Raw genomic sequence first — 71559 nt, 5'->3', positions numbered from 1 at the left:
TTTATTCAAGGTAGCCCTCTTTGAATAAATGAGGATGCCTCCCACTGAAAGCTTAAGTCTGGCACTTGCATTTCAAAAAGAAAAACCAGCTGTCAGGGTTTACACTGCTGGGGTGCACAAATATCCTGAAATGGCAGGCCCGTGATACACATCAATTTTCCTAAAGGAACAGGGAAAAAACCCAGCACCACTGATTGAGAAACATGCTGCTTCTCTTCTCATTACCCCTTCTCTGCCTGGTAGAGAGCTCATCCATCCCCAACGTTTAGAACCCTGCATCTAGCCATATAAGTGATCCCCAAATGTCTATCTCCAGCCCAGATCTTCCTTTTGAATTCCTGACCCAAATACCAAATTACCTCTGCAAAATTTCCTTATGAGAACCTCACATCATTTCAACATTAGTGTGTCCAAACCCTTAACGGCCCCTCGCAAATCTCGGCTCCGTCATCCCCAGCCCAGTAGATGGCGCCTATGAGTCATTGATGCCTTTCTCTTCTCGAGCCCCCGCGTTCCATCTGCCGCAATACACCTTGAATCTGGCGGCTGCTCTTCACCTGGTCTGTCATCAGCCGCTTCCAAATCTGCAACACTTTGCCTCCACGCCTACCCCAGCCCCCCAGCAAGCATCCCAGTTCCACTTTGCCCTTCAGTCCTTTCTCCGTAGATGAGCCACGGGGACGGGGAGGGAGCGGGAGGGGGGGGGGGCATGTAAAATGTAAAACTGCTGATGACAGCAAAAAGATGTTGACATTTAAGGGACCTGTGATCTCACTGAGAACTCAGTAGATGGGAATGGATATGGGTGAAGGCAATGGTACTAAATAATATATAACTCCATGCAACAGGGCCATTTTCTCTTTGTCCAGCTAGTGCCCTTTGATTCCAAATTTCCCTTACAGATTTCGCTTATAAGCAGTTTCCTCTTACAACGCCCTGCCCCCACGCCCTCGGCTGCTGCCTCCTTCAAGGGGCGGGGACTCCATCTTTCCTCTGGAAACCTTCTCCAGCTATTCTAGACCTCTGGATCTCCTCTTTCTATGATAATAATGATAAATATATTGCCGACTGCATGGCAGACACCATGCTAAGAGCTAATCCTCCTAACCGCTCGATGCTATTTTTTAGCCCCATTTTATATAAAAGGAACCTGTTACACAGAAACACTTGGGAAACGGGGCCAGACTGCATACTTATGCATATATCAACCAATGGCATATTGATTACATTGAATTAAAGTTACTTAAGAAAGAACTGATGCAAGAGGGACACTCTGACCCTCTTCCCTGAAAGCAGGAAATAAATCTGTCATGTCGGAGTTCCTGTCGTGGCTCAGTGGTATCCATGAGGATGCAGGTTCGATCCCTGGCCTCACTCAGTGGGTTGGCGTGGGCTGTGGTGTAGGTCACAGACGTGGCTTGGATCCCGAGTTGCTGTGGTGTGGTGTAGGCTGGCGGCTACAGCTCTGATTCGACCCCTAGCCTGGGAACCCTCATATGCCATGAGTGCAGCCTTAAAAAGACAAAGGACAAAAAAAAAAAAAAGAAAAAGAAAAAGAAAATCTGTCGTGTGAAAGGTACCCTCCCTATATCTGGATGAAATGGGACACCCTTATTACCAGAGATGGGGAATTTGGGACCAAGAAATCTTTATAAGCAAACCTTGTTACTTCTTTAACTTACCACTCCAGGCCCAAACTGTTTAGATTCTTCACCAATTAAGCACCCAAACCTAAGTTTCTTCATCCTGCCAATTCCTCAAAAATTTATTGTTTCTTTGCCTAAAGAGTCTAAGAGTTGCTCTCATTGGCCTCTTCTTAGATTCTATTTCTATGAGAGCTTCATGGGCATGAATTTAAATTCATTTCTTTTTCTCCTGTTACTCTGTGTTGTGTGGATTTTATTATTTGTCCAGCCATAAGAACTCAAGACGGGTAGAGAGGGAAATTTCCTCTCCCTGACAAGCTGATCTAGAACTTTTTAGTGATGGAGCTAATTAGGACCTGGTCTGTGCAACCTCAGTGTCCAAGCTCTGACTGAACCACTGAACCAACTCCTTCCTGCCTCTGAGCTCTTTAGAGCAGTTCACATCCTAAATCACATGACTTCCCCCTTCCTCCTGTGCTCCCTTGTGTGGCCACGCCTGTACCCACAATGCCTTGCTGAGATGCTGTGCTGTTACAGGGAAAAGGGGTGTTCAACCTTCCCACCAATAGGCAGTCATGAATGTGCTGACCTTACGAAGACGAGAGTGATGTATGAGACTAGTCTCCTCACTTGCTGCTTGTAAGTAGCAGCTCTCTCACTTTCCTGTCTTTCAAAGCCAAGCTAATTGCCTCCTCTGTCCTGGCAGGAACAGCTACTTATTCACCCAGCCCACCTGGGCCACCTGCCGAGAGCCTGAGCACATTGTCCCCTGGACTGTCGTCTTGTTCTCCATCCTCCTGGGGATGGGCGTGGTGGAAGCTGCCCTTTGTCTCAGCCGAGTTGTCAGTGGACCCTGTCTTGTCTTCTGCGGTACCTGTGTCCAAAAAGGACAGGTCGGTGCTTCTTAGAACCCAGGAATTCTCAAGTCATTTCCCCTGACCTGTCCCTCATCTCTTCCTGACCCCATACTTCCAGAGGGAATCCAGGAACCAGGAAATGCCTTTCGAAATGTAGAACTTGTGCAGTGTTGGTGGAAGAGCGGTGAGCATAGCTGCCTTCCAAGCGGTAGAACTCCATTTGGCACTTCGGGCTTCATTTTCTCTCAGGTGAACATAACTGGCTTATGACCAGCCTAAGAAATCGCAACTGATTGGCAGAGTTCTCCAATTCAGAAGGACTGGATTTGGTGAATGTCAATCCACACGGTTCTGAGAAGCTGAGGAAAAGTTCCCCATTGTCATGAAAGTCAAGATTTTCAATCTTCTTTTGCAAGAAGCAAGGTTGTTCTTTCCCCCAAATGATCTCTAAGAATGATATAAGAAGTCATAGGACTATAAATAATTTAAAAAATTTTAAGTAATAACATAGTAATAGTCGCTTAAATGTATTCAGTCGTTACTATATCCCAGGCCTAGTGCTAAGCACTTTCTGTACATTATTTCAGTTAATTTTACAAAGCAAGTAGCCTTATAATGCCATCTTAGAGATGAGGAAACTCAGGCTCAGAGAGGTTCAGTTACTTGTCCAAAGTCAATAAATCTCAGTTTTGAACTTGAGCCTGATTCCAGCATTTGTATTCTTGATCACTCTCCAGTGGTACTCAAACCACTGGACTAGTTCTATGGATTTTAATAAGTGTTCTTCATCTACCAAAAAATAAAAGGGTAGAGGAGACTCTGTGGTCAAGTTAATTTGTGATACGTGGGATTAAACAAAGTGTCATAGGTTTCTCTATTGCAGGACTTGTCAGAACCTTTACGAAGCCAGTGTGCAGGAGTTCCCACTGTGGCACAGTGGGTTAAGAGTCTGACTGCAGTGGCTAGGATTACTGCGGAGTATCGGATTTGATCCCCAGCCCAGTGCAGTGGGTTAAAGTATCTGGTGTTGCAGCTGTAGCTGGGATTCGATCCCTGGCCCGGGAACTTCATATGCCATGGGTGCGGCCATTCAAAAAAAAAAAGGTGTGCATTACTAATCTTCAGGAATTGAATAGAAAATGCACGATTTCCCAATGGTCTTATTTAAGCACAAAACCTTTTCTCTCAGAATAATTTTGTTTTTTATTTTTTTATTTTTTGTCTTTTTAGCGCCACACCTGCAGCATATGAGGTTCCCAGGCTAGGGGTCAAAACAGAGCTATAGCCACCGGCCTATGCCAGAGCCATAGCAACATGGGATCTGAGCCGCATCTGCAACCTACACCACAACTCACAACAACGCCAGATCCTTAACCCACTGAGCGAGGCCAGGTATTGAACCTGCGTCCCATGGATACTAGTCAGATTTGTTTCCACTGAGCCATGATGGGAATTCCATCTCTCAGAATAATTTCGATACGGCTAATATTCCATGGAGCACTTTGAAAAGTACTTGCATGATTCAGTGATGTGGTCAAACCTACCTCACTTAACCCAGGAAAATACAAGACACTTCTCCAAACCACCTGAGAAGCAGAAAAAATAGGGACTAAAACCATGCAAGAACTACTCAGCTGCGTGAAAAAAAGAAAAAAGAAAGTTTTGCTGAGATTGCTAGAATCAGAAGTTTTCAGACTTCCTTACTGTCATTGCAGCAAACATTTATTTCTATTTTAAAAAAATTTTATTGAAGTATAGTTCATTTACAGTGTATTAGTTTCAGGTATATAGCAAAGTGATTCATATATATATATATATTATATATACTCAGGCAGATATAAGTGTGTATGTATATATATTCTTTCTCAGATTCTTTCCCATTAGAGGTTATTACCTATATGATATCTATATGATATTGAATATAGTTCTCTGTGCTACACAGTAGGTCCTGGTTGTTTTTCTTTTATGTATGGTAATGTGTATCTGTTAATCCCAAACTCCTAATTTTTTTTTTTGTCGTTTTGCTATTTCTTGGGCCACTCCCACGGCATATGGAGGTTCCCAGGCTAGGGGTCCAATCGGAGCTGTAGCCGCCGGCCTACGCCAGAGCCACAGCAACGCAGGATCCAAGCCACGTCTGCAACCTACACCACAGCTCACGGCAACGCCGGATCGTTAACCCACTGAGCAAGGGCAGGAACCGAACCCGCAACCTCATGGTTCCTAGTCGGATTCATTAACCACTGCGCCACGACGGGAACTCCCCAAACTCATAATTTATCGCCCCCATTTGGTAACCATAAGTTTGTTTTCTATGTCTGTGAGTCTGTTTATGTTTTGCATGTATTTTCATTTGCATCACTTTTTAGATTCCACAAATAAGTGATATCACATGACATTTGTCTCTCTCCCAGCAAACATTTTTAAGACCTTAATCTACCATACAAGCCATGGCAGTTCCCAAAGAGGCATCAGACAGGGTTTCTGCTTCAAGAAGCTTGCAAACCCAATGGCTCTTGCATAGCTGACTGCTCCATAGATGGTGCCCCAAGCCCTTGCTAGCCCATATGGCAGCTTGGTACCAATTAGAAAAAAAAGCAGATGCTACATCTTTTTTCTTTCTTTTTAGGGTGCACCCAAGGAATATGGAGGTTCCCAGGCTGGGGGTCAAATCAGAGCTGTAGCTGCCGGCCTATGCCACAGCCACAGCACTGCCAAATCTGAGCCACATCTTTGACCTTGTCACAGTTCACAGCAATGCTGGATCCTTAACCCACTGAGAGAGGCCAAGGATCAAACCTGCATCCTCATGGATACTGGTCAGATTTGTTTCCACTGAGCCACAGTGGGAACTCCAGATGCTACATCTTGGCAAGTAGTCAAAGCCAATGATAAATTTTTTTCAAGGTAGCTTCTCCTCCAGGCTGATGCCTATTTGGGGATCATGTCCCCCCAGAGTTCATATTTAACACAAATCCCAGAATGCGACCTTATTTGGAAATAGTCTTTGACAACGTGGTTAAGATGAGGCCATAATAGGAGTTCCCATCGTGGCTCAGTGGTAACAAACCCGACTATTATCCGTGAGGACATGGATTTGATACCTGGCCTCGCCGAGTGGGTTAAGGATCCGGCGTGGCCATGAGCTGTGGTGTAGGTCACAGATGCGACCTGGATCCCGTTTTAGCTGTGGCTGTGGTGTAGGCCGGCAGCTGTAGCTCCGACTCCACCCTTAGCCGGGGAACCTCCATATGCTATGGGTGCGGCCCTAAAAAGACAAAAGACAAAAAAAAAGATGGGGCCACACTAGATTAGGGTGGACTCTAAATCCAATATGACCAGAAGAGAAGAAACCCACACAGAGAGAAGGCCACACGAAGATGGAGGCAGAAATGGAAGCTATGCCACCACAACCCAAGGGACGCCAGAGGCTGCCGACGACTGCAGGAAGCCCAGGGAGAGACATGGAACAAATTCTCCCTCTGAGCCTCTGGGACCAGCCAACCTCTTGATTTTAGACTTCTAGCCTCCAGAACTGTGAGTGGATGAATGTCTGTTGTTGGAAGCCTCCAGTTACCCATAGTCTATTAGAGCAGCCCTTGGAGACCCACGCAGAATCCCACAGCAAGGCCCCGGCCAGTGGGGCGTAGCTTCTCTGGACCGCTGGCTTGTACAGAAACATCCTGCTCAAATGAAGGTGGCCCTGTTGATGTCACAAATGCCCAGCTTCCCTGCCACCTCAGGCTGATCCTTTAGCTTCCCTTTAGCCCTCCCACCGCCCAGATAGAGTACCGGGTACCCTGCCACGACACCCAAGACTGGTCCCTCAGCCCTGACGATGCTGTGTGGTTGCTATCCCTGTGAAACGGTAGGCTTAGGGAAGGAACGTCTTTAGAACAGTCTGTCCATCAAATTGTATGGCACTCTGTGGCCCAACTACTGTTTCCCTGGGAGGGGGAAAAAAAATCCAAAGCGAAAAGTTTTATTAGCTTTTCCCCATTGAAACACCCTCTGTGTAAAGTGATGGATTTGAAGCAAGAAGGAGAAAGGTTTTCTGCCGCTGGCAAAAGTCCCTCTTGTGGTTCTTCCTTTGGTGAGTAAAAGGAACTCACATTTAAAGACATCCAAGTACAAACACTCTGTGGCCAATAAAGTGGGTGGAGGAGGCACTGAGCTGCCCTGGGGCGCGGCCCCAGCTCGTAAAGGCAGCAGAGTTCAGCCCATGCGCCCCATCAAGGGCTTCAAAGAGCAGGAAGCGCGCCACCAACATTTTAACGTGGAGCCAGCCATAAAATGATTCATGATTAATCCACTAAAAAAGTGTTTATTGCCCAATGGAAGAGAGCCCTCTGAAATTAAATAGAAAATCTTGATTTTTGAGGCTGACTTAGGTCTACTCCAGCTACGTGACAATTATTTTCTGAGTTCCCACAACGCACAAAGCCAAGTGCCCAGAGAAAGCAGGGGTGAACAGGCTCTCAGTTCCAAATGAAAGGGTTTAAGCAGAGAGGAAATTTTCAGTGCACGACCACCTAGATGTAAGGCAGAAACAGTAGAGGTGGTGCTTTCCACTTCTATCTCTGTGTCTCAAGCATGTCTCACCTTTTTAAATTCCTGACTCGCTCCAGAGAAACCTCGTGTTTTCCAGATCAGAGGTGACTGACATTGTCTTTTCCAAACTCACATTCTTGATATTTACAGTGTTTACATAACACGATCCACCTGTTATTGGAAATATGAGGGAAAATGGGTCTTCATGGTGAGTTTAGAGATTCTTTGCTCCTCGCACTTGGTTATAGTATAACAATTTCTATATTTTCCAGAATGAACACTTTGATTTTTATACTTATAAAATATGTGAAAAAAATTGATTTTCCCATGTTATAAAAACCATCTAGAAGACTCATCTGTCTGCCGTATTTGATGAAATGCTCTTACAGGTCTGAAACGGACTTGAGGAAAACTTCATGGTTCAAAGACTCATTGACAGAACTAACATTCAGTATTTCTCCCAGGTTAAATGGGAAGAAAGTAATTTTAAAGGCGGGAGAGGCCCTATAGGCAGTGGGGGGAAAAAAATGAAGCTAACCAAAGTAGCTTTGGAAAATGTTATTTTGACCAGAAACTATAAGAGTAAAGACAAAGGGAATCGTACATAAACCCTGTATTCTCAGTTGCTTCTCATGGGGGGATGAATTAACCATCATGGAAATGCTGTGCAGGTATAAAGGGGCTGAATGGTGGATGGTGGGAGCCAGGTTTCTCACTGTTGTAGGATAATTCTCACAGATAAGCAAAGAGGCAAGGCTAGAATAATCCATGTAGGACTGGATTAGAGTCAACCACATCAGTATAAACTCATGTTTGGCTTAACATAGATACATATGGATAGATATAGAAATACAGATATGTGTATATGCATGGGTTATTATGCATACATATATTTCCTGCTGAGAGACTAGAAGCAGTGACACCCCAGTAGCCATGAGCCCACCCAGTGCCAAGATCTTGGTTTCTAATGCCATTCCCTACTAAAAGCAACTAGGGCTCCTTGAAGAAATGACTGCTTCTAGGTATGAGGATGAAGGATGAGGAAGAGCTTGGAGCATATTGCTGTACCAGAAAAAAGGATGTGGTCAATATATAAAAGGCAAGGCATGAAAACACACTAACAAGCCAAGGGGACGTAGGAGTGAGTCAACCTAGAATAGCTCCCGTGGGTCAAGGGATCGAACCTGCAACCTCATGGTTCCTAGTCATTTTCGTTTCTGCTGTGCCATGACAAGAGCTCCCGGATGACGTTTTAATTGAGATTAACATCACCAATGATAAACAGTGTTGATAACAAGCACTCCTAATACGATGTAATGAGAAGGGCACTTCACCTCGTGATCTTCCTCCCCGCAACTTATGAGCCCATTCTAACTATGAGAAAAATATCAGGAGTTCCCTTCGTGGCTCAGTGGTTAATGAACTGGACTAGGGTCCATGAGGATGCAGGTTCGATCCCTAGCCTTGCTCAGTGGGTTAAGGATCCCGTGTTGCCGTGAGCTGTGGTGTAGGTTGCAGACTCCGCTCCTATCCCAAGTTGCTTCAGCTGTGGTGTAGGATGGCAGGTACAGCTCCAATTTGACCCCTAGCCCAAGGACTTCCAGATGCCACCGGTGCAGTCCTAAAAAGCAAAAGCCAAAAAAATTCAGAAAAACTGAGTGACATTCTGACCAATGCTCCTCAAAATTGTCAAGGTCATCAAAAACACAGAAAATCTAACAAAATGTCATAGCCACAAGGAGCCTAAAGGGGCCTGACAACTAAATGCATTATCAGATCCTAAATGGGATTCTTGAATAGACCAAAGACATTAAAGGGAAAGTTAGTGAAAGTTGAATCAAACATAGAGCTTGGTCAATAGAAATGTACCATCATTGATTTCTTAGTTGTGACAAGGTGCCATGGTAATGTAAGAAGCTCACACAGCAGAAACAGAGTGGGGCTATATGGGAACACACTCTGCACTATTGATGCAATTTCCCTGTAATTCTGGAACAATTCTAAAGTAAAAAGAGGCATTAATATAAACTCATGTTTAGCTTAATATAGGTGCACATGGATAGTTCTAGAAATGCAGATGTGTGTCTATGCATGGGTTATTATACATATATTTGACTTTTCATAGCCACAGATTCTGTATCCACAGATTCAACCAACCTCAGATTGAAAATATTTGGGAAAAAAAAACTCCACAATTTGAGTTTGATGTGCTACAACATGGCATTTACACTGTATTAAGTATTTTAAGTAATTTAGACATAGTTGAAAGTATTCAAAAGGATGTGTATAGGTTTCATGCAAATACTATAGCAATTTTTTTTAGCTTTTTTTTTTCAAGGACATTTATTCATTCACATGGCTTTAAGATTCAGGTATGGCTCGATCAAGCATCCCAGTCTAGTTTCTAAGTGTGTTTATATGTTCCAACTCAGGTCTTTTCTTTGTCACAAGATGTCTGCAGCAGCTTCAGAACATATGTCCAATCGAGTACAATGCAATGGACAAATGAACCTGTTTCTTCAAAAATTTTCCCAAAAAATCTCATTACTTTTCATTGGGTATCTTGGGGTCAGTTAGCCATTTCTGGTGGGGAAAATACAGTGTTTTGATTGACACACCTGAGTGTCCTTCCAGGGTGAACTGGAAAAGAGAAAGAAGCAGCCTGGGGCTGGGGGTCCAGCATTTACCAGCATAACTGTTCTTCCAGATTCTACTGAAGGATTTTTATGAGAGTCACAAGCATCTGCAAATGTTGGTGTCTGCAGGAGTCTTAGAGCCAATCCTAGGAAGATCCCAAGGGACGACTGTATGCATATTTCCTTGCTCTGCAGTGAAGACTAGAAGCAGTAAGTCCCCAATAAGTAACAATGAGTAAGTAAGTAACAATGAGCACACCCAGTGCTCCTTCTAATTATTTATTTTAAAATAATTTGACATTTTAAACTTAAAATGTTATCAAATTTATTGTTCTCAAAAAGGCAAAGAAAAAGAGGGAAATGGATTTCTTTAACTAAGAGGCTTGGAGCTTCCCAATCAGCCCACGCAGCAGCCTAGAAAAAGCAAAATTATCCAAAATTGGAGACAGACTTGTAGGGGAGCAAAATTTGCCACCCCAATGTGTCTTTTTAGCATATGGATCATTTCCAGCTGAAAACAATCAAGACCCCAAAAGACTTAGAAGAAATTTTGACCTTCACCCTAACTGCCTGGGTCTGTTCCCAGGATAGAGCTGTCACCAAGTATAGCTACAAGGAATAGGGACCAGGGGTGGTGGGGAAGCTCTAGACAGGGCCTAGAGATCAGAATTTGTGTCCCATGGTCTCTCAGGGCCCAGAAAACACTTATTTACCAAACATCTGCTTTTCTATCTCCATGTGTATTACCTTCCTCCCCTGTGAGGTCCCAAACCACTAGCCCCCAATATCCTCTTTTGTTCTTAGCTGAAGATGGTATGCGAGGTCTGGCGTCCAGCCATCTTGGGGAGATACCCAGGTTTCTGGAGCACTCTCGTGTGCACATGTTATTAAACTTCTGTTTGTTTTTCTCCTGTTAACCTCTTTCATATCAATTTAATTCTTAAATCAGAAGATCCTATCAAGGAGCAGAGGAAAATTTCTTCTCTCCCCACTAGAAAAGAGGAGAAGGGCAACATAGGGGTAGGGAATCAAGGCAAACAATTACCGTGTATAAAATAGGTGTTTCTAGACTTCCTGTTGTGGCACAGCAGAAACAAATCTGACTAGTAACCACAATGAGGTTGTGGGTTCTATCTCTGGCCTCACTCAATGGGTTAAGGATCCGGCATTGCCATGAGCTGTGGTTATAGGTCACAGACAAAGCTCAGATCCTTCATTGCTGTGGCTGTGGCATGGGCTGACATGCCCTGTAGCTCCGATTGGACCCCTAGCCTGGGACCCTCCATATGCCACAGGTGCAGCCCCAAAAAGCAAAAAAAAAAAAAAAAGTATTTCCCTGTGCTGTATGGTATTAGGGAAAAATAGCTTTACAGCCCAGGGAAATACAGCCATTATCTTATAATAATTTTAATGGAGTATAATCTGTAAAAATACTGAATCTCTATGCTGTACACCTAAAACTAATATAAAACTGTAGATAAACTATAATAAAATAAAAAAAGACCTGTATGCAGTCATACAGACACCATAGCTGTTGGAGTTTTCTCAGATTTAGATTCTCAAGGAACAAGGTGTCCTGCTTGCTTTGCTTCTGGTTCATCAACTGTCATTGAAGCAGAATCAGGTCGATATGGGCAAAAGAAGCCTGATAATACAGCCATCGCTGAGAGATGACAAGGGTGTCTGGGAAATACAAACACTTTTCGTCACTTTGATCTTCAGTACTTTGTTGATGAAGGGGAAATGTTGACAGTTCATTTCCTTCTCAGTTTTTTTCACGAAAACAGAGGCATCTGCTTTGCCTTGCAGAGGCTGCTGATAAATCTCAAATGCTGGCATTTTCTGATGAGCCCATATGTGCCCTAAACTTGGAGAGCATGTTTGTCGCATCCTGCTGACACCAGCCTGCTATAGTCACTCTCCTAATTCAAACCCAGTGGCTTTGAATGATGAGGCAGCAGCAAAATAAGCAAAGCTCAGAAGAAACACAAAACCGGCCCAGCTGCCGCCCAGATGGCCTGACTCATGCCCTTCCTGCCCAGGGGAGGTTGGGTTGGCCTCTGGTGACCCTCCCACAAGTTAACTCAAGCACTCTGAGCTGGACCATTCTGGAAGGAAACTGGGAACTTATCCTTTAATTACTTAATATCCTACAAGACTCTGAAATCCATCCCCTCTGTCGTGGAATATGAGTTCTGGGCTAGCACCTGGGTTTCTATCTCAGCCTCACCCCGACTATATGACCCTGGGCCGACCGTCTCCTCTTCCCCACCTCATAGGAATGTTAGGATAAAACGAGGTAAAATGGGAACCTGCTATGTATCAGGAACACAGTATGCCTAGAATCACTGTTACTAGTGATGTATTTCTGCTCCTGATTAGCTCTTGCCTGGACAATTGCAGTAGCCTCTTAACTGGTTTCCTGCCTCCAATCTTCACCTGAATCCATCCCACACATTGCTGCCAAAGTCAATTTTCAACACGCAAATCTGATTTTAAAACCCTCCAGTGATTCCTCTGCCAACGTGTACCTAACGTCACATGTGTGACCCATCAAATCCTTTTTCATCTGACACCTCTGCACCTGTACCATGTGGTATGCTCAGCCCAGAATGCCCTTTCTTACCCTGACCACCTGCAAAACTCCTACTTAGCCCTTCAGATTCAATTTAAGTATCATTTCCTCCAACCTCCTCCTGCCAATCCAAGCAGAGTCAAGCCTCATGTTCTTTGCTTCCTGCAGAGCACTCAGTGTTGCCTTTTATGAGGGCACTTACTGCATTGTGCTGGCATTGTTGGCCCGGCATTCTTTCATTCTAGTCAGTTTAGTTTCACCAGGACACAGGCGTAAGGTCAAGTTCAAGGGCTATAGAGAACAGCAAACCAGACTCAAGAGGAAAGCCTTTATTCTGGTTTTCCAGCACTTTGGCCAGCTAGCAATGCAGAGAGTACACACACGAGAATGCTGTGCTCTTCTCTGTGATACGAAGGACCTTAGAATTTGTTCTGAAGAGAGATTGGAAGAAGGGGGCGTGAAGAGATCCGTCTTGCACACCTCGTGAGAGTGGAGAACTGATTCTAAGGAGCAAGACCAGTGTCAGGAGATGAGGTAGAGGAATAAGAAGTTGCGGTTCCCCGGAGAGGAGAATTTAAAAACCTAAATTAGGGCAGTGAAAATGGTTGAAGAGAGGTAGGAGATTTGAGAGAAATTAAGGGGAAAGAATGGGATAACTGCTTGGAAGCAAGAGTGAGAAAGGAGTTAACTGGAGATGCTATTCTTTGAGGTTACCCAGACAGTAGAGTCTGTGAGAAGAAAATTAATCACTTTTTTTAAAAAGAGGATATACACAAAATCAAGGGATATAATAAGGCAAATGGAAAATGACACTCTCTGATTCCCACAGGGAACACCCAGAGTTCAGGGCTCTCAGGAGACTATGGGGAGGAAAGAATTTCCCAGGTCAAAAAAGCCAAGAAATAAGGGTTTGCTACTTTTTATTCAATTTTATTGCCAGGATAAGAGCCATACGAGATCCCATCACTGGTTCTAATGTTGAGTTCATGAAATCTTGTTGCCCCACAGTTATACAAGCCATTTGCTTACACAAATGTAAGGTTTCAAGGTAGTAAGCTAGTCAGCCTGACCTTGGCTTGTCCTTGTCGCACTGTGAATGTTTTGCTCTGTCTGTCTGTCTCTCCATCTACCTATGGATTAGATAGTAGGGACTCAAAAAATATTTGTTGAATAAATAAATCAGTGGCATCTAGAAGTGAACCCAATGCCAACTTCATAAGGCTGTACAAATTTAATGAGATAATTAGGTAAAGCCAGACTATATTTTTATACATAGAAAAATCCTGGTGGCATTTACCAGATACTTAAGTAATTTTATTTTGGCTTACCCAAAGGGAAATAAAATATTTTATCATATTTATTTGTTCACTTATTCATTGCGTCTATTGAGTACATACTTTGTATAACACATATCAAGACAAAGGCATATCAAAGAGACATAATCTAATGGCAATAATGACAAAATGCTCTGAATAAGACAAATAACAGGATGAGACTGATAAACAAGGACAATGTTGTGTATCAGGGAAGGCTTCTCTGAGGAGGTCATTTTTGAAAATAGCTACTAAAATGAATTGAGGAGTCATGCAGATAACTGAGGAAGGAAAGAGAACAGCAAATGCAAAGACTGAAAAATAGCAAGAGGTATGGGTTGCATTTTTCTATTTCTTGGCATGTCTAGTCATTGTTGTTTGGAAGCTAGACCTTATGGATTTTACACTATTGAGTGTCGACTTTTGTCTTATAAAAAGTGTTAGAGATTGTTTGTGTTGATTTTTTTGTTCTAGCCAGATGGGCAAATTACTTGAAGTTGAGCTTGATCCTTTTGAGACTTGTTTTTAAGTTTTGTTAGTGTGGGTCTAAAGTAGTTTAGACCTGTAAATATGGTATTAGCTTTTGGAGTTGTTGTTTTGTTTTTGTTTTTTGGTTTTTGTTTAGTGAATGCTAGTTTAGCTCTATAAGCATGGTATTACCTTTTTTAGATTTTTTTTTTTTTTTTTTTTACTGAATGCTTCAGGAATTCAATAGTAACTGTCCCCTTGACTGATCAGAACACAAATATCTTCCAGCTTTCCAGATGTAAACTCTGGGAATTTTTCAATTTCTAGGGACTCTAGACATTCTTTATCTAGCCTCATGGAGTTTTACCCTGTTAAACTCCAGTTTGGGATTCAGCAACCGACTCCTCTTCATTACTCTGATTTGAAAATCAGGGCAGCCCCAGCCTCTCCAAACTCCAATCTCTTCTCAGCTCAGCAAGGTCCCCATGTCCTACCTGGATTCCCTAAGAGGAGTCTGCAAAGGGCTTCCAAGCAGAAAACTAGAGGGGTCATAAGGCTAATCATACCTGCTTATTGTTCTCTGATTTGCAGTTTTAAAAGTCCAGGCTGCTGTTATGTGAATAGAATGAACGATAGCAAAAGTGGACACATGAGTTCAATTAGGAGACTGCTCAAGTAGTCTGGGTAAGAGTAGAGTAGAGAACTAAGGAAGTGAGAAGAAGTTAGATTCTGGATATATTTTGAAGGTAGAACCCACGGGGTTTGCAGAGAAATTATATGTAGAACTGAAGGGAAGAAAATTCAAGAGCAATTCCAAAGTTTTTGTTATGAGCAGCTAGGTGAATTGTGGTCAAGATTGAAGGCATAAATCTGAAATACAGAGTGAGCTTAAAGTCAAGACTAGGTGAACTTGGGAGTTCCCATCATGGCGCAGCAGAAACAAATCCGACTAGGAAGCAAGAGGTTTCGGGTTCGATCCCTGGCCTCGCTCAGTGGGTTAAGGATCTGGTGTTGCAGTGAGCTGTGGTGTAGGTCAGATGCGGCTTGGATCTGGTGTTTCTGTGGCTGTGGCATAGGCTGGCATCTGTAGCTCCAATTTGACCCCTAGCCTGGGAACCTCCATATGCCTTGGGTGCAGCCCTAAAAAAAAAAAAAAAGGACTAGGTGAACTCACCTAGAAAGTGAATGTAGTTAAACAGGTTTAAAGCCTAAGGTTCGGGGGGCTTCAACATTTAGAAGCCAGCAAAATAAACTTCTATATCCTGCACATTGTCACAATGCCATTTCTCAGTGGCATCTAAGATGTGAGGTTTCCAGAAAAAAATGAAGGCACATGTCACAATGCAGCCCTAAGACTCATACCTCATGCCTAGTACCTTCACAAGGTACAACTACTGGAGACCAGTCAGCTTCTTCAGGGCCAAAGTGAGTTTATAACCAAAGTTCAGCATGGTGTGGTGACAAGTGCATGGAAGTAAGCATAAACAATGTGAGATCTAGTCCAGAAAATGGCTCAAGTTAACTACACTCAAGCAATGACCAACCTCTCCGGACCTTAGTTTCTTCACCTATAAAATGAAGAGATGGATGAAGTGGTCCTTAAAGTCTCTTCCAGCTTTTCATTTTAAAAATTCTAGAGAAAAAGTTCTAAAAACCAGGAGACAGATTCTTGTAATTCCATTCCCCACAGAAAGACGTGCCAAATGTTCTCTCCATATGTTCAGGACAAAGAGTGGCTCTTCATGTATCCAACTGCTCCTGTCCCTCCCTTCCAGAGAAGTGGTTACCCAGAGAAGACCCACCAAGCCCTACAAAGGGAGAGCCTTCTCATTAGGCTCTAGGGGTTTTCTAATACTCAGGGTACCTGTCAGAATGCTGTCCACTCCACACCAACTACCACACCAGTTATTTGCACAGAGATAATTTTTTTTTTTTTTTTGGTCTTTTGAGGGCCTCACCCATGGCATATGGAGGTTTCCAGGCTAGGAGCTGAATCAGAGCTGTAGCCCCTGGCTTACACCAGAGCCACAGAAACACCAGATCCTTAACCCACTAAGTGAGGCTAGTGATCAAACCTGCATCCTCTTGGATACCAGTCAGATTGGTTTCCACTGAGCCACGATAGGAACTCCAGAACAGAGACAATTTTCTGTAAAGAATGGAATATGTAATATAGCTAAATGGAGTACTACTCAGCCATAAAAAAGAATGAAATAATGCCATCTGCAGCAACATGGAATGAATGGATCTAGAGATTATCATACAGAGTAAATCAGGCATAGAAAGGCAAATAACATATAAGATCATATATATGTAATCTAAAAAAAAGATACAAATGAATTTACTTACAAAACAGAAACAGACTCACAAACATAGAAAACAAACTTATGGTTACCAAAAGGGGAAGTAAAGGGAGGGATAAATTAGGAATTTGGGATTAACTGATACAGACCACTATATAAAAAAATAGATAAATAACAAGAACCTACAGAGAACTATGCTCAATACCTTATAATAACCTAAAATAGAAAAGAATCCAGGAGTTCCCGTCGTGGCACAGTGGTTAACGATCCCAACTAGTAACCATGGGGTTTCAGGTTCAATCCCTGGCCTTGCTCAGTGGGTTAAGGATCCGGCATTGCCGTGAGCTGTGGTGTAGGTTGCAGACGCGGCTCGGATCCCTCGTTGCTGTGGCTCTGGTGTAGGCCAGTGGCTACAGCTGCGATTGGACCCCTAGCCTGGGAACCTCCATATGCCAAGCCCAAGAAATAGAAAAAAGACAAAAAAAAAGAATCCATAAAAGAAGATATATATACACACATACAGATATGTACACACACATATACATAACTGAATCACTTTGCTGTATATCTGAAACATTGTAAATATACTTTAATACTATACTTCAATCAAAATATATATAAATTTTTTAGAAGTTCCTGTTGTAGCACAGTGGAAACAAATCTGACTAGAATCCATGAGGATGCAGGTTTAATCCCTGACCTCACTCAGTGAGTCAGGGATCCGGCGTTGCCATGGGCTGTGGTGTGGGTCAAAGACGCTGCTCAGATCCCATGTGGCTGTGGCATCGACCAGAAGCTGTAGCTCTGATTCACCCCTAGCCTGGGAACTTCCATGTGCTGCAGGTGCAGCCCTAAAAAGCAACAAAACAATGGTTAGCTAGGTTTGAAGACTTGAAAAGGCAAAAAGAGAACTTTAAAATACCAGAGAGGTAACAAGTGCAGGATCCAGTTCCTACCCCTAAACCAAGAGAAGAGGATGGACTGATTAAAACCTAGAAGTCTGGGGGAGAGGTGCCATGGGGCTGGGGTCCAGACCTCTGAGGAGGAAGCACTGGCCAACTGAAGGTGATGGCCCAGGTGAGGCAGGGAAAAGTGCTACCAAGAAGCTGATTCTGCAAACACTGGGAAAACTGCAAATTGGATTCACCTGCTGCTACTGGAACACACTGACCCTGCCAGGATAAAGAAGAAGCATTGCTGGGGCCATGCTGAGAGGCCCTGTGAGCAGACAAGGCAACAGGCACATCTTTTTTCCTCTCCCAGCCATGCTCTAGTGCCCTCTACTGGCACTACCCAGAGCAGCTGGCAAAGGTGTTTTATAGAAAGGTGATTTTCAGAGCCCCAGAGCCAACTGACACACTCAGTTACTTTGAAATTACTAAGAACAATTCTAGGTTTGTAATCTCTAATAGAATATTTATTAAATTCTCTATTGAGCAACCTGAAGCTTCCTTTATTTACCTTTAATGGATCTAAGTTCCTATACTTAGAGATATGCTTTTAAGAATTCCCTTGTGGCACAGAGGGTTAAGGATCCAGCATTGTCACTGCAGCAGCTCAGGTCGCTGCTATGGCGCAGGTTCCATCCCTGGCCCGGGAACTCCTACAGGCCGTGAGCACAGCCCCAAAAAGGGGGTGGGTATGCATTTAAGTCCAGTAAATAAATGCTCCTTGCAATACCCAGAAGGTGTCTGCTTATGACATTACATTACACACCACATTATTCTGTCACCTAGTCAACGGTTTGAGTGCCAATCTTTTATCATCTACTAGTCTAGGCACTGGATTCTTAGCTCTGTGATTTGAGAGCCACTTGAAACGGAGTTTCTCTAAGTTGGATGATGCAAGAAAGCATATTTCCTCCAGAAAATATAATTAAAATGTGGGCTTGAACTGGTATGTTGGTTAGTCCTCTACCCTCTCCCAGCACTATTCACAGACCCCTTCCTCCTTAGGGCCCCTCACATTCACCGTCATTATCCCACTGACCCACAAAAGAGCTTGTGGAAAAGAGAGAGATGAGCATATCCATGTCATTAAGTGAAGAAAGCCAGGCTTGGAAAGGTGGCCAGATCACACACAGCTTTGTTAGAAGCTGAGCTATTATTTGCATCCAAGTCTTCTGACTTAAAATCCAGGGCTCTGCCCATCACACCAAGATGTCCTTGGCACAAACAAGTTTATCAGATTGGCTGATGGTGTAAATTCTCTGGGGGAAATTCAGAAACTCTTCCAGACTCTCCCCAAGCAGGCACCACATAATTGTCCCGTGCAGCCCAGCCACCTCACTCGCCTGTACACAGACAGCATCTCATCTGAAACCTGCAGGGAGGAAATACTGGGCAGCCTGGCAACCCCACAGCAAACTAAGGACAGTGGAGAGCATCGCCTGTGTCTGTGATGAAGAAAATCTAAGAACTGCCTGAAACGAAGGCCTGGAATACTACCTGGGGTTTTGTGAGGTTTTCAGCTTTTTGGTTTTGTTTGTTTTGTTTTGTTTTATGCTTTTCAGGGCTGGACCTGGGCATGTGGAATTTCTGACTGCAGGTGCCAGCCTACACCACAGCCACAGCAACTCGGGATCCAAGCCACATCTGCAGTCTATACCACAGCTCCCGGCAACACTGGATCCTTAACCCACTGAGTGAGGCCAGGGATTGAACCCACATCCTCATGGATCCTAGTTGGGTTTGTAACCTGCTGAGGCACAACAGGAGCTCCCAGGGTTCTTTCTATCAACAAAGGATTGCTCAGCCAGTGGAAACAATTTAAGAAATTGTAATTAATCCTACCTGAGGCCTACCTTGGGCAAGTACGTGCCATGGCTTCTGAGAGGTGCATGGAATTCTCCCAGGCCTTGTGTCCAAGGTACAGACCCATTCCCAGACCTGGTTTCTTGAAAATTCAGCTTTGGCCAAAATGCCTAGCTTAGCACAGGCCCTTCAGGAGAATGTTCACTAAAGTACTGAACACTGACTTCTTCAGAATTAGGAACTTTACTGTTGCTCAGTATTTGCTTTTCATTACACACCTCAACACCAACACACACATACGTGCCTCTCGTGCTTGGAACTCCCATGCACTGACCACCATACACGCTGCATGGCCTGCAAACGAGGGAGAGGCAGAACGCTCCATTCCTCTCCCTTTCACCACCTCCATCCCTCCACCACTCCCCAGGTGAACATGCATGGCACCTCACAACTGCGTACCCAGTTAACAAAAAGAGGTGATTCGCTTAATGAAGAGCATCAGAGCTGCCAAGGAAAGCCAAATGACCCCACCCTCATCCATGAGAGCAAACATTTGTGGAGCTCCCATTACACACATGAGACACTGGGGTAGACGGTGAGGGTAACACAGCTCTGTATGGTGTCCCACGTCTTCGATGGTCACAGATTGTTTAATTGCCCTCCATCCCCAATAGAAGACAGACAGATCCATGAGAACTAGCAAAGCTCCTTGAAAAATGGGGCATGGCCTTTCATCTCAGGAAGTTCAAAGACCCTTTGCAAACATTTATTAGGCGCTACCCCATTCCATAGGCAGTGGGTGGAAAACCCAACATCGGCCATAAACTGAACTCTGTATTTCTTGCAACCCAGTCACACAACCACCTCTCTCCAGCAGGGTCTGATTAACCATTTTGCTCTATCTGTTTACTTCTTCTTCTCTTCAGCCCTTGGGGGAGCTAGCCAGATGCGTTCTGTACCAGGAAGCAGCCCTCTTCCTGCAGGGTGGCCTTCTCCTTTTCCAAGGCGTGTAGGATGATCCACAAGAAAGAGTAGCAGATACACACTACCATATATAAAGTAGATAAACAACAAGATCCTACTTATAGCACAGGGAACTATGGTCAATATCCTCTAATGCACCATAATAGAAAAGAATACAAAAAAAGTGTATTTTATATGTATATACATGTATCTGAATCACTTTGCTATGCACCAGAAACTAACAAAACATTGTAAATCAACTATACTTAAACAAAAAAATGTTTTTACAGAGTGGCAGGGAGTGAGGTCGGTCTCTGGCTCTTATCCTCGGGGCATTTATTCATCTCCCAAAGCTAAAGAAGCGTCCATCTAACCACACTCCATAGAGTCTATTTATCACAGCAAGTAGCTTACTTTGAGTGCCTCCTGTGTTCTGTTCTCAGTACTTTACACATATCATCCCACTATCTAGCTAAGATGTTACCGCTGGAATCAGAAAGACATGGGTGTTCATGCATCTTTGTCACAAAATAGCTTCATGACCTCAAACAAGATTAATTACCCTTGAAGCTTCAGTTTCCTCATCTGTCAAGTGGAAATGATGATAAGAGTATCAACCCCAGAGTGTTGTTGTGAGAATTAGATGAGCAAACTGGGAAGCACTTAACGTATGCCTAGCTCTGTCTAAATGCTAAATGAATATTAGCCAATTTTAAAGTTCACCACAACCCCAGGAAGCAAGTATTGGAGATCGTTAGACCCCCTTTATAGGTGAGAAAACAAAGACTCAGAGATAAAGTCACTTACCAAGGGCACCAAATATAAGGGACAGAGCCTAGTGACTCAGTGGAGATGAGACTGACTCTGATTCCGTGTTGGTAACCTCCTCAGTGTCAGTGAACTGGGTCACAGTGGCACAGTCCAGGAGCTCATGGTCACCATCCCAACCCTGGCATGCGCCAGTCACACAAGGAACCCTCTGGGCAGAGCAGAGACGGGGAAGCAAAAGGCTAGAAGCCTTGGTTGGTCCAGACACGAGGTTCATGGGCATGGCAACTTCAGAACATCCTGTAGCCATTTGGGTGTGTTTGTTGTTTTCAAGAAAAAGAGCATGATCAGCTCAGACTGTAGAGGGGAGACGTGCACTTAAAACACCATTTTATGCCCAGATATGAAACTATCTTCAAAGTTCATCAGGAAGATAGATAAAACCTGCCACCTGGACATTCCAAGAGGAGTGAAGAGACCCCAGGGCTCAGACAACAGCCTCAAGGCCTGTGCATTTTATGGGGGACTCAGGATTTGCATCTTCCTGCCTTTTTCAAGAAGATAATCTTAATGCATAATAATGTTACAGAGAGCCATAGACTCAGAGAACGCAGCCTAATTTAATTCCAAACCTGAAGCTGTTTTTCTTTCCCATGATTACATCTATTTTTTTTGCTCCAAGATAGTTTACTGACAATTTTTCCCTTTTTGCAGGTATGTTTTAGACCCTGTGCTATAATTAGGCAATTACTAGCCATGACGAAGTTTCACCTCTTGGGTTTCAGAGTCTCTTCTCTCAAATTTTTTGTAGTGTTTTACTTTGCTTATTAAAGTATAGTTGATTTACAATGTTGTGCCAATTTCTGCTGTAAGGTAAAGTGACTCAGTTTTATATACCCAGGAGACTGGACATAATTCCCTGTGCTATACAGTAAGAACTTGTGTATTTGTAGTGTTTTAAAAGCAAAAAAACAAAAAGCAAAAAAAAAAAACACCCAAAAACAAAACAAAACAAACAAACAAAAACAAATAGGAAAATTGACAATGGAGAAACATTTGCTTTGAACCAGACCTTTCTCCAAGTTCTAGCCATAGATCATGGTCCACATTTACAGAATGGTGCTGGAGCTTGGGCTTGAGATCTGGATGGCTTGGCTGTCATGACAAACAGAAGCCATGTTTTCAAGGCCAAAAGTCTGGCTATGTGATCTGATGCCAGGCTATAAAATATTTGGAAATAGCATGGTCACAGGAGATCTGGTACATCAGCTTACTTAACTTGCAGGCAGTTCACCAATATGCCTCCCCCACAAACTAGAAGAAAAATAGCATCAGCATTCTGATGTTTCCCCTGAGCTGTCTGTGGCTGATCCCACCAAGTCCTGAGGGTCCCTTGAGGAACCAAGTTGGATAGTGTTCAGCATACAGGTTAGCGTTTGCCATTCCCCAGGGTTTCAGATCAGTGATGTGATCCAGCACCACCACAGGAGGTTTGCTTTGAAGAAAAGGAAGGGCCTATGAGATGCACCTATAGCTGATGAAAGAGCACTGGTCCACGTCAGAAACTAGTAAAAAGATTATACACCATAAACAGAGAGATTTATCTCAGGAATGCAGAGTTGGTTTCACTTCTAAAAATCAATCAATGTAATATGCCGTATTAATAAATAAAGGAAAAAACCACATGATCATCTCAATAGATAGAGACAAAGCATGTGACAAAATCCAATACGCTCTCATTATAAAAAACATTCAGCTTGAAATAGAAGGGAACTTCCTCAACCTAATAAAGAGCATCTCCAAAAAAACCCAAAGTTAACATCATACTTAATGGTAAAAGACTGAAAGTTTTCACCCTAAGATCAAGAACAGGGCAAGGATGTCCACTCTCTCCACTTCATTTCAACATTGTTCAGCCCTTAAAAAAAAAAAAAAAGTTTGACTCCTGTGACAGACTGATATTATAAGTGGACATCAGTGCATCCAGTTGGCATGACAACTTGAATCCCAATACAATTTCTCCAGCTTTCCTGGGAAATAAAACCTATCCAACCAAAACAGTGTCCAAGAGGAGCCATTAACACCATAAACCACATCTAGTTCAAAGAGAAACATAATCAGGTCCATCAGAGCCTTGCATCTAAGGACCAGGGTGGGCAAACAGAAGCTGGCTAAGTGACAACATCTGTATGTTTTCACGTTTGTCCTTATCCTCGTAAATGCCCTCCCCATCCTCTTTAAGCTGGTGTTGAGTTTAGGAAAAGATCATTTGGGATAAACTTACAAATGGGCCGGAGGAGAATTGAAACGCTGGGCGAGTGTCCCTGGAGCTAGTCAGGGTCTAGGCTAAGCCCCAGGCAGTGCAGCAGAAGCCATGATCTCAGAACTTTAAAAAGCACAGCAAATCATATAAGGACTATTCCCACTAAGCAAATAGTCTGGTTAAAAGAAATCTGCCATATGTTCTAGCTACAGAATGTCAATTTGGATAAATTCTACATTCATAAAGCATACATTTTGGAGATTTGAAAGAGACTTTTTTTTCTTTCTTTCTTTCTTTTTTTTTTTTTTTTGGTATTTTTAGGGCTGCCCTTGAGGCATATGGAGGTTCCCAGGCTAGGGGTTGAATCGGAGCTGTAGCTGCCTACACCACAGCCACAGCAACATCAGATCTGAGCTGCATCTGTGACCTACACCACAGTTCATGGCAACGCCGGATCCTGAACCCAACCCACTGAGTGAGGCCAGGGATTGAACCCACAACCTCAGGGTTCCTAGTCGGATTCATTAACCACTGCACCACAACAGGAACTCCCACCTCATCTTCAGATGCTTGAAGACAGTGATCACATCTTCCCCAAGCCTTCCTTCCCTCCAGCTCTCTGCTCTGCAATTCCTCCTACCAGCTAGTGTCATCTCCAAACTCACCCAAGTTTTGTCTGTGTCTCTTTTAACGTGTGGTATCCAGAACTGAGTCCCATACTCCAGGACTAGTTCTAATCAAGAAGAACAAAGCAATCTGCTCCTGGCTGGTGGATGGGGAATCAAACGTAGCTAATGTCAGCTGGATGTGTCTTCACAGGCACAGATATGGAGTTCATTTCTGAATACACGCACGTCAATAAATTCTAAACACTGAGGAGTCTGTTAAATGACAAAAAGCATTTTAAAATTCATACACACACACACACACGTGCTGCTCTTTTTAGGGCCACAGGTATAGCATATGGAAGTTCCCAGGCTAGGGGTTGAATCGGAGCTGTAGCCACCGGCCTACACCACAGCCACAGCAACGCCAGATCCGAGCCACATCTGTGACTCACACCACAGCTCACAGCAACACTGGATCCTTAACCCACTGAGAGAGGCTAGAAATTAAACCTACCTCCTCATAGAAACTAGCCAGGTTTGTTTCCACTGAGTCACAACGGCAACTCCAAAAATATATATATTTGAACAATTTAAAAGCACACGGCTGATCCTCAACCCTCCTGCGTGCCTCTGTGCCTTCAATTAACGTCATGAGTATGGCAGCATTTGATTGGAAGATTCTGGAATCAGAGGATCTCAGGGCCGCTACAGGAGCTGCCCCAGTTCCTTTTACCTGAGTCCAAGGATGCTCCTCCCTGCTTGGTTACTGGGTTTGGAGGTAGGGCCTACCTCCCTTAGTGACACACAGTCATGACCTTGCATAGCTGCGGCCTCAGGACCCAGTCCCCCTGGAAGCCGGCCCTGTGGTCAGACATCATGGGCATTTGCCCAGCAGCTTTAAAAGCAGATTCAGGAGTTCCCGCTGTGGCTCAGTGGGTTAAGAACCTGACATCATGTCTGTGAGGACTTGAGTTCAATCCCTGGCCTCACTTAGTGGGTTAAGGATCAGTGAGCTGTGGTCACAGATGCAGCTTGGATCTGGAATTTCTGTGGCTGTGGTGTAGTCCGGCAGCTGCAGCTCCGATTTGACCCCTAGCCTGGGAACCTCTATATGCTGCGGGTGCGGCCCTAAATAGAAAACAGGGGATTCAGCCTTCTTTGGGCCGCCTGAGGGGAAGGGAAGCACTAACACGCAGCAGGCAGTACAGTATGGCCATGGCTTCTCTCCCCTAGTCCCCTCACCACCTTATGAGTTGTCCTCAAGGAGCATGGAGTGGGTGTGTAGCCTGCCCAGGGCCTGTAGCTGGCTAGAAGCGGGTGGAATGAGAGTCCCGGCCTGGCTGCGCAGGATGGCAGCAGTTCCCTCCGACAGACCCACCAGGAAGCCAGGGGTCCCCAGTCTCCATCATAGCCTGCACTGAACATGGTGCCTGTGAGATGGGGCCAGAGGGATCTGCTGGGAACCACCCAGCAGGCCCCTTCTCGGGAGCAGGGCCCCAACTTCCAGGAACCCCTGGAACCCACAGGTCTTAGGCTTGCCCCATAATAAGCCACTATGCTTCCCACCTTGGGAAAGGGGTCTGTGGTTGGCTCACAGATGTCTGGATTTTCTCTGTGGTCTAGGAAAAACTTGGGCCACTGCCAGGTGAATCGATGCATATTAACTAACAACCATGAGCATTTTTCTCTCCTCCCTTCACATTCAGGGAAACGCTTCGGATTCAGCAGATTATTCATGATGCACAAAACCGCCACTTTGCAAGCCATCATTCTGGGGGCAGGTCAGAAGGAGGCGGATAAGAGAGCTTCAGATCTCTCTTAGGATGTTTATCGATTCCCAAGGCATTAAAGGTTTATCGTGTGGCCAGCCTTGAGGCTGTAATGTCTCCTGTCTGAATGGGGAGCCGAGAGGCAGTTAAATGACTTAAATTAAGAGGGCCGTCTCCCAGCATGTTGGAAGAAAAAAACATCATTAATCCTAATAATGATGGGTACTTACATGGGGCCTTTCATCTGCACCTCTCAAAGTATCTTAACTGCCATTAATTATACCTCCTAACATACCTCTGAGGCAGGTGAAAACGATTACGCCCATTTTACAGGGGAATAAAGGATGACCAGTGGAGGAGGAGTGAATTATCTGGGGCCACACGGAAGCCAGTGGCCTTCTGACACTTGACTGCAGCAGCTCAGGTCACTGCAGAGGTGCAGGCTCGATCCTGGCCCAGCACAGTTGGTTAAAGGATCCAGCACTGCTGCAGCTCAGATTCAATCCCTGGCCTAGGAACTTCCATATGCCATGGGTACAGGCATTTAAAAAAAAAAAAAAAAAACACATACACACACAAAAAGAACTAAGGACTCCTTACACTAATATGCAGTCTTAGGATGGCCCATTTATAGAAAAAAATTGTAACGCTAGAATGTTCTTTTTTTTAATTTATTTTTTATGACTTTTATTTTTTTCATTATAGGTGGTTTATAGTGTAGAATCTCATTAATCCTTTCCAATTTCAAATATTCTCTCCAGTAGTCAATGTATATACACAGACTTTTGACAGGCATTGTGTCCTAGTTGTTCTAACATGATTTTTATTCCCCCTCCCATTTTCCATATGGTAGTCCTGCCACCATTGTGTCACTGGGGAACTCTCCACTGGCCCCTTCAGAGAGTGAATCTCCAGGAACCTCCATATGCCGTGGGTGTGGCCATAAAAAAAAAAAAAAAGAGTGTGTACCTTTTTTAAACAAAGACCTCTTACAGAGTTCCCACTGTGGTGCAGTGGGTTAAGGATCCTGCACTGCCGTGGCTGTGGCATATGTCACAGCTGTGGCTCAGATTCCATCTCTGGCCCAGGACTTCCATATGCCACGGATGCAGCCATGAAAAAAAAACTTCCTCTTACCATTCTTAATTTAGAGAGGTTTCAAAAGGGAGCAGATATGAATGGTTTGTTCAACTTGCCTCTTTTAATCAGAAGTCCAGGCCTGGGTTTTTGGGTCCCATCAACTAAGCTTCAATCGCACTTGGCTGAGCATACTTTTCCTTAAACCTCTCCTGGAATCGTTTATATTCTAGATCTGGGTCTGGGAGCAAAATGAACAGTGTCCATCAGCCAAGAAATGTGATCAATGAAACTTATCTCCACCACTTCCAAGGATTCCAAATGCTTTCTAAGCTGACGTGTTACCACAAAAGGACTTACCTTTACCTGCACACATTTTAGAGAGATCATTTTCAGCCTAAGTGTCTCTCATTTCTGTGTTTAATCATGTTATTTGTGAGATGAATGGCTTCAATGAGCAGTTAAGAGTAGGACTCCCTGGAGTTCTCATTGTGGCTCAGTGGTAATGAACCAGATTAGTATCCATGAGGATGTGGGTTGGATCCCTGGCCTTGCACAGTGGGTTAAGGATCCGGTGTTGCCATGAGCTGTGGTATAGGTCACAGACGAGGCTTGGATCCCAAGTTGCTGTGGCTGTGGCGCAGGCTGGCGGCTACAGCTCTGATTCAGTCCCTAGCCTAGGAAATTCCATATGCTGAGGGTGTGGCCCTAAAAAGCTCCCCCCCCAAAAAAAAGATTTAGTGATCTTTCTATAGGGAATTGTCTAATGTAGAGACGCCCAAACACCTGTCCACAGGAGTCTCTATTAATTCACAACAAAATGAGGAAAATAGGACATTGTATTAAAGTCCATTCAGCTAAATGCATTCAATATATAAGACTATTTTTTAATAATCCTTCCCAACTATTGGTGTTAAAATGTTTCCTGCAATGCTGGAAAAGGAGGATTTTCAATAGGGTTTATTGCTTTGTTGTTGGTTGTCATTTCTGAGCAGAATAAAATGTTGTTGACCTTATGTTACCTAGCCTTAGGTTCCTAGGCTAGGGGTCGAATTGGAGCTACAGCTGCCGGCCACAGCCACAGCCACACCAGATCTCAGCCCCGTCTGCGACCTACACTTCAGCTCACAATGCCAGATCCTTAACCCACTGAGCAAGGCCAGGGATAAAACCCACATCCTCATGGATCCTGGTCAGGTTCATTAACCGCTGAGCCACAAAGGGAATTCCCTGTTAGCTAAATTTTTAAAAATTTCACAGTTCCACGAAATTCATAAACCTGAGAGCCATGGCTAAGATAAAAGTTCCCAGCGGAGGGGACTTTTTGAGTCTTGGAGGGGCATGAATGGGGCCACAGCAGTGGATGAAACCCGTGGCATCAGCATGGTGTGGTGGCGGTGGTTTTTTCTAAGTCAATAGACTTTTTATTGTATCATAAAACATGACAAATGAATCAGAAGCATCATCTAGCATCTTGTTGTTTCCGTAGCCGGGACGACTCAGAGAATACTCATCAGCCTGCTGAACTGTTCCTTTTTCAGAAACATAGATACCCTCCAAAAATTTTCTGATATCCTTGCTGGTAGCTGTCGTGGCTTGCTGAATCAAAGCAGCTTTGATACAAGTTCAATGTCATTTCCTTCTAAAATCAGCCCATCTTTCTGGGCTTGAGATGCTGAACAAGCAACCGTGGCCTCATCCAAACCCTGCAGAGGTATTTTTCTCCTAAAAAATTTCAGATTTCAACAAGAGAACCATTCTCCTGAATAAGGATGCTGATGGGGAGGTGAGCATACACAGACCTCATCTCCTAAGGGGAGCCCAGGGTAACACGCTTGATCATGTTCCGCGCGTGACTACAGATGGTGCCAACAGTGGCTGGTTCCTTTCTATTGCCCCACCATGTGCCAGCCCGGAGCCTCTTCTTTTTCTTTCCAAGGAGACGGAGTCCTACATGGATGTAGTCAGAGGGCCTCTGGGGCCTTCACAGCGACTCTGGCTCCTTTTAGAGTGATGGCGACATTTCCTGGAATGGTCTTCATTCTCACAGCAGATGCGGCAGAAACAGCAGCCTTTGTGGTTCTGACGCCTTCCCCCAGCCGCCCTCTTCATTTTTCTCCTTCACTCCCAGGCAGCCCTTGGGGGGTCACACCCAGCTCCAAATGCCTCCTCCCTCGTGGGCCACGCTGTCCAGACTTGAGACTGCCTGTTCCCTCCGACGGCTCCTGCGGGTTGAGAGGGGCTCAGGGAAGAGGCTGGAGGGGCCTCACGCCGCACTGTGAGTCAGGTTTTATCACCCTGTTTCTCATGGGGGTGTTTTTACCTCATCTTGGCCCCACATTCTGGGGCTTCCTTTCTCTATATGACAAGGTGACACACTCTTGCTATGAAAGCAACGTGATGCAGGAGAAAGAAGACTGGACTCGGAGACTGGATGCTCCTCTCCAGCCATGTGATGGGGGCGACCCCTCTGACCCTCAGTTTCCCCACCTCCAAAACGAAGATAATGGTGCGGCCTCACCGTGTTAATGTGGGAATTAATTCTTTAAAATGTATGTTTTAGTCCATTCGGGCTGTATAACAACCATGCCACAGACTGGCTTCAACAACACACATTTATTGCTCATAGTTCTGGAGGCTGGTTAAGGAGTTCCCTGGTGGCCTAGAGGTTAAGGTTATGGCATTGTCACTACTGTGGCATGAGTTCGATCACTGACCCAGGAACTTCTCCATGTCATGGGCGCGACCAAAGTATGAAAAAACAAAACAAAACAAAAAAACTATGGAGGCTGATTAAGTTCAAGATCAAGGCATCGGCAGATTTTGTGTCCGCCGTGGGCCCCATTCCTGGTGCACAGACCACCTTCTCTCTGTGTCCTCACAAGGCGGAAGGGGCAAGGGACCTCCCTGGGGTCTCTTACAAGCTCACGAACCCCATGCATGAGGGCTCACCTTTGTGACCTCATCACCCACCTCCTAATACCATCACACTGGGCATCAGGATTTAACGTTAAGAACTTGGAGAAGGCAGATACACTCGGTCTATAGCAGGATGTGAAAGTGGGCATGTCTCTGGCCTCTCAAAAGAGCTCAGCACGTGTTATTTGAATCTCATGGTAAGAATAGGAGGGCTGAGAGCGATTCTTTCCCCAGACTCCATTTCCCTTTCCACGTAGGATGAAATGTGGAAGCAGGGTTGCTCTTAGTGGAATTGCAAATGTGGATGACAGGTTACTAGGGAGACGTGAAGCAGATTCAGACTCCCCAGCCCAAGCCCTTCAGCCCAGCCTTGCCTTCCCACTGTCTGCTCTCAGCCTCCTCATCCGTGAGTCCCCTCAGTCACTGACTGGCTTGGTTTCCCTCTTAACTCTCAACCTTATGCCATAATGCCTGGAATTTAATAAGCAGAGCATAGATCTGGACTGAAAGCCCACTGGGCTCTGCCTCGGTTGTTCGCAGACTCCGTGGGTACCACATGTCTACTCTGCCCTCGCCTGGGTCTCCTCTCTGCTCCCTGCCGTGGGGGCAGCTGAACCACAAACATTCCATTGTCCCATTCCCCATAGTAACTGTTTCAAACTTTCAATTCTGTCCTTAATCCTCCCTCCTGTTCATGCCAACTTTGCGTTTCAGGAGCTAACCCCTCCCTCCCCAGTTCACGGATAAAGAAAAAGGCACCTTGTGGAGACTCACTCAGCTTCCTAACTCTGCACCTTTAAATTTGCCCGTGTTCCCATCTCTCTTCCCCCTGCTGAGTGAGTGACTTAATGTCCACCAGAGACTCATGAAAGGATTGCTAGGCAGCAGGGTGGCCCTGAGGACCCAACCATGATGCCAGGGCAGGAGATGCCATCAGCCAAGAAAGAGAATAGAGCAGGACAAATCCTAATTCAGGGAAGAGCCATGGAGGGGTTGCGGGGGTTAGACTTGCAGACAGAGCTAGTCATCTCAGATCAACGAGAATTTGTCAGGCTGCTACGATGTGCTAGACCTGCTGCACTGAGTACAAAGAAAAATAAGAGACCCCTGACTTGGAGGGGCTAGAAAATGCGCCAAATATGAGGGAGCCAAAGTCAAACCACAGGATGTCTCAGACTACGGCTCAACTGTGAATGCAAAGGATGCCAAGACCAAAGCTTTTTTCTCTTCTTCCTCTCCCCTTTCCTTTTAAACCCAAAAATTGCATCCTTGTCCCTGTGTCCAGAATTATTTTCTGGCAAGTATGACCTCCACTAGGCAGTCTTAGATCGCTCCCTGGTGGCTATTTAAGGAATTAAATATTTAGCTTCCAGAGGAAAGGGTTCTAGATAAGAACCGGAGAAAAAAGCACTCATTCAGAAATATTTTCTCCCCAAAACTCTATAACAGGCACCAGAAATACAAACAGATATCCTTAAGTTTCTTCCAACCTAATAAGAAAAAATGTAATGCTTATTAGGACTTATACTAGTTTCTGAATTGAAATCCAATATTAAAAACACATTTGGAGTTCCCTGGTAGCTTAGCAGGTTAAAGATCCAGCGCCATTACTGCTGTAGCTTAGGTTGCTTCTGTGGCGCTGTTTGGATCCCTGGCCCCAGAACTCCCACATGCTACAGGTGCAGTGGAAAGAAGAAAACAAATTTAATGAGAAGTAAGATCTCTTGACTGAATTATGGTTCCTCATGGAAGAGAACATAGTATCCACTGTGAATTAGAAAAGAGAAAGTCTAGTCCTTCCAGGCTATTTTTCTTCTAAGGCTACTCTCCTCTTTCCTAGCTCCCCACATTTTACTCTGACCAGACACTCTGAAACCTGCATCTTCAAAAGTGCCAACGGGGGAGGCAACTCTGGGCAGGAGAACGAGAACCAGATGGACAGCAACAGTCATGAACTTCAGCTAAACACAGCCAGGTGAACTTGAGTCAGGTTTCTTACGTCTCTCAGCCCGTTTCCTCATCAGCAAAATGGAAATTCAAATATCCACCTTGCAGGAAGGTTACAAGGATTAAATAAGATCATGAAGTGGGAGGGAGTTCCTGTCGTGGCACAGCAGAAACACGTCCGAGGAGTATCTATGAGGATTCAGGTTCGATCCCTGGCCTTGCTCAGTGGGTTCAGATTTGGCATTGCTGTGAGCTGTGATGTAGGCTGGCAGCTGTGGCTTTGATTTGACCCCTAGCCTGGAAACTCCCTTGTGCTTCATAGCAACATCTAGATTGGGATATGAGGCAACAAGTCAGCCTCTTAGCCTGTTCTTAGCCTGTGAAATTACCCATCACATCGGCACATGAACACATGCCATACTGACCACCCCTGGCCAAACATACGGTGATTGAGTAAACTTAGGCAAGCAGCTTAGGTAGGAAGCATGGGACTTATTGGTGTTCCCACCATGCAGTGAGGAAATGGAGGCAAAGGCCACATGAGCTGACCTCCTGGGCCTTCTGAGTAACTGGTGTCAGAGCTGGATCTGGCTCCCCAGTCTCCCGGCCCCAAGTATCCTGCTCTCACCTCCTAGTCATGCCGCTGTCTGTGTTTCCTTCTCACTCTCCCTCTGCCAGGCGCTGGGGCAGCCCAGGCACTAAGCCCAAGACGGCCAGACTTGGGCCCTGCAGTCCTATCCTATTTTATCCTCCTAATGAGAACGTTGAACTGTTCTTGGAAATCCATTTCTTTTTCCCCAGACTGTTCAGCAGGACTCTGTTAAGGATGCTTAATGCTAAATCAGGCAAACTCCTGTGTGAGTAATGGCCTCCCTTCTCTCTGGGCACAGAAAACCACCAGCCATTCTGCAGCTCAAAGGTCTGCAGAAAGAGGCCTTTCTTCCTCTCTTCTCATGCAACCTGGTGGCCCAGGTTCTAAGAACAATTCCATCAGTTCAGAGGCTCTCCCTGGACCATTTGGTAGGGCATAGTACTCATTAGCCAAGGATCCCCAGGAGAAGCAGGCCCTTGGTTCATGTTTGAACCAAGTTCCTATGAAAGAGTCTTCTGCTTAGAAAAGCTAAGCCACAGCCACTTGTGGGTTCAGACCTACTGAGCACATTTGGGCAACTGCTAGCCAGGGGCCAGTTTTACCTGATGAACAGGTAGCATCTTAGGAAGTCATTTATCCTAATAAAAAAGTCCATTGGAGTTCCCGTTGTGGCTCAGCAGCTTAAGAACCCAACTAGTATCCATGAGAATGAGTGTTCAATCCCTGCCCTCGCTCAGTAGTAGGTTAAGGATCTGGCATTGCTGCAAGCTGTAGCATGGGTCACAGATGCAACTTGGATCTTATGTTGCAGTGGCTATGACATAGGCCAGCAGCTGCAGCTCCAATTTAACCCTTAACCTGGGAACTTCCATATACTGACTCAGCTGAAACCATCTCACCTACCTGTAGATCTCGGGAATGTTAGTATCTGAATGGCTTGCATTTACATCCAGTGCCATGGGGGTGGCCCTTAGATTGGAGCCCTTGTGCAGCACACAACCTGAACAGTTGTACACAGGCACCCTGAGTCTGACAAGTTCCTCTGACCCTAGATATTGAACCACCGTCCTTCCCAGTTAAAAAGCCAACAAAACTCTTTTTCTCTAAGCCAGTTTAAAATGGGTTCCTGTCACTTGCCACCGGAAAAGCCCTGACTTCATACCCACTGACAAACAAAATGAAGACTAACAGAGAGATCCAGGCCCAGACTCCAGGCTCTGGAGGTTTCTAGAAGTATTGCAATGGCAGTTGGAAGAAACAAGAAGAAATCCGTTTAACGTGTCCTTGGTGACAGCAGAGTCAGGGATGGGCCCTGGGAGTGGGGGCTGAAGCGGATGGAGTGAAGGGAAGCAAGCCATCCCCACAGACCTTGAAATTCCCAAGCTGACTGAAGGCCTGAGGAAGAAAACCACCTCAGAGAATTATGGGAGATTTTCTTTCCCCTCACACCCCTCCCCTACTCTGTCCCACTTCAACTCCATTGGTTGGTTTGTCCCTAAATTTGCCTGGAAGCCCACTACCAGAGTTAATGAGGACTTTTTTACTCTTTCTATCTCTCAGGGGAAAAATAAAATAAAATCTAGTGTGTTCGCCCTACAGGGAAAAAAAATCCCAAGGTGTGCGAGGCCTACAAACATGTAATCTCCGCTCTCCCACCCTGCCCCGACCCCCCAGCAACTGTGATTTGCTGAAGAGTCTCAGAAACTTCCATGTTCTCACTTTACTCTTTTCCCTCCAAAATTCCCTCAAATAACTGTGATGCAATGGGAAAAAAAAAAAATGTGAGTTTTAAGTGCGACAGGCAATTCTCTTATGGCACAAAGGGTTAAGCATCCAGTGTTGTCGCTGCAGCAGCCTGGGTCCCCACTGTGGTGCAGGTTTAATCCTTGGCCTGGGAATGTCCATATGCCCCAGATGCAGTCAAAAAATAAATAAATAGGAATTCCCATTATGGCTCAGCAGATTAAGAACCCATCTCCATGAGGATGCGGGTTCAATCCCTGACCTCACTCAGTGGGTTAAGGATCCAGCGTTGCCACAAGCTGCAGCGTAGCTCACAGATGTAGCTCGGATCTGGTGGTGTCGTGGCTGTGGCTGAGGCCTCAGTTGCAGCTCCGATTCAGCCCCTAGTCTGGGAATTTCCATAAGCCGCAGGTGCGGCCTGAAAAAGAAAATACATAAATAAATAAAGCACACCAGATCTGGTTTGAATTCCAGCTCTGACCCTGGACAAGTTAGATTCTTCTGAGCCTAGAGTTCCTTCAGTCTAAAAGGGGATAATAATTCCCATCTCATAAGGCTGTTGTGATAGTTGTTAAATGAAATAATTTCTATAAACCTACTGCCTTAGTGCCAGCCCATAGTTCCCCCTCCCTCTAAAACCCCAGCTGTGTCAGAGCCCCCTCCCTTAGCTGTCACTGAGCACGAGGTGGTCACAAGGACTGGGGAAAGAGAACTGAATGAGCTGTCAGGAGCCCTGTGCTCCAGATGTGGCTTTAGAACTTCACATAGACAGGAGTCCCCATCGTGGCTCAGCAGAAACGAATCATGAGGACGCAGGTTTGATCCTTGGCCTCACTTAGTGGGTTAAGGATCTGGCGTTGCCGTGAGCTCTGGTGTAGGTCACAGACATGGCTCAGATCTGGTGTGGCTGTGGCTGTGGTGTAGGCCAGCGGCTGTTGCTCCAATTCAGCCCCTAGCCTGGGAATTTCCATATGCTGTGGGTGCAGCCCTAAAAAGCAAAAAACAAAACAAAATACAAAAATGTGTCATTCATAGGACATATTTGTCATACCACGTTTGTGGACCGTCATGTCTTTCTGACTAGACTGTGAGCTATTTGAGTTCAGGATTTGGGCAAGATTCAGTGTCTGATGACAGACCAAAAATACCCAAAAGACTGATCGCTTCTCAAATAGCACAGCTGCCATGTGCTTCTCTCTGACCATTAACTCCACTCGTGGGGGCCAGCAGACTCACCAGGTTTTTATAATTCCTTGCTTTCTACATGACTCAGCAGTTTCGAGGCCCTGCCTAGTGTCAGAGCCCGGGTTGGCGCGGGGAGGTGTCATCTCTGGGAGCACAGCCTGGCATCTGCCCAACCAGCATGTCAGCTCTCAAGTCCCTCTGCAGCCCACGGGGCTCAGGGGTCATTAGGGCTGGGAGGCCCTCTGGTATTGATGGGGATGCTCTCAGCACAGCTCAGCTCTGCCTCCTGGGCATCAGCCCGCCAGGCGCAGAGACAGAGCTCCTAGCAAAGGCGTCTCCCTCCAGCTTGGAGCCAATCCAAGGCTGCCTGCGGGATGCCTGGCGTGGGAAAGCTCTTCCTTCTCCGCCTCACTTTTGTCTCCCCCTTCCTTCTCCTCCGTTCTCCGGCTTCCCTCCTTTCCTTGTCCCACTTCACTTTCTTTTTTTGTCCCTTCCCCTCATGCACACCTTCTCTTACTCTCCTGCTTTATCACGTTTCCTGCTTTCTCATCATCTCCCTCCTCCTTTAGCTGGTACCCACCCTCTCTCCTTCACTCTTTTTCTTGTCTCTGTCTGCCCCTTTGACTCTGTCTTTTGTCCACGTCTCCCTCTGTCTTCCTGTCTGTGTTTCCCTCTTTTTCCCCTGCCTCTACATGTCTAACCTCTCGCACTCAATTTTGCTACCATGACAGACACAGGAAAGCAGGGTTTGGAGGTCGAGAAAATTCAAATTCTGCTAGAACACAGTATACATAAAGGGGGCACATCTCAGAGGAGCGTGAGATGGTATTTGAAATTATCTCTGAGATAACCTCGAAACTAGGCTAAAGAGGGTTTTCTCTCCCCAGAATAAAATCCATTTAAGACATCATTTCACACCCACAAGACTGGCTAAAAGTTTGACCTGATCAAATGTTGGCAAAGATGTAGAAACAACTGGAACTTTTTTTTTTTTTCCCCGCTTCTTAGGGCCTCACTTGCAGCATATGGAGGTTCCCAGGCTAGGGATCCAATCAGAGCTACAGCTGCTGGCCTACACCACCGCCACAGCAACGCAGGATCTGAGCTGCATCTGAAATCTAAACCGCAGCTCACAGCCATGCCGGATCCTTAACCCATTGAGCGAGGCCAGGGATCCAACCCGCAACCTCCTGGTTCCTAGGAAGATTCGTTTTCACTGTGCCATGACGGGAACCCCACAACTGGAACTTTCATATGTTTGCTGGTGGAAGTAAAACAAACTGGTGCAACCACTTTGGAAAACTACCTTCTTCTCTTCTCATAAAGTTCAGCATCCATCTACTCTATGACTCAGCAGTTCCATTCTTTGGTGTATAACCAAGAGAAGTAAAAAAATCTATGATTACATAAAGACTAAATATGAATATTCATAACAGCTTGATTTATAATAGCCAAAATCTGGAAGAGAACTAAATGCCCATTAATAAGAAAATGGATAATCATGGGATACTCTTACAAAGGAATACTACTTAACAACAAAAAGGACCAATTATGCCACACGAGGACACATCTCTACAACATTATATGGAGTGAAAGAAGCCAAATACAAAAGAATAGGATTCTGTTTGTATGAAACTCAGAAGTAGACAAATCGCACCAGCTGACTTTGACTGCAGCTTTGTGAGACTCTGAAGGAGAGGGCAGAGGGGTCTTTTTCACGTTGTTAAAACTGTAATAAAAAACTGCACTGTGATAAAGAGGAGAACAGTGGTAGTGTGATACAGTCAGGGCGGCAAGGGCAGAAGGGATTGACTGGAAAGAGACATGAATCCTTCCCATATAACAGAAATGCTCTCTTTGGATGACATCGATACAGTGTATATGTCTATCAAAACTTTTTTAACTGGACACCTAATATCCATGCATTCTGTTGTATGTAAGTTGTTTTTTAAGTCACACATAATTACATAATCCACAGAAAGATACTGGTATATTTTCATTTTTTTCTATTCATATACAAATACATTTTCATAATATTAATTACACCATACGTAGAATTCCTTTTAATATCATTTTGCGTGTTTTCTGATGTCTTTAAAATTCTTTGAAAATCATGCCTCTTGGAGTTCCCTGGTGGCCTAGCAGTTAAAGATCCTGCATTGTGACTGCTGAGGCACAGGTTCGGTCCCTAGCCTAGGAATGTCCATGTGCTATGGGCGTGGCCCAAAAAGATAAACAAAAAGCAGCCCTCTTAATGCATATAACAGGTCATCCTAAAGATGTATCATAATTTACTTCCCCATTTCCCTATTATTGGGCAGGTATGTTGTTTCTATTTGTCACTATTATTAATGGCAATGTCGTGGCAAACGTAAACGGAAAAGGGTAGGTACTGAAGATTTTCTACATTAAATTAGTGGTTTTAAGAACAGGGACTCTGGAGCCAAACCAGCTGAGTTTGTCTTAGTTCCACCATTTACTAGTTGTGTGACCCAAGTCAGTTACTTAAAATTTCTCTGCTTCAATTTCCTCACTGGAAATGATGGAGACATTAATGGCACCTTAGCTCTAAGACTGTCACGAGGTTTAATGGGGTAATAAGTGTAAACCCCTTAGAACAGTGCGTAGCATTTAGTAAGCCCTCAAGAGGCATTAGCTATTTTACATAGTATTATGATAGAAGAAATACAACTGGAGTTCCCTGGTGGCCTAGCAGTTAAGGATTCCAAGTTGTCGCTGTTGTGGCTTGGATTTGATCCCTGGCTCAGGAACTTTCATGTGCCATGGGCACAGCCAAAAAAAAACCTCGCAAAAAACAAACCAAAAACCCAGAAAATACACAATGGGGCTTAGAACAACTGATGTTGCAAACAAGATTTTTAAAAAAAAATATGTGTATTGGAGGACTGGGGGAAACTGGAGAGAATTTTTTAGACTATCCCCAAAATCTACATTCGGGTTGGCAGAGTGTAGCCCAGAGATGGCCTTTCCCACATTTGCCACATCTCTTAACCTTGGCAGGTGTTACAATTCAACTACCATCCTGTTCCCGGAGCCCAGATACTCCCTTTCCTCACTCTAGACTTTATTACTCCTTAATCAAGTTGAGATAAGGGATGGGCTTCTTTACATCCTTGTTCTAGGGCAATGGTTCTCAACCCTGATATATATTGGAATCACCTGGATAGTGGGACAGGCTGACTTCCAAGATAACCTGCAATGATCCGTACCTCCTGGAAGAACCATCCCTGTGTAATCCTCTCCCTCTGAGTGTGGGCTGGACCTAGTGGCCTGTTTCTAATGAAAAGAATTTGGCAAAAGTAATGGGGCGTCGTTTCCAAGAATGGGTTCCAAAGCAGCGGGACTTGCATCTTGCTGGCAGACCCTCTCTCTTGCTGACTTGAATGAAGCAAGCCTCCTTGCTAGAGAGGCCCAAGTGGCAAAGAATGGAGAATGGCCCCCAGCCAATGGCCAGTGAGGAACAGAGACCCTGACTCTGCACCCTGTGAGTAACTGAGTCCTGCCAACAGCCACTGAGTCGGTTTGAAAGCAGAGCCTTCTCCAGTTGACCTTGACTGCAATCTTCTGAGAAACTCTAAGCAGAGGCTCCAACTGAACTGTGTCTGACTCCTGAACACAGACACTGCGAGATAATAGACGGTTGTTGTCCGAGGCCACTAAGGACTGGGGCAAATTGTTACACAGCAATAGATCAGGAAAACAAGTGGGAACGGGAAGGACTTAAAAGTGTACACTGCTGCTAACTAATTAGGAATGTCTAAGGCTAGGACCCAATTATTTGCAGTTTTTAAGTTTTCCCAGGGGAGTCTACATATAGCCAGAATCCTCTGACTTCTCAAACTGAAAAATGCAGAGGAATCATCTAAGTATTTTGTCACGATGTTGATCTGAGGAGTTCCTGTTGTGGCTCAGGGGTTAAGAACCAAACATGGTGTCCTTGAGAATTCCGATTCCATCCCTGGCCTCGCTCACTGGGTTAAGGATCCAGCTAACCAAGGGCAGGGGGCAAAACTGAGCCTCCCGGGATCTGTGGGCCCCTCCCAGATCAGCCACTCAGATAACAAGCTATGAACAGAGTTCACAGCCTGTAGCTCTAAGAATGTTCCTGAACAGTTACTCTCAGCAGAGTGCTTTATGGGCTAAATCAGAAAATAGCTCTTTCCAGGGGTGGGGGGGATGGGGAATTGGATGAAGGTAGTCAAAGGGTACAAACTTCCAATTATCAGATGATTAAGCTGCACGGATATAAGGTATGGCATGATAAGGATAACTAACACCTGTATGTTATATACGAAAGTTGTTAGGAGGAAATCCTAAAGACGCTCATCTCAAGGAAAAAAATATTTTTGTCTTTTTAAAAAATTACGTATCTATATGAGATGATGGGTGCTCACTAAATTTATTGCGGTCATGCGTCATCATTTCATAATGTATGTAAGTCGAGACGTTGTGCTGTACACCTTAAATTGTGCTGTCTGGCAATTATATCTCAATAAAACTAAGGGAGTTCCCACCGTAGCACAGTGGGTTAAGAACCTGGGGACTTCCCTTCCTGGCTCAGTGGTTAACGAACCTGACTGGGATCCGTGAGGTTGCGGGTTTCATCCCTGGCCTCGCTCAGTGGGTTAAGGGTCCAGCGTTGCCGTGAGCTGTGGTGTAGGTTGCAAACACAGCTGGGATCTGGCGTTGCTGTGGCTGTGGTGTAGGCCAGCAGCTACAGTTCTGACTCGACCCCTAGCCTGGGAACCTCCATATGCTTCAAGTGTGGCTGTAAAAAAATAAATAAAAAGACAAAAAAAATAAAATAAAAAGGGGGCTAGGGAGTCTCCTTCTGGGCCACAAGTAGGAACAAGAATTCGCAATCGATGTACTGGAAAAATATAGACTCAAACCAATCTGTTTGACAAACTTGTCTTCTTTTCTGGTACTTAAATCATGTTTCGAAGCAAGAAACTGAAGTGTTAAGAGGCTGAAAATAATGCAGTATATCACAGTCCACAAAATTCCGTTGAAGTTTACCTGGTGCAAATTTGCACATATGGTCCTTAAATTAGAAGTAGATGGTGGGATGTTTGGCATTTCACTCTCTGACTTTATACGTAGAGCAGAAGGAAATGAACATTAACCATGAAGCTGGTATGTGTTGGTTACTGTGCTGGCCACTTCACAGTTAACAGCCTAGCGAAGCAGAAATGCAGTGATGAGGAAACCAGTCTCAGCTGAACAGCTGGGTACAAATGAGGCTCTGCTCAGACTAATTCCTGCCTCAATGTTCTTATCTGTGAAATGGATAGAATGATAATAATCGTACTTTCCTCATAGGGTTGATGAGCGGATTAAAGGAGGACAGCACCAGCTTTCCCTTAGTTAAAAATCTACCTTTAAGCACATAACAACCTTGTGAGGTAGTGTGATAGTGATCAGCTTCCAGACGAAGTACTGAAACTCAGAGAGGTGAGGCAATTTGCTCAAGATCACAGAGCGAATAGGGCCATAGCTGGTATTTGAACTCAGGAATGTTCCAAGTACAGCCCGACATTAAAATTCCAGGCATTACTTAATGCCTGAGCTCCCATCATGTGCCAGGCACTGCAGAGAAGGTGATGGACCACACGAGTTCCTGTTTGTCCTAGCTGCGAAGAGCAGAGGCAAAAACAACCAATAGACAAAGACGATAATTTCAAACAGTGACACACAGTGAAGACAAGGAAAGAGACTGACACCAAGAGGCAAAAACTGAAAATAGGGAGTTCTGTCGCAGCTCAGCAGACCTGAATCTGACTAGTATTCATGAGGACGTGGGTTTGATCCCTGGCTTCCCTCAGGGGTTAAGGATCCGGCAATGCTGTGAGCTGTGGTATATAGGTCACAGTCACGGCTCAGACCTGGTGTGGCTGTGGCTGTGGTGTAGGCCAGCAGCTACAGTTCTGATTAGACCCCTAGCGTGGGAACCTCCATATGCTGAGGGTGCATCCCTAAAAAGACAAAAAAAAAAAAAAAAACCCTGAAAATAACCCAAATATCCACAACAGGTGAATGAATGCATAAACGGTAATAGCGTATTCATACCATGGGATACAGGGAATGAAATGCTGATACCCATAACAACATGAATGAATAACAAAATCATTAAGCTGGGGGGGAAAGGCAGACAAAAATACTGCATGCTGCATGATTCTATTTTTATCATGCTAGAGAATGCAAATGAATCTATATTGACAAAAAACAACCCAGTCGTTGCCTAGGGCACAGGGCGGCGAGAAGGATGCACTTGACTGCCCAGAGGAAGCTTCCAGACTGATGGAAATGTTCTGTATCTTCATTGGCAGCTGTTGCATGGGTGTATACACATGACAAAGACCATCAGACTGTACTTTGCAATGGGTACCATTTCCTGCGCATCAATCCAATGGTCAAGCTGATTTTAAAACATAGCTTAATGACTGTGAAGGTCCATAGGGCAGGGCTGCTTTTGGCCTCCTGAAGAGAATTAAATTTGTACTGAGAACTTAATGATGAAAAGGAGGCTTAAGTTGTAAGAAACTAAAGAGATCTAGTCCAAGCTCACCCAAATATTTTAAATCCCTGGCTAACCAAGGGCAGGGGGCATCTGGCCCCTGAGACAATGAAGAATTCCAGTGTCTAAAGAGAACTTAAGGAGTTCCCATCGTGGCTCAGTGGTTAACGAATCCGACTAGGACCCATGAGGTTGCAGGTTCGATCCCTGGCCTCGCTCAGTGGGTTAAGGATCTGGCGTTGCCCAGAGCTGTGGTGTAGTTTGCAGATGTGGCTTGGATCCAGTGTTGCTGTGGTTCTGGCGTAGGCTGGTGACTACAGCTCTGATTAGACCCCTAGCTTGGGAACCTCCAAATGCCACGGGTGCGGCCCTAGACAAGGCAAAAAGACAAAAAAAGAAAAAGAAAAAGAAAAAATGAAGAGAACTTAAAAATGAGGGAGTCCCCTGGTGGCCTGGCAGTAAAGGTGTTGTCACTGCTGTGCCTCGGGTCACTGCTGCAGTGCAGGTTCAATCCCTGGCCCCAGAATTTTGCATGCTGCAGGGTGCAGCCAGGGCTCTTACCTACTGTGCCCCCCAGCAACACCATGATCATGCGGGGCGGATAATAAGAGAATAATGGTGACACTCACCCTTAAGGAGACTACGGGCTAATAGGGGATAGAGCTTGCCTGCATCAAGCAGCATGACTTGTGTACTCTTTGTGGGACAGGGAGTTTGGGACAGCCAAGTTCAAGTGAGAAAAGGATCTTCCCCTTAAAAGGCTTGGCCTCCTAGGGATCCCAGGGTGACCTGTGGAATGGAGACCAGCTCAACTTAAGAGACTGAGGGCACTGCATGGCACCAGCTCAAAGGAATCAGGGTTAACAAAGATTTGTATGACCTTCGTACTGTAACATTCAACACAACCTCCTCCCAATTCAACCACCTGCCTGGCACGATAATATCCTACATACATAATAAACAAAAGCATATTTTCAAGAGAAACCCCCTCCCCCCAGAAAACAAGAACTTAACAGGTCATCTGAATGTGGTGATCAGTTTTGCCGAACCAGACTCCAGGAAATGCGATCTCAAAAATTCATTACCTGCAGGAACAATGGAATGGTGTATTTAAAATCAAGACTGTCCTTGAAAATGAGAATTATATGGGAATATATGGCTGTCATAAAACGAGGCCACTATAAACACACATGATTTGCTTCTCTTGGAAGTGAAGAATGCTCCTACGGTTTTGAGGAAAAAGATGCTGGTGGGTGTTATTTTTTTTTTACCAGAGTGGTTGATTGGTGAGAATACCTGAAGGCTATAGCATATGCCAAAGACTGCAAAGGAGGAGCCCACATTTCATACTAAAGTGTGAATCTTGAATTATATCCTTTTTGCAAAAACAAGCATCTTCAGCATCAGCATATGGGACCCCCCCATCTTAGTTCCAATCTGCTTTTCTAGTCTTCCTCCCTACTCCTCCTCCCTCCCTGTGTCAACCAGACTAATGCCTTGCCTGGGATCTTGTAGGCACTTAGCTAATAGTGGAAGGAAGGAAGGGAGGGAGGGAGAAAGAAGAGAGACTTGGACTGGCTTTGCTGTGGCTATGGCACAGTCTGGCAGCTATAGCTCCAATTCATCCCCTAGCCCAGGAACTTCCATATGCCAGGGGTATAGCCATAAACAAACAAACAACAACAAAATGAAATTGTAAACATGGTCCCTGGCTTAAATGGACTCATGCGATATCCCCGCTCCTCTCTGTAGAATAAAGGATCTGATAAATTCAAATCAAAGTGTCCTTGAATATGACACAAGAAGCTTGTAACTAACACAGCAGTGGTTTTCCACCTTAGCTACACATTAGAATCATCCAGAGAGCTTTCAAAAAAACACTAATACCAGGGCCCCACCCCAGAAAATACAATTTAATTGAACTGGAGCAAGGCCCAGGCTGAGGTGCTTTTTTCCTAATGTGCAGACAGGCTCAAGCATTTCTGGTAGAGCCCAACCCCCTCAGCAGTTCAGAGAGTTCGATGTCACTTCTCCATGGCCAGACAGCTGGTAGGAGACAGAGGCAGGATGGGAGCTCACAGCATCACTGAGTCACTCAAGCCTGTATCAGCTCTCGATCTCATGAAATTCTTCTTTCTCTCTTACATCTCTCAGTCTTCAGTTTTTCTCATTCGTATTAAGCACCCCCGCCCTCCCCCCCGGCCATGTGCCATGTGCCATGTGCCACGTACCAGGTACATATACAGCAGTAAGCAAAACAGCCAGTTTGCTCCTTTCTTGCCCTCAGCATGAGAAGCCTATCTACCTGGAGGCCCTTCTCAATTTGGATCATGCTGTCTCCACCAATCTGCAAGTTTTTTGGAACCAGGAGCCATGAGTTTTTCATCTTTAGAGCTGCAGGGCCTAGCACATAGCCTGGTTTGTGGACAGATTTGAAGACAGTTTGATGAGTAAACAAATGAATGCAAGTGATTCCTGAATCCCCTTACATGGAATAAGGAAAACCAAAATATATCAAGACAACCACTTGTATGAGTCAAGCCTTTCTTTTATGTCATAGAAATCCAACTTGAATTTTCTGAGGCAAAAGAGGGTCTTTCCTCACTCATAACTGGCACGTGTGCTGAATCCCAGAGCTCAAATCATGTCATGAGGACTCTACTGCTCTTCTCAGCTCTAGGCTCAGTTTGTGCCTGGCTTCATGTTTCAGTCAGGGCCTTTCCAGTATTCACAGTATTTCCAGGTTCATACCCTCTGATTTTTAGCAATACCAGCAGCGACCACCTACCATTCCTAGGAAAGACTCTGAGGGCCCCATCCACCCATCCTTGAACCAAACGCTTTGGCTGGTTAAAAGTGTACCCTGATTGGTCAGCCTGGCTCACAAGCCCACCCAGGGGCAGTCAGCAGGGTACCGCTACTGTCAGCCTCACCAAGAATACATGGAACTGGAGTTCCCGTTGTGGCTTAGTGGTTAACAAATCCGACTAGGAACCATTAGGTTGTGGGTTCGATCCCTGGCCTTGCTCAGTGGGTTAAGGATCCGGCATTGCTGCGGCTCTGCGTAGGCTGGCAGCTGCAGCTCGGATTCGATCCCTAGCCTGGGAATTTCCATATGCTGCGGCAGCGGCCCAAGAAATGGAAAAAAGACCAAAAAAAAAAAAAAAAAAAGAAAGAAAGAAAAAAAAAAAGAAAAAAGAATACATGGAATTGACAAGGAGCCCCTCTTGAGAACCAGAAGAAGGAGATAGGAAAGCGTGCTGGATGGCCACGGTCTTCTATTTTTCCATCTTTCTGCTCCATCATCCTCCTTGGCATGATGGGTTTTGTCCTCATCCGTGTAACTTCATGGATACAAGAAAGGTGTCACACATCTAAACATTATGATGTCTTCAAGGCTGGAAGAAGGGGAAGGGGTGGCCGTATCCTTATCTGTCACTTTTATCAGGAAAGTGAAAACTTTCCCTGAAACACCCCAAGAAGACTTCCCTTAAACATCACGGGCCAGCCCTGGACCACTCTGCTACCTCCAGCTGCAAGAGAGGCTAGAAAATCTAGTTTTAACCAACTAGAAGCGAATTTCATGACTAGCTGGGACCAGTACTAATTCCTCCCCCACTCTGTACTCTTCCCTCCCACCCCAGGCCCAAGTTTAATTATTCTTGCTCTGAGTCCCCACAGTATCCTAGGCCTTCCTTATCCTAGAGACATATGCACTGTACAGCAATTGCTCGTTTTTCCAGCTGCTACCCCTTGCTAGGCCTTCTAAAGATGTCTGTCTTGTTCATAGTTGTATCCCCAGCTCTTAGCACAGGGCCCAGCTTCATGCCACCAATGTTTTATGAGTATCTACTATGTGCCAGGCCCTGTGCAAATAAGAAGGCTCTCCGTGAACATTTCTTGGATGGATAGATGACAGGATGTGTAGATAGGCAGGTGGATGTATGGGGGGTGAAATGGATGTATGGGTGAGTGAGTGGGTGGGTGGATGGATGGATGGATGGATGGGTGGATGGGTGGGTGGATGGTACATGGCCGATGGATATCATCACTCTCCAATGGCTTCACCCAGAGCAGCCTGAGTTCCCTCGTCGTCTTCTTCTCACTCCTCTCATCCCAGGTTGTCACTTCACGTTCCTGAAAACCTTCTCATTTCACGTGAAGCCATTAGATGGTCCCTCTTGGTCCTTGGGCAACCTAATACTTTCCCTCCCTTCTGTCACCCAGCATCCAGCTGAATCTTGAATCAATACCGGTGCACTGGGTGTGAACGGAAAGAGACTGCTCATTATTTGCCACGATTTCCCTCGGAGTGCTTGCATTCTAGTGCGCTCTCTCCCGCTCTCCCTCCCTCTCTCTCCCTCTGCCCCCCTCTCCCTCTCCCTCTCTTTCCTTCTCTCCCTCTCTCCTCTTTCGTCCCCACTCCTGAGTTAGGAACTGGTTCAACCAGAGTACAACCAGCTCAGCCGCATCTGGCCCCAGAGGACCTGCAGGAGGCGGTAGAGGAGGAGCCGGCAGGCAAGCGGACAGGAGCTGCCGCGGCGGCGGCGACAGCGCACAGCCGGGCCAGGCATTGCCGCGCCTCCCGGGACGCCGATGCGGGGCCGGCGGCGCGCGGGGATCGCTCATGAGGCCTCTGCCGAGCGGGAGGAGGAAGATCCGCGGCCTCTCGCTAGGAGTCCTCGCCCTCTGCCTGGCCGCAGCCCGCTGTCTGCAGAGTAAGCGCGGGCCGAACCCGGCGTGGGGCGCGGGGCTCGGGGCGCCGGGCGGGCGGGCGGGTCCCGGGTGGGGATCGCGGCCGCCTGGCGGGGAGTCGTCGCTTCCTGCGGGGCTGAGCGCGGCCTGGAGCTGGGACCTGGCACTGGCGAGGCTCCCGCGGGCCGGCTCCCTGGCCACTCTGGGCGCGCGCCCCGCCCGGGCCTTATCAGAGCCGGAAGCCTCCCGGGTGATAACCGGCTCGGCCCGGTGGCCGCCTCCTCTGCAGCATTTTTTAATTTCTTTTTCCTGGAATAAGCAGACTGCAGCTCAGGCATTCACGACGCTCAGGCGCACGGGCCCCGCCCCCTACTGCGGGGACCCGTCACCATCGCGTCCCTGCCCTGGTCCCTGGCACCGGTCCCTGGTTATGCAGGCCTCCCCACCTCTCAGGTGAACCCCCAGCAGACTTTTCTCATGAGAAAGGGTTGGAGGGATTGGGTTGGGTATTGGATCTGAGTTCCTCAGGCCGGCGGTGGTCCTCCTCTCTCTGCCCTAATCCGAGGGTTTGGGTGTTTGGGCTCCAGAATCCTCCCCGCTTAACGAGCCTGCTTGTATGCGTGTAACACGCGCAGCCCCCCACACGCCAAGGGATCCGAACCCCAGATTAGAACGCAGTTCTACTTTCTCATGTAACCATTCTCATTACTCTCATTCCCATTTCACAGATTAGTCATCTGAGGTTTAGGGAGTGACCAGTGCTGGGCCGCCGAGCGGGAGGAGCTATATAGGAGATGCGGTTACTAAGTACCTTTGCACCCATTGTCCCTTTGCAAGACTTCTGTCACCCTTATCCCTGGTTCACACAGTGAGGACACCGAGGCACAGCCTCACCAACTAGTGGGGGATGGAGGTGGGATTTAAACGTGGGCAATCTAACACGCAGGATCTTTGCACCTCCCTGGCTAGAGCCCAGCGTTGGAGGCTGCAGATCTCAGAAACCCAGAAAGACTAGGGCAGGGCATATGCCTCTGGCTGTCCATGGAGCAGGAAAGAGCTGGTTTGTCCATGTTTGGTGTTGCAGTGATTTTTTCTATTGTTTCTGAACCCTCCAACATGTGTTTCCAGTCACCATTCTTAAGCAGCATCTGTACAGCTCTCCCTGCATTCGAGGACTAGCCATTCACCACAGAGTGTAATTCATTTATTCACTCACTCGTTCAAGGCACCCTCTGCCTCCAGGAAGCAGGCCATGGGGGTGCCATGGTTCACAGACTTGCCAAACTAGAGTGCTAGCTTGGAGTGGTGCATCCTAAGAGGCAGGAGGTGCCCAGGTTCTGGAAGCTCTAGAGGCTCAGAACCCAGACTTGAAGAACCAGGGCAAGCCTCCCAAAAGGAGCTGCACCTACCCAGGGACATAAAGGGCAGGAGCAGCCAGGGGAATGGGACAGAGGGAACTCAGAGCCTCCTAGGTAAAAAGGAAGCTCATGCAAAACCGGGAGGAAGGGTCAAAGTTTTGCAGTTCTCCGCTGAATACTGATTCCTGCAGAGCTGTAAACTCCAGGAAGGCAGGTCCCTAGTGCTTGCTCATCGCCAGCCAGAGTCTACCCCTTAGAGGGGAGTGAGCGGGTGTGCACCTGCCCTGGGCTTCAGGGCCAGCCCTGACGATGTAGGGGCCTCCTCCCTCACACCAGCCCCCTCCATTCTCTGCCTCTTCTGCCTCTGTCCACAGCTCCCACCTGGAGAGTCAGACACTCCTTGTTTACACTGGAGTCTGCACGAAACACAGAGGCACAAACAGCCTGCCTTTAAAGGCTTTTCTCTATAAATGGGATTGTTTTGGACTGAATGTTTGTGTCTCTCCCCGAATTCATATGTTGAAGCCCTAACCCCTAATGCCATGGTTTTTGGAAGTAGGGCCTTTAGGAGGCAATTAGGTTCAGAGGAGGTCATGATGGTGGGGCCACCATGATGGGAGTCATGTCCTCATAAGAAGAGGAAGAGATTCCAGGGATCCCCCTCGCTCTCTTTCTGCCCTGCGAGGACACAGCAAATTGACAGCTGCCTGTAAGCTGGGAAGAGGCCCTTCCAAATCTGCCAGCACCTTGATCTTGGATGTCCCAGCTTGCAAAACTATATTGTTTCAGCCACCCAGTCAACGGTATTTTGTTAGAGCAACCCAAGCTGACTAAGACAGAAATTGGCACTGAGTAGTGAAGTGCTGCCGTAACAAGTACCTTAAAAATGTGGAAGCAGCTTTGGAGCTGGGTTATGGTAGAAGCCGGAGCAGTCTTGAGGTACGTGCTAGAACTACGGCCTCTAAGGGCCTTTCCGGCGAGGTTTCAGATGGACATGAGGAAGCATTACTGGACGATAGAGAAAAGGTCATCTCTTTAAAAAATAAGTGGCAAAGAACTTGGCTGAACTGTGTTCAAGTTCCAGTATTCTGTAGAACTCGGCAGTGATGAAATTAGATATTTAGCTGCGGAGATTTTTTAAGCAAAGTGTTGATGAAGCAGCTTGATGCTTCTTGCCCTGCTTAGCATGAAAATGCAAGAAGAGAGAAATAATTTGAGAAGGAGTTCTTAAGCAAAAAGGAACCAGAGCTTAAAGATGCAGAACATGCTCAGCCTATGTTGCAAAAAAAGAGAGAACACATAGATTGTGGCCAACAAACAGTTGATAAGATTAGTCTGGGTGTGAACCACGGGCCTAATCAGCCACCCTGGCAGAAACAACTGCCAGTTTAAGTGAAGGGGGTGAAGACAGAATGAAATGAGGGAAGCCTGTCTGATCTGACAGGTCCTGCCGCGTTGACCATATCGCTGTTCAGCTGGGTCCGCTGTTCTTCAAGACAGGAAAAGAATGACTCCGAAGGCAATTCACTGATGCTCAAAGCTGCCTCCTCTTTCAAATGGGCGAGGGAGGGGGCACTGCCTGGGTTTCAGCAGGCAAGATGGGGGCCACACAGGGCCTCTGGGGCAGGGCTGCCCAGCACAGCCTCTGGGAGGCACAGAAACGCCCAGTAGAGCTACAGGGATGGGGAGCACTGCTCTGCTGCCTCCGTGGATCCTGACGGCAAGAACACCACCCCAGGGGGTCTTGAAGGCAGAGCATCAAACCAAAGAGGATAATTTTTGAGCCTTAAGAGCTAATGGGGGGGAGTTCCCGTCGTGGCGCAGTGGTTAACGAATCCGACTAGGAACCATGAGGTTGCGGGTTCGGTCCCTGCCCTTGCTCAGTGGGTTAACGATCCGGCGTTGCTGTGAGCTGTGGTGTAGGTTGCAGACGCGGCTCGGATCCCGCGTTGCTGTGGCTCTGGCATAGGCCGGCGGCTACAGCTCTGATTGGACCCCTAGCCTGGGAACCTCCATATGCCGCGACAGCGGCCCAAAGAAATAGCAAAAAAAGACAAAAAAAAAAAAAAGAGCTAATGGGGAGAGTTCCCATCATGGCTTGATGGGTTAAGGACCTGACTAGTATCCATGAGAATGCTGGTTTGATCCCTGGCCTCGCTCAGTGGGTTAAGAATCCAACATTGCCATGAGCTGTGGTATAATTCACAGATGCGGTTGGGATCCTACGTTGCCGTGGCTGTGGCATAGGCCAGCCCCTGCTGCTCCAATTTGACCCCTAGCCTGGGAACTTCCATATGCTGCAAGTGCAGCCCTAAAAAACAAACAAAAAAACCCTAATGGCATTTACCTTACTAGGTTTGGGACTCACATGGGACCTGTCACTCCTTTCTTCCTTCTGATTTCTTCTTTTTGGAATGGGAATGTCTATCCCATGCTTGTCTCACCCCTGCATTTCCGAAGCACACAGCTTATCTGGTTTCTCTGGTTAACCGTTGGAGGGTAATTTTCTTTTAAGATGAATCGTACCTCAAGTCTCACCCATATCTGATTTCCATGACATAGGGTGTGTTCAGGGTGGTATGGCCGTAGACTCACCCACATCTGATGTAGATGGCATTTAGATGAGACTTTAGACTTGAGAGGTGAAGCTGAAACAAGACTTTTGGAGCTATTGGGATGGAATGAATGCATTTTGCATGCAAGAATTCATTGCAAGAATTTGGGGAGTCTGGGAGTAAAATGTCATGGACTGAATGTTCATGTCCCCCAGAAATCCATCTGATGAAGCCCTTATTCCTGATATAATGGTGTTTGGAGGTGGTGCCTTTGAGAGGCAATTAAGTGTAAATGGGGATGGGACTTCCATGATAGGATTAGTGTCCGTATAAGAAGGGGAAGAGGCCAGAGCGCCCTCTCTCTACCAGGCGATGATACAGCAGGAAGGTGGCCGTCTGCAAGCCAGGAAGGGGGCCCTCACGGAGAACTGAGTCTGTTGGCACCTTAATCTTGGACTTCTCAGCCTTCACAAAGATGAGAAGTAAATGTCTGTGGTTTAGGCCCCCCAGTTGCTGGTATTTTGTTATAACAGCTCAAACTAAGACAGGGACATAAAGGCCTGTCCCCTCAAAAAGCTGGCGGCCTCCTGCAGCTGGCCAAGATGGAGCAACATTCTAGGACCCAAGTTCATTTCCTTTCTTAGCTCTCAACATGGGAAGTTGGCCACCAGGCTTCTGAGTCTCTGTGCTCCCTCTCATTTGGAAGCAGATGATCCAAAGCAAGAAACATTAATTAATTATTTGGGGCCAGGTCAGCTTGCTTCCTGTGTCCCAACCCCAACTTCTAAAAAGCATCCTGTTCCCCTAGCGCTCACACACACATACACACACACACACACACGTGTGCACATGCACATGTGAATACCCAAAGTGCCCTTTAACACCACCACTTTACCAGGATGGGACCAGGGATGGAGGAGCTGGCCTGGTGGAGTCACTCATGGCCCAGTGCCCCCCCATCCCCTGTGCCCAGGAGAACAAAGGAGCCTCCTGGGGGCTGAGCCTTAGCCTGGGTCTGGGGAGGGAGAAGGCAGGCCAGAGCAGCTGCAACCAGATGGAGCTGTGGGTTCTGGGCTTGGCTGGCTGGAACATGGATGGGGAGGGGTGGGAGAGCCTGCGTAGACAGAATCCCCTGGAGACCCTGGGGAGATGCCAGGATCCATCACTCCAGGGCAAGGCCCCACTGGTCACCTGCATAGCCATCCACATGGCACATGGTTACCAAGCACTTACAGTGCATCGGGCTCTCACTGGCCCCCCATGAAACAGACAAATGCAGCGTGGTCTCCCTCTGCACTGTCCTCTCAGATGATAGACAATGGTCTGGCTGACATATAAATGTCCCCACCAAAAAAAGTGGTGCTTGGGTGTGCTTTTTTTAAAAAAAAATGCTATCATGGATGGAGTTCCCATCGTGGCTCAGCGGAACTGAATCTGACTGGGAACCATGAGGTTGTGGGTTCAATCCCTGGCCTTGCTCAGTAGGTTAAGGATCTGGCACTGCTGTGAGCTGTGGTATATGTCACAGACACGGCTCAGATCTGTTGTTGCTGTGGCTCTGGCGTAGGCTGGCAGCTGTAGCTCTGATTAGACCCCTAGCCTGGGAACCTCCATATGCCACAGATGCAGCCCTGAAAAGCAATAATAATAATAATAATAATAATAATAATAATAATAAATGCTATCATGGAGTTCCTACTATGGTGCAACAGGTTAAGGATCCGGCATTGTCTCTGCAGCAGCTTAGGTTGCTGCTGAGGTGCAGGTTTGCTCCCTGGCCTGGAGCAGTGGGTTAAGGATGGTGCATTGCCACAGCTGTGGCATAGGTCACAGCTGCGGCTCGGATTTGATCCATGGCCCAGGAACTTCCATATGCTGTGAGGGCAGCCCAAAAAAAAAAGCAATCACTCTGTCGTGTTAGCAGCAGCAGCAGCAGCTCAGTTTTTACAGCAGTTTTTTCAGCACTGTCCATGTTGCTAGCAAGGATCTTGCTCATTGCTCTCAACTGCCATCCATCTGTCATCCTCGACATAGGCTTCTTTTTCCTTCGCTAGCCCCCTGAGGATGAACAGGTAAGCTTTCTGCTTTTCGCTGCCCCTCAGGCGAGAGCGGAGCCTTAATACAGGCTGCCAGTGCGGTGCTAGTGAGTGATACACACGTTGTGTAGGAGGAGCAAGGTGCGGGGCCCCCTCCAGGCTGGCAGGTGCTCCTGCACACACACCTGCCCCTCATGGGGGCGGTGCTCAAATATGCCCGGAGGATCACATGGAAGCTATTGAGGGAGGGGCAGCATCAACTGGAAAGTCACCCAAATTTCTTCATCCGTGGTCTCCAGGGGAGTCCTGGATATACTCCCTGCTGGCCCGGGAAGGGGCTGCGGTCAGAAGGCCCTCCTTTCTCCATTGTCCCCAGGACTCAAGGACACCTATGTATTTCATCTGCTGTAAGAGTTTTTCTTCTTTCAATATTTTGATATTTCTGAACTCAAGATGCATGTTCCAAATCAGTAGCTTTGCTGCGATCTCTGTTGGTCTGGACTGAAGTTGCATCCTTCCTAAGAGAATGTGTGTTGCTTCTGTCGGTCACCAGGAAGCATCCTCCTATCTGTGGAGCAGGGATGGAGAAGGTGCGGTTGAAAAGATTCCAGGAGAGCCTGTCGTGGCTCAGCGGTTAATGAATATGACTAGCATCCATGAGGATGTAGGTTCAATCCCTGGCCTTGCTCAGTGGGTTAAGGGTCCAGTGTTGGTGTGGCTGTGGTGTAGGCTGGCCAGCTGCAGTTCTGATTCTACCCCTAGTCTGGGAACCTCCATATGCCACAGGTGCAGCACTAAAAAGCAAAAAAAAAAAAAAAAAAGATTCCAGAAGAAATTCCACAGAAAGGAACTTTAACTTGCCAAGTCTCTTGCCAAACTTCCACAAGGGGCATCACAGATTTAGAAAAGCTGATTCCAGTTCTCCTCTTATGTGATTTGGGCTGGAAGAACCAGCCTCCTCCACGAAACACTCCAGCTCCCAGTCTCAGCTCTATGGCTTCAATCCCTGGTACTGCTTACACACTCCAGCTTCTGCTTACACAGCCCTGGGGATGGGGAGCTCACTACCTCAATAAGCAGCTTGGTACACCTTCAAAGAATTCTCATTAATGATAGCTAATAATTACTGAATGGTCACCAAGTATTAGAAATGGTGATAAGCTCCTTACATCTACTGCCTCACATAAACTTCATTCAGCCATAGGAGGTGGGCACAGCCCTATGATAATGTACTTATTTCTTTAGTGCAGTAACTGAGACTGAAAGAAACTAACTTATGCCAGATCACACAGCTGTTACTGGCAGACCCAAACGTTGAGCACAAGTCTGTCTGATTCCAGGTCCACGAGTACAATCATTATATACACACTCCCCCAATTCTGTTCTCCAGAATCCTGTGGTCCTGGTTCTGGCAATGACTGGGTGTCCCCCCTTCCTTTCTCCAAGATGAAAAGTTCTAAAGCAGAGGCTGGTCCCCTGCCTGGAAGAAGTGGTATTAACAGTGCTGGGGAGGGAGAGGAGGGGCCGGTCTGCAGAGATCCTAGGAGCATCCTCAGTGCCCCCTTTTTCCAAAGTTCTAAAAGTGATTTCCTAGCATCACCTAGGAATTTGATAGTGACGCCAAATCTGGGGCTTCACCCTAGACCTACTAAATGAGAGACTGGGGCCCAGCCATTGCTTGTTTTTCTGTTTTTTGCCACATCCATAGCATATGGAAGTTCCCAGGCCAGGGATTGAACCCGGGCCACAGCAGCAACCCAAACCACTGCAGTGACACTGCCGGCTCCTTAACCCACTGCAGCACAAGACAACTTCCCCAACAATTGTTTTAACAAGCTCTCCATGTGATTCTGTTGAAACTTAATGTTGCGAACCGTTGCCTTACAGCATTGCAGAGGGTGGAGGCGGCAAAGGGAATCACTTAGGGCACCTGTTCTTCCTTCCTAACCACAAAGCATCTCTAGAAATAGGACCAGATAAAATGAAATCTGAGGGATGCCAGAAAGAGTAAATTTCTCTCAAATACCTCACAACAGAGTTGTCACAGGGGCCTCAACATTTCTCTTCATACATTGGCTCTTCATTCCTTGGGCTTGAGGCTTTATAAATGCCCCCAGGAAGGGGGTGTGAGCTGCAGCTACAAACCCCTTAGTGTGGATTCACTCAGTGGTTTTTCAGTCTTGGCTGCACACTGAAATCATGTTGGGACTTTTAAAAATCAGTTGCCTTGATTCTGAACTCAGTCAAAGGTAGGGGGTTTTGGGGGGAGGGTTTGTTGGTTTTTTTTAGGGCCACACCTGCAGCATATGGAAATTTTCTAGGGATCTAATCAGAGCCTACACCACAGCCACAGCAATGCCAGATCCAAGCCACGTCTGCAACCTATACCACAGATCAAAGCAACGCCAGACCCTTAACCCACTGAGTGAGGCCAGGGATGGAACCCGAATCCTCATGGATACCAGTCGGGTTCATAACCTGCTGAACCACACAGGAACTCCAGGGGGTAGGATTTTTAAAGGATTCCCCACCTGGTCTAAAGTTCAATCAAAGATTGACAGGAACTAGAATAGATCACGTGGTCCACCTTGGTCCAATCAGCTGTGACTGGGGAGGTGGCTTTGCAGAGCCCTCTCTGCTGGGCTCTGAGAAGAGAGTGGGTGGAGCTGGTCCACACCAAAGAAGTTAATTATGGACTCGGGTGTGGAAGTGTGACTTCGAGTCGAAGCTCCATAGAGGTCAGTCCCCTTCGTTCGCTTCCCTTCCCAAATTACTCGTGGAGTGGGAGGAGCCTGGATTGAATCAGGGAAGGGAGCGCCCAGGCTCCTCGGAATTGTTCCTGGCTATCGAGCCCTCTCACCCACATGTTTTTTTGGTTTTTTTAATTGAATCACTGACCGTCAACCCTGGATGATCCTTAATTACAAACGAGGACCTGGTGGTTCAGAGAGGTGAGGGCATTTGCTCGGTTGCCCAGCTAGGGCGTGGCGCAGCCAAAACAGAGCCTGAGTGTTTAGGTTCCTCTAGGTGAGTGGGGGTGGCCCTCCCGGGGCTTCCCTAGCTGGCTTCTTGCCCCCTTCTGTCCCCACAGGCAAATATGCCTTCTGGGCACCTGGGGAGCAGGGCGGTGTTTCTCCTCTACAGGCAGAGAAGGAGCTGAGAAGCCCTGGTGCGTGGGGTGGTCCAGAAGTCACAGGCTGTTTCAAGCAGCAGAGGGTGCTCAGCCGTGTCCCAGGAGGACAAGGTCGTCTGCTGAGAAGGAGGAGGAATGTGGAGGTCCAGAGAGACTGGAGGCAGCTGGTGACAATAATGATGCGAAAACGAAGTAAGATTGGCCGCATGGAGGGCGCTCGTGAATGCGCCCCGGGAACCGTGCGCTCTGTTTTTCTGGAAAGCGGCTGCCGTGGGACGTTCTCCTGCCCTGTTGACTGCTCAGGTCTCAGGTCTGGGCAGAGAGGAAGTGGAGAGTTGTTGATCCAGAGCGAGGGTTTGCCAGCTGGATATGGTGAAAGGACAGAGGCCGCTGGAGTTGAAGGAATCATCAAAAGTGCGTGAGTCGGAATTCCCGTCGTGACTCAGCAGATTAGGGACACGACGGATTCTCGAGTGAAGTGGAAGCTGGGGTGTAGCTTGCAGATGCAGCTCGGATCTGGCGTTGCTGTGGTGTAGGCTGGCAGCTGCAGCTCTGATTCAACCCCTGGCCCAGGAACTTCCATATGCCGTGGGTGTGACTCTAAAAAGAAAAGAGAAAAAGAGAGTACAGGGAACACGGCGGGCCGTGGAACCCAGGCTGGAGAGGGGGCCAAGTGACGATGAGTTGGGAAATGTAGAAGGAGTTGGGGCGGAAGGACCAAGGAGGCCAGTGGGAGGTGCTGAACAGTAAGGGAAGGAACAAGGGTCACAGCAGGCTGTTCTGTGGGAGGCTGAGGTAGAGGGAGAATGTTCTGGAAGATGAGGATGCTGGGTGGTGTGTCCGTGGGGATGCTGGAGGGAGGTAGGATGATGCCATGCCTTGCAGTAGAGTTGCTGATGCGTTTAAAGAATGAAGAGGAAAGACTGGGAGTGGGGGTGGAAGTGTGTGTATGGCGGTGATCAGAGCACTCACAGTGGTGAAGAGGGGAGAGGGTGGAACAACCTCAAGGGAACATGATATTTTGCCAGAGAGTGGAAGAGCGATGGTCTCAACCAATGCTACCCAATAGAAATATAAGCCAGGCCACGCATGCCAGCCGTATATGTAATTATATCTAGTGACTGCATTAAAAAAGTAAAAAGAAACAGGCAAAATCAATTTTAATAATACATTTTGTTTTAGCCCAATATAGCTAATTATTTTTTCAACATGTAATCAATATAAGAAATTACTGAGGGAGTTCCCACCGTGGCTCAGTGGTTAACAAACCCAACTAGTATCCATTAGGACTCGGGTTTGATCCCTGGCCTTGCTCAGAGGGTTAAGGATCCAGTGTTGCTGTGGCTGTAGTATAGGCCGGCAGCTACAGCTCTAATTCAATCCCTAGCTTGGGAACTTCCATATGCCATAAAAAAATAAAAAATAAAAAATTATTGAAATATTTTACATTCTGTTTAACATACTAAATCTTTTACATTTAGGACACATCTTCATTTGGACTAGCTAATTTCAAGTGCTCAATAGTTACTTATGGCTTAAAGCCACCCCATCGGAAAGCCCAGGGGTACACTCTTGCTTCTTGTCAAATCCATCTCTCAAGTCTTTACCAGCACTGAGCAACATGCTGTTTTGGGTGACAAAAGAAGTGAAGGAATTCTCGGGTGGCTCAGTGGGTTAAAGATGCACTGCTGATCACTGCTGTAGCTCTGATTACTGCTGTGGTGCAGGTTCAATACCTGGTCTGGGAACTTCTGAGCTCTCTGTTCTGCTCCATGTGTCTGTTTTTGTGCCAGTATCACACTCTTTTGTTTACTGTAGCTTTGTAGTAGAGTCTGAAGTCAGGGAGCGTGATACCTACTGTTCTGTTCTTCCCCAAGATTGTTTTGGCTATTCAGAGTCTTTTGTGGTTCCACACAAAGTTTAAAATTACTTGTTCTGTGAAAAATGCCCATGGTATTTTGATAGGGATTTCACTGAATCTGTAGCTTGCCTTGGGTAGTATCATAGAATTAACAATTAAATCCTTCCAGTCAATGAACACTATCATTCTGTGTCATCTTCAGTTTCTTTCATTGGTGTCTTACACTTTTCCAAGTACAGGTCTTCTACCTCTTTAAGTAGGTCTGTTCCTAGGTATTTTGGTCTTAGTTCTCAGTTCCTAACACATAAGCTTCTAAGACCCTTGGATTCTCCTAAGTGATAAGTAGTTTTTGGTTTGCTAATGAGGTGACTCTTGGAAGATGAGGGCTCGTTGGCAGAGGAACCACTCAGTGTGATTAGAGGGCTGGAGCTTTTAACCTCGGGCCTGACCTCCAGGGAAGGGGGAAGGGCTGGGGTTTGAGCTAATCACCAATGACCAATGATTTCATCCATCACGCCTAAGTAATGGACCCTCCCCCCAAAACCCTAACTGAAGGAGTTCAGAGAGCTTCTGGGCTGGTGAGCACATGGAGGTGCCAGGGGGTGTGCCTGGAGAGGGTCTGGGAGCCCCGTGCCCCTTCCCGCACTCCTTTCCTGTGGCAGCTCTTCCAGAGGGCTGTTCCTGGGTTGTAGCCTTTATCATAGACTGATAATAGTGACTCAAGGGCTTTCCTGAGTTCTGTGAGCTGTTCTAGCAAATTATAAAAGCTGACGGTGGGAGAGGGGAGGCTTGGGGACCCCTGATTTCTAGCTGGTTGGTCAGAAGTACAAGAGACCTGGACTTGTGGTCGGTGAATGAAGTAGGGTGCAGTCTTGGAAGACGGAGCCCTTAAACCACGGGGCCTGCCCTGACTTCCGGTGCTAAGTCTCAGCTGTGTTCTTTGTGGGCTGTTCTCCTGTACTGGTCCCTCACCAGTGAACACTCAGGTTGTCTCTAGCCTTTTGCTACTGCATTTGACTGTGCTGTGCTTCAGTGACAATGTGTTCATGTATGTCTTTGCATCTATGTGCCCTTATTGCTTGTAGGATAAATTCCTAAAAGTGGAATTTCTGGGTCAAGAGGTAGGCACTGTTTAATATTTCTATGGATTTTACCACATTGCCCTTCGGGCGGGTTACACCCACTTCTAATCTCCCCAGTAATGATTGTGTGTAACTTCTGCACCCTCTTGACCACATTATGTTATCAAACTTTCTCATTGTTCCCAGTCTGAGAGCAGCCAAGTCATTCAACTTTCCCAGCCTGGTTTTATTGGGCTGTGAAAAATGTATATGATGGCTGGTACCTAACAGGTGTTACCAGTAGAAATGGTGGCTTGTGGGAGTTCCCCCTGTGGTGCAGCAGGTTAAGGATCTGGCATTATCTCTGTGGAGGTGTGGCTTCGATCCCTGGCCAGGTGCCGTGGGTTAAGGATCCAGGTTGCCGCAGCTGTGACCTTAGCATAGGTTACAGCTGTGGCTCAGATTTGATTCCCTGGCCCAGGAACTTCCATATGCTGTGGGTGAGGCCGGAAAAAAAAGGAAATGGTGGCTCTTGCTGTTGTGGAGTGATTTTTCTGTGGAATATAAATATAGGAACCTGATGAAGGGAGTAGCTTGCCAGCCTTGATCTAAACCTTCAGCTAGGAGTTCCCATGGTGGCTCAGTGGTATCAAAACTGACTAGTAACCACGAGGACGAGGGTTTGATCCCTGGCCTTGCTCAGTGGGTTAAGGATCTGGAGTTGCCGTGAGCTGCAGTGTAGGTCTCGGGTGCTGCTCCGATCCTGCATTGCTGGGGCTAGGGCGTAGGCCAGCCGCTGCAGCTTGGATTCAACTGCTAGCCTGGGAAGCTCCATATGCTGCGGGTGTGGCCCTAAAACAAGAAATAAAGCTGCAGCTCTCCATGTTGTTTGGGTTTGGAAGGCAGCTATGCTCACCACTCTTCCACCAATGCTATTTTGTTGTTTGGGTTTGGCTGACATCTGGATGACGTCCCAAAACCATTACACAGCAAGATTGGGGGACGGGAGGAGCTCCCTCGGGGAGGAGCTGGGCTTTGGTCTCTGAGGCACCAAGAGCCGGGACTACCAGTGAGCCAGCTGGAGGGATGGGTATCCTGTAAATGGTGTGCAGGTGTCAGTCAGCCACATCTAAGCCTGAAAGCCATTATTTGGGGGTGCCGTGTGGGCCCCTCATGACGCTGTGTTTCTGAAAGTCCAGGCTCACTTGTTTTGAGAATGGCAGGAGTTAGGTTGAGGCTGGGCTACATTAGTTGCAGCTGAAAACCGTGCCCCTTTGCCTTCCTAGCTATTTGCCTCTCGGCAGACTTGGGGCTGGGAAAGGGTCTTGCCAGCACCTCTGTCAGCCGGACCTGCTGCCCCTTCAGCTCAGCACAGATCCTCCACCGACTCTCCTGATCTCTCCAAACGGGTAGCAGTTCAATAAGCAGGGCGCACGTGTTTGTTTATTCTTATTATTTATTGTCTTTTCAGATGAGTATATTTTGAGCTACAAAGTGCCAGACCCTGTATTGGGCACTGGTGCCTCTGAGATGAATGAGAAATGCGTTCTGCCAGCAAAGGTCTTGCAGTCCCAGTGTGCGCTTCCTGCTGCCTCCCACCCCTTCTCTGCAGTCCAGGCCAGAGGCTGGCCCAAGTCTGGCCGCTCTGGGCACCTGGAGCTGTTCCCAACTCTTTGGGCTCCAGCCATGAGTTCTCCAGACGTGTATGGGACAGGGGCACATGATGCGCCCAGGGCAGCGCAGGTTCGGTGTGCTGATGATAAGATCATGAATGCTGCTGCCAGGTTGCCCTTCCTGAAGCCCAGTTTAGGTCATGCCATGCTTCTATTTGACTATCATCCTGGGTCCTCACTGCTTGCAGATAACTCCTTCCAGTGATCCCCAGCTTGTGACAGAGTCCCCGTGGCCCATCCCACCTCTGCTTCTTACCTCACCGGGTCCCAAGCAGGAGGCTCCACCCTGCCCCTCCAGGTGGGCTCTGTTCTCTCTGCTGGGATGGCCCTTCCTCCCTTTCAAAATCTAATTCTGCAAGCTTCAGCTCCAGGGGTATCTTCCCCTTTCCCAGCTCCTGCAAACATCAGGGCTTATTGCCAGGAGAGTTGAAGAGTACCCCAGATTTCCATCTCTGCTCAGCCACTTACTGTGACAACAAATTGCCTAAGCTCAGTGACTTGACATTTCTTCTCTCTAAAATGGGGGTAATGAGTTCCCACTGTGGTGCAATGGAATTGGAGGTGTCTTGGGAGCTCTGGGACGCAGGTTTGATCCCCGGCACAGTGGGTTAAAGATCTGGCATTGCCACAGCTATGGCTTAGGTCATGTCTGCGGCTTGGATCTGATGCCTGGCCTGGGAACTCCATATGCTGCAGGACAGCCAAAAAAAAAAGGGGGGGGGGCAGATATGCTGAATAGATATTTTTTAAAAAAATAAATAAGATGAGGATTATGGCAGAGTTCCCTGGGGGCCTAGCAGTTAACGATCTGGTGTTGTCACTGCTGTGGTACAGGTTCTGATCCCTGGCCTGGGAACTTACACATGATGTGGGTGCAGCCAAAAAAATTTGAGAATGATGTACTTTCCACCAGGCCAGCACCCACGAGCCAGTGCGCCCTGCTGCAGAGGGATTGAGTGAGTGTGGCAGGTGTGGGCTGGGCTCAGTCACTGGTGGGAGGTCCCCACTAAAAAGGGGGTGCGGTGAGATGGCTGGCCCAGGAGAGATGTGTTTGGGAGCCAGAGGGTTAAGCGAAGGATGGCTTTGGTGCTTTCTCTTTACCCAGAGCTGGCTACTTCTGTGTTCCCCAGCAGAGCCCCCTCGTGCACCTAAGAAATCAGCTATTGTCTCTTTTAGAGTCTTCTCTTTGCTCTTCAGCGTTTGAGGCTCAGGTGAGGTGGCCACCTGTCCTGTTTGGCCCACGACTGTTCTGATTTTAGTACTGAAACACTCGAATCCTGGGCAACCTGAAGCCCTGGGCAAACCTGGTGACGCACTGAGGGAGAAGGGTGGGCAGTGCGGGCTGCAGCTCCTGGATGGGTACCAAGTGCGGAGCGCTGCTGGGCCTTGCACGTCTCACGTCACCTCATCCTCCCAGCCCTCCTCCCGAGGTTCTCCAGCCCTGGTTCCACGGGAGAGGAAGTGAGGCTCTCGGCCGTGAAGGCACCATCTCTAGGCCCCACAGTTAGGAGGTCCCAGGATGACTCCATATGGCTCCTCCCACATCTGGTGTCCCCACTGCACCTGGAGTAGCCCTTTTGTGATGCGAGTCATCACCCCATCGCCTTGCTCCGGTTCTGAACTAGGAGTCCTGAACTAGGCTTTCTGACTTCTGGTTTAGCTGTTTACAGGCTTGACAATGAAGCTTGCTTCCTGGTTCTCACCTGATGATCACACTGGCTGGTTGAGTGGCTTTCCGGATGAGGTGAAAAAGAGTTGTCCTTTTTGTGTGTGTGTGCTTTTTTAGAGCCAAGCCTGTGGCCTATGGAAGTTCCCAGACTAGAGGTCAGATTGGAGCTACAGCTGCTGGCCTACACCACAGCCACAGCAACACCAGATCCAAACCACGTCTTCGACCTACACCGCATCTCATGGCAACACCAGATCCTTAACCCACTAAGCAAGGCCAGGGATCGAACCCGTGTCCTCATGAATACTAGTTGGGTTCGTAAACCAGTGAGCTCAACAGGAGCTCCAAATTGACTTGCCTTGATTAAGGTGTATCCTCCATGACCGGCAGTACCTGTCTCCCCATTAACTGATGTTCCTGTCCACCGAAATTGTGGTCTTAACAGTATTGACCTTGATTGTGACTTCAGGAAATGTATCCTTCTTCAATAATCCATTCTTAAAAGCACCGAAGCACCACTTCTGTAGTTTACTTGTAAGAAAAGGAGTAAGGAAGCGCTCAGAGTATTGCATTCCAGCCCGTTGCCCCGGAGCTAGTTTCACCTGCCTAGTACTTTCTCTTGATTAGTTCCCGGTGGGTTTCACCTGCTCCAAGAAATCAGGCTTTTAGGAAGCTCTCAGGTTCAAGTTCCCTGCTAAAGTCTTTAGTTCATGACCTCTTCCTTAAAAGAGGTATCTATATCTATCTGGGAAATAGGTAGAATTAGTTCTCTTCATTCCACATAGAATTCAAGTAAAGATGAAGAGCAAGGTAAACTTTTAAAACTTTAAGTTTTGCTTACCAGGGAGTTCCTGTTGTGGCTCAGTGGAAACGAATCCGACTAGGGATCTCCTAAAACATTTTTTATTATCAATTTACTAAATGTGAAAAATTCAAAATGATATAAAATTTAACTTGGAAAATTTCTGTTGCCATCTAATCTCTAATAGATAATCCCGGTTAATATAGCACAGATTACTCCAACATTTTTCTTTTTTTCTTTTAGCCAGGCCCTCAGTATATGGACAGTCCCAGGCCGGGGGCTGAACCCATGCCATGGCAGTGACCCAAGCCACTGCAGTTGTAACACCCGGTCCTTAACCCACTGTGTCACAAGAGAACTCCAACATTTTTCTCTACCAAAAATATATACATGTATGTATATATATATAAAGCACATATTTACATAAATGTAAGTAAGATCATATATTGTTTTTTTAAATTTATTTTTTAACTGAACAGCATGTCATACATCTATGCTTGTCCATACAAAACTCATTCCTGTGGCTGCCTGGCATCCATTTTACAAGTAAAATCTAATTTATTGAACCAACCTCCTTGAGAAGAACATTTGAGTAGCCAAGTCTGAATGTTGGTCTACCAGTAAGTAAGTTCCTCTGGACTTGCTCTGAATGATTTTAGCCTGAGATGCCGAGGTAGTTACTCATTAATTCAACTTTTTAACAACTGACAAGCAGTTTGCCTTTAAACTCTTAGAACTGTTCATTTTCCATCTTTCAATTTATTCCTAAGTCTGTGTGTCAGGAAGAAGAACTCTTTGTTCCAAAAACCTAGTTAGATGCCTAGTTAGTTTGATTAAGAGGAGGTTTTTCTGATCAAAAGATATTGAAATGAACAAGGACCAGTTGGGCAGTTTCCAGCTGTGTCAGCATCAGAGAAACTTGGGCTTTTATTGTTGTTTTTCAGTTTTGCTCTTGCTTGGGCCAGCGTAATTGAAAGGCTCAGAATGAAGGTCTCTAAGGCTATTACAAGGGCTGGTCCTCTCGCAGGGCGCTGGTCTGTCAGTAAACTTAACCAGCATGGTTATCACAGGATGTACATATAATACACATAGCTGATAATCCAGATTTGTCATCAGTTTTAAATGTGGTTCTCCAAATCTTACGGTAAACACGATCCCAACTGCTCATATTTGAGATCAGGGAAACCAGAAAACAGAAACCTAGATGATAGATGGAGAGTCACCAAGTCGAGTGGAAAAACCTTGTTTTAAAAAAAATTTTTGTTGGACTTTGTTGATTTACAATGTTCATTTCAGGTGCACAGCAAAGTGAATCAGTTATACATGTATCCATTCTTTTTCCCATCTAAGTTATTAAAGAACATCCATGGCTTTTGAATTGGACAGAACTGCATTCAAACTCCACCTTTGCCATTTCCTGGGTACATGGGCAGACTCCTGACTCCTTTTATTAAAAAATAAAAGGCAAGGATGATAAAACATATAACAAATGTATAACAAAGTTACAGGCTCATAAAGCCTTGGCAAAATTATAGTTCTCTTTGTTACGTGTATATAAACTTTTAGATTGCCTAATTTTTCAAACCACCCAAGCAGCAACATTTCTTTTAGAACAGCTCACCTTCTTGCTGCTATAATTATTAGTCATTCACTTATTCATTCAACATACATTGACCAATCACTCACTGTGTGTCAGGAATTGGGCTGGGTACAGGGAGACACTGAGACGAAGAAAACCCATAATTCTTGCCCTCTAAGGGCTGACCTGGAATTTAACCTCTGTTTTTTTCCTGAGAGAGAGAAACAAAACGCAAATGTGGCAAAATGTTAATAATTGGTGAATTTAGGAGAGGGTGTATTCAAGTTAATTGGTCTTGTCTTTCAACCTTTCAGTGAGTTTCAACCTTTCAGTGAGTTTAACATTTAAAAAAATAGAGTTGGGAGAAATATTTTTCTGTTCCTTGGCAGCCATAAGTCTTTTTTTTGTTTGTTTTGTTTTGTTTTGTCACCCTGTGAAATATATGGAGTTCCCAGGGATCAGATCTGAGCTGCAGTTCTGACCTCCACTGCAGCTGTGGCAACACTGGATCCTTTAACTCCCTGTGCCAGGCCAGGGATTGAACCTGCATCCTGGCACAGCAGAGATACTGCTGAGCCTGTGGCACCACAGCAGGAACTCCAGCAGCCATAACTTTTCATCTCTGCCTTTTTTAGGGCCACATCTGCAGCATATGAAAGTTCCCAGGCTAGGTGTTAAGTCAGAGCTGTAGCTGCCAGCCTACACCACAGCCACAGCAATGCAGGATCTGAGCCACATCTGCAACCTACACCACAGCTCACGGCAACACCGGATCCTTAGCCCACTGAGTGAGGCCAGGGATCAAACCTGCATCGTCATGGATCCTAGTTGGACTTGTAACTGCTGAGTCACAACAGGGATATCTAACTTTTTAAGTTTTATTGAAGTATAGTTAATTTGCAAGGTTGTGATAATTCTGTACCAAAAGGGCCCGAGTTATACACATACACATATCTATTTTCATGCAGATCCTTTTCCCACATAGCTTATCCCAGAATACTGGGTAGAGTTCTCTGTGCTATACGGCAGGTCCCCGTTAGCCCATCAGTCCATGTACCACAGTGCACAGATCTTGAAAGGCATTAGTACCTGCTGGGTTTTTTTGCCTGGAACTTATTGGATCATGTCCAGCCATTTAGCCACGCCTTAGGAGAGGGATGCTAATAGGATATGCCGGGGGTGGGAGAGGGCAAGGAGAAAGGCCTGGAAAAGTAACAGGCACGGTTACCTAGAGCCACACAGAGGGGCCCCGGGGAGACGGGGCACCCAGTGAGGGGCCTAAACCAGGGTGGAGGTGGAAACCCAGCCGTGGTCTCCAAGTTTGAGTCCTGCTCTGTTCACTCTCCAGTCTCCAGCCTGACTGTCCCTCTGTGTGTGCTGTGGACCGGGGGTGGGGCGGATGTGTCACATCCTCTGCCCTCTACTGCCAACTACTGACCTTTGATTTGAGCATGGAGATTAAACATGTGAGCTTTGGAGTCAGCAGCCCTTGTGTGACTCTCAGCCTTGCAGGGTGAACTTGGACCAGCGAGTTATTCCCGTCGACACTGAGGTTTCTTATGTGTCCGTCCTGGGTGGAAGTGCAGTGGGTTGTGTGACACTTGACCAGCGTGGCGGGTGGAATGCAGTTCGCACAGGACCTGCATGTGGTACTTACTCCCTTAATATATAAGGACATCCATCATCTTAGCCAGTGGCTCTACTCTTCCTTTACACACGCATGCAGAAATCTCTGCTGAGGCCTCTCAGCCTCGCCCACCCCCCTCGTGTTGTCAGCCTGTCCTGTCCTCTGTGCTTGCAAAGACATCCTAAAGCGCCCGCCTTTCACTGTCTGCGAGGCCCCGTCTCCATCTCTCATCTAGTCCACGTGACAGCCACCTGACGGCTCTTCCTGCTGCCACTCTGGCCCGCTCACCCCCAGCTCTTCTCTGCAGAGGGCTTTCTCAGGCTTAACAGAGAATGTCACCTTCTCCTCAGCCCCCCTATGGCGGCCCATCACCCTTGAGTAAAACCCTCATGTCACCACCCGGGTCCTGCCAAGCTCTCCAGCCTTGTCTCCTGAACGTGCTCCCTGGCTCCCTGGCCTTCTTTCGGTCCCTCAAACATACCAGCTCATCACACCTCAGTCTTTGAAGTTGTTCCCTCTGCCTGAAATGCATGCCTTCAGATGGCTGCCTCCTCTTCTTCCCTGTCCCTCAGGTCTCGGTTCCTGGCCTCAGCGAGGTCCTCTCTGACCATCCTGTCTAACGTTGGGTACCACCTCCATCCCCACCCGGCACTTGTGCCCTATTTTGTTAAAGCACTTGTTACCTAAAATGATTTCGTGTGCTTATTCAACCCTCATATGGCTCCCCTATACATCGGGAGCCCTAGGGCACAGAAAATAGGAACCTGTGTTCTGTTCACTCTTCTAGCTTGGGCTGCCATAACAAAATACTGCAGACAGGGGGGCTTAAGTAACAGAAGTTTATTTTTGCACCCTTTAGAGGCTAGAAAGTCCAAGATCATTGTTCTGGCAGGGCTTGATTTCCAGGGAGAGCTCCGCTTTCCTGGTTTGTAGACGGCTGCCTTCTTGCTGTGACCTCACATCGCCCTTCCTCCATACGCGCCCATGGGGAAAAGAGAGAGCGAGTCTCACAAAGACACACGTCCCGCTGGAGCAGGACCCCACCCTTGCGACCTCATTTAACCGTAACTGCTTCTGTAGAGACCCCATCCCCGAATACAGCCACGCAGCCCATAACATGCACTGTTGGAGCAGCAGCATCAGAACCTAGGGGAGAGCCTGGATGTAGCGGGCACTCAAAACATACTTGCCAAGCACGCAATACGTTCTAACAGTTCACCTCGCTGTGAGTCCACAGACATCACCCCGTGTCGAACTCTCCATCCTGCAGGTCAGGGCGTGTCCCTGTACATTCCCCAGTCGGCCATCAATGCCACGGTGGAAGAGGACATCCTGCTCTCGGTTGAGTACTCCTGCCCTGGCGTCCCCACCATCGAGTGGAAGTATACGTCCACCTGGGGCGTGCAGAAGATCGTGGAGTGGAGGCCGGGGACTCAGGCCAACATCTCCCAAAGCCACAAGGACAGAGTCTGCACCTTCGACAACGGCTCCATCCAGCTCTTCAGCGTGGGCGTGAGGGATTCCGGCTACTACGTCATCACGGTGACGGAGCGCCTGGGGAGCAGCCAGTTTGGCACCATCGTGCTGCACGTGTCGGGTAAGACACCCCCGCTTCCTCCACCCCCCCTCCCCGAGAGGGAAGAGGGAGGCCGACTTCCTGGAACTAAAAGAGACCTTACCGCCCCTCCCCTCCGGCCACCCCGCAGAGATCCTCTATGAAGACCTGCACTTCGTCGCCGTCTTCCTTGCTTTGCTCACTGCTGTGGCCGCGGTGTTAATCAGCCTCATGTGGGTGTGTAATAAGTGTGCATATAAGTTCCAGAGGAAGAGGAGACACAAGCTCAAAGGTAACCCCCTGGGCCTTGTGATAATCACTTCATGCTTGTATGTCCAGAAGTGACGCTGTTATCTTGTTCTCGCCAAGAAACCACCCTTGGGGAGTTCCTGTTGTGGCTCAGTGGGTAAAGAACCCGACTAGTATCCATGAGGATGCGGCTTTGATCCCTGGCCTTGCTCAGTGGGTTAAGGACCTGGCATGGCCATGAGCGGCAGTGTAGGTCAGAGATGCCCCTGGGATCTGGCATCGCTGTGGCTGGGGTGTAGGCTGGCATTGTGACCCCTAGTCTGGGAACCTCCATCATATGTTGCAGGTGGAGGCCTAAAAAAAAGATGGAAAAAAAAAAGAAAAACCACTCTTGGCTGATTGGCAACCGATGGGTGTGTCGTTTGCTTTGCAGAAAGCACAACTGAGGAGATTGAGCTGCAAGACGTGGAGTGTTAGCCAAGGCTGGGCCCAGTTACCTTCCTACCTCAAGAGGAAAACCTTATTTGCCAATGAAAGGAGCAAACACAGCCAGTCCTCCCTGGAGCCTCCTGTTGCCACAGCCACCCATTCCTGATGGGACAGCTGGATGCTGACAAGGTTGACGGCCTGGAGCCGAGGTCTCTGGATGGGACGGAGTCAGTTCTAGTGGCCTAGGGGGTCAAAGAGGAGAATGGAGGCTGTGAGCCAGAGCTTTGCTCGTCTGTGGCTTCAGGGCCATGTTGACCCACGAGCTGTGGCCCAGTGCAGGCCCTGGCTGCTTCCTCACTCAGCATCTGGCCTTTGATCAGAGGCCAGGGTATTTCCGTATCTGTGCCCAGCCACCGCTGGCCCAAGCTCTCTGTGCTCCGGGCCCCTCTGCCTGTGCCTCCGTCCAGCCTTCTGCTGTGGGAGCTGTCGTGAGCGCCTGAGGCTTTAGACCACCTGTCAGAGCAGGGAGAGGATCACCCCGCCTGCCCTGGAGCTTTAGGGCCAAGAAGAGCTCAGTTTGTTCTGGAGGGACCAGCGTCAGGAGCAAGGGAGGGCGAAGATGACCTTTGTCTTCCTCTCCTCCTCCAGCATCAGTCGCATGTTCCCTTCAATGGCCCCGGTCGAAGCCAGTGTGAGGACCCTGCTTCATCTGCACCGTGGGCAGCGTTTGGCTTCCCAGTGGCCCCCTGACAAGCTGGGTGACGCTACCTGTGCGAAGGCTGGGTCTGCATCATGGGTGGGACACCTGGCCAGTCAGTCGGTGTGGCCTTTGAACCTGTGCCCTTCCATCCCTCACGCTCCCTGACTCATGCCTTGCTCCCTCCCAGCTGGGCTGAGGAGCCCTCGGCCTAACCTACCTCACCGTCAGCGGGTCAAGCCCACAGTGGCACAGAGCCCTCTGTGCAATTCAAGGAAAGCATGAGGAATCTTCAAGAGCCTAGAAAGCAATCAGCCCGGTACTTTCTGAGTCCTGGAAATGGGTAAAATGCCCTGGGGTATTGGAGCTCCTGGTGAAACTGGGGCCTGGATCACAGGCGGTCTTGGCCCTTCTCTCAAGTTATTGGCCAGGTTTCCCTGGGTTTCTCCATCCCAGCTTCCATTTGGCAAGCTCTAGAGCAGGCATGAATTGATTTTCCATTGGCTTTTCTCTCTCCAGCGTTCTTAGCTACCGATCAGAGGTCCCAAAGTGATTATTGGCGGAGGCTGAGCTGAGTAGCTGTGTCCCCAGCCCTCAGCTGCAGATTCACCCATGCAGGCGTGAGGGAGAGCTAGAACATTCTCTCCTGCCTCCCTTCAAGTCCCTAATGTCCACGTCTTTTCTAGAAGTGGCCTGGAGAGGTTAGTGTGAGGCTTTTCCCTAAGTAGTGAACACAGGGCTACAGGAAGGGGTGGTTGGGGTATTCAGCCTGGAGCTGTCGGTGATCGAAAGCAGAGCCCCAAAGGCCCTGGTGGACTCCAAAGGCGAGAGAGCGGCAGATCGACGTGACTGGTGTAGCCCTGGCACTTGCACCCAGAACGGTCTCACCTCAGGCCACTTCCTGGGCACACCTGTAAGCACGCGCACCTGCACCTTTCCCAGGCCCGTGCCCTGCAGGATGAGTTCTGGTCTCCAGTGCCGCGAAGAAGCAGGGGGAGGGGGGCCAGAGAGAAGCAAAGGGGGTCAAGAGTAGTTGGGTGATTCCTTCCTCCTTTTTCACCCAGTTAAGCCCATCAGCGGGAAACTGATGGCTCTGGGCAGCTGCTAGGATCTCTGTTGTCTTTACCTGCCTTCTAGAACTCTGCCTCTCAGCTGCTCATTAGTCAGGGGTGGTCATCTTCATAAGAAAAGGAGAAATGGAGACGAATACCCAGGGAGAGGCCCAGATGGCAGTTAAATTGCCCCCCCCCCCCAAATTTTCATGAAAGGTTATTCCCTCAGCGCTCGCTCTCTTTTTTTTTTGGTCTTTTTGTCTTTTTAGGGCCGCACTCACGGCATATGGAGATTCCCAGGCTAGGGGTCTTAATCCACGCCAGAGCTACAACAACGCCAGATCCAAGCTGCCTCTGTGATGTACACCACAGCTCACGGCAACGCTGGATCCTTAACCCACTGAGCAAGGCCAGGGATCGAACCCGAAACCTCATGGTTCCTAGTTGGATTCATCTCCACTGTGCCAGGACAGAAATTCCTTCCTCAGCTTTCCATTTCTTGATTTTGCACTTTTGAAGCTCCCCCCTCATTTTGAATATTCCTGTGGAAAATTTTTTTTTTTTTTTTTCTTTTTTGGCTGTACCCAAGGCATGTGGAAGTTCCCAGGCCAGGGATGGAACCCACAGCACAGCAGCGACCAGAGCTGCTGCAGTGACAACGCTGGAGCCTTAACCCACTGCACCACAAGAGAACTCCAGAAAGATCTTGGATCTTGAGTCTGAGGTATTTGTCTATTTTCCAAAAAAGAAAATACTAAATCATAAGCTTTAGCCGTTATAAATGTTAAACTATCAATTATGTTTCAAACTGTGAAAAAAAATGTTTTAAAAGCTGAAATAAAAAGTGAAAATCAAGCCTGGGTCCTTTGTGTGCGAGTCCGTCCCTGCGGAGATGCAGGAGGCCCTGGGAGAGATTCCCATCAGCCACGTGCAGAAGCAAGGCCCTTAGCCACAGCCAGGGGCCTGGCGGAGTTTTTAAATGACAGTGGAATTAATCATATTGATTCTAATGTAAGCATTCTTTAGCCGTTCAGGAAAACAACACTTATCAGCAGCATTTTAACTCCCCTGGATTCCAACCAGAAGACTGTTTTGTTTTTTTCTTTTTAGGGCTGCACCCGCGGCATATGGAGTTTCCTCAGCTAGGGGTCGAATCAGAGCTACAGCTGCCAGCCTACACCACAGCCACAGCAACGCAGGATCTGAGCCGCATCTGCAACCTACACCACAGCTCACGGCAATGCTGGATCCTTAACCCACTGATCGAGGCCAGGGATTGAACCCACATCCTCATGGATACTAGTCGGATTCATTTCCATTGAGCTACGACGGGAACTCTTGATGACTGATTTGAAGTATGTGTATTTTAATTCAATAGCATCCTTCCTGCTTCTGGAAAGGGCAGAAACAAGGATGGGGTGTTTGTACGACCTCGTTCAACAGCGCACAAGATGCCAGACAGAACGGCCACACTTTGTCAACAGAGTGTCCTCTCGGACTGTGATCTAAGAAACCCCAAGGGGACATATTGTTCTTTCTCATCTCACGGTGTTCCGGCTGTGCAAGGATTGCTGAAGCAGGGCACCCCTGTCCCCTGGAGCCCCAGTGAGATGCCAAACGCCCCACGGGACTTCACGCTCCTCCAGTTTGAAATCCTACCACACACAGCTGAGGAGCCTGGGCAGGGAGAGATAAGAAGGTTATCAGGGTATCTTGTTCAGGGAGGGGATGCAGAGACAAGCCCTGAGGGAGGATTCGGTTCCGAAGGGCTGGGTGCCTCTAACAGGGCAGAGAAGAGGTGGCAGAATAGGATGCTGGGAGATGGAACCACGGGGAGCCGCGCACGATGGGGAGACACCCCAGGGCCCAGGTGCAATCGCCTTGACACCAGGGGAGGGGAGACCAGGGGGAAGGGAAGCCCTTTCTCGATCATCGCCTCTTACATCCAACACGTTTCTTCTGCCTAGTTTCTAGGGGAGCCTCCGACGCCTCTGGGTTGTGGAACGCAAAGCAAATAACCCTGTGGTTATTGACATGGTGTCTGTCCGAAGGTC

The 71559-nt window shown here is 47.1% G+C and overlaps 1 protein-coding gene across 2 annotated transcripts; it reads left to right on the top strand.

The window, feature by feature from the left end:
• The first annotated feature begins 46002 nt into the window (after window positions 1–46002).
• VSTM5 (V-set and transmembrane domain containing 5) lies at window positions 46003–69750 on the top strand. 2 transcript variants are annotated; one of them, XM_047753837.1, is made up of 4 exons: window positions 46003–46192; window positions 66794–67120; window positions 67230–67370; window positions 67761–69750. In XM_047753837.1, exons 1-4 carry the CDS (start codon window positions 46102–46104, stop codon window positions 67802–67804), a joined length of 603 nt encoding a protein of 200 aa, XP_047609793.1. In that variant the 5' UTR covers window positions 46003–46101; the 3' UTR covers window positions 67805–69750. The 2 variants fall into 2 exon arrangements, with proteins under 2 accessions (XP_047609793.1, XP_047609792.1); XM_047753836.1 differs by lacking the exon at window positions 67761–69750 and having other exon boundaries at window positions 67230–67469.
• The last annotated feature ends 1809 nt before the right edge of the window (window positions 69751–71559 follow it).

This window comes from Phacochoerus africanus, chromosome 11 (assembly GCF_016906955.1).
Source record: "Phacochoerus africanus isolate WHEZ1 chromosome 11, ROS_Pafr_v1, whole genome shotgun sequence".
In the NCBI taxonomy this organism is placed as follows: domain Eukaryota; kingdom Metazoa; phylum Chordata; class Mammalia; order Artiodactyla; family Suidae; genus Phacochoerus; species Phacochoerus africanus.
The sequence above is the reverse complement of the archived record's forward strand: the minus strand, read 5'-3'. Positions and strand labels throughout refer to the sequence as shown.

Coding starts and splice junctions, on each gene's coding strand:
- VSTM5 (XM_047753836.1), top strand. CDS start 46,102: ATGAGGCCTCTGCCGAGCGGGAGGAGGAAGATCCGCGGCCTCTCGCTA. Junction 46,193..66,793: donor CGCAGCCCGCTGTCTGCAGA/GTAAGCGCGGGC, acceptor TCCATCCTGCAG/GTCAGGGCGTGTCCCTGTAC. Junction 67,121..67,229: donor CATCGTGCTGCACGTGTCGG/GTAAGACACCCC, acceptor GCCACCCCGCAG/AGATCCTCTATGAAGACCTG.